The 58,566-nt window shown below is 47.0% G+C and overlaps 3 protein-coding genes across 3 annotated transcripts; 1 reads left to right on the plus strand and 2 right to left on the minus strand.

Annotated features, from left to right (window-relative positions):
- Nucleotides 1-1,430: 1,430 nt before the first annotated feature.
- Rpn12 (regulatory particle non-ATPase 12) lies at nucleotides 1,431-11,612 on the minus strand. Its single transcript, XM_075698836.1, has 7 exons — nucleotides 11,467-11,612; nucleotides 11,053-11,125; nucleotides 10,519-10,621; nucleotides 10,123-10,216; nucleotides 7,913-8,011; nucleotides 5,500-5,685; nucleotides 1,431-1,645 (listed from the first exon to the last, which is right to left on the minus strand). The coding sequence occupies exons 1-7, from the start codon at nucleotides 11,572-11,574 to the stop codon at nucleotides 1,514-1,516; spliced, it is 795 nt and encodes a 264-aa protein (XP_075554951.1). The 5' UTR covers nucleotides 11,575-11,612; the 3' UTR covers nucleotides 1,431-1,513.
- A 158-nt stretch (nucleotides 11,613-11,770) lies between these two features.
- LOC142587672 (protein FAM98A-like) lies at nucleotides 11,771-28,990 on the plus strand. The gene is made up of 10 exons (XM_075698835.1): nucleotides 11,771-11,926; nucleotides 13,733-13,878; nucleotides 14,661-14,717; nucleotides 14,886-14,963; nucleotides 15,545-15,624; nucleotides 19,868-19,978; nucleotides 20,542-20,739; nucleotides 21,290-21,389; nucleotides 23,607-23,780; nucleotides 28,007-28,990. The coding sequence occupies exons 1-10, from the start codon at nucleotides 11,889-11,891 to the stop codon at nucleotides 28,360-28,362; spliced, it is 1,338 nt and encodes a 445-aa protein (XP_075554950.1). The 5' UTR covers nucleotides 11,771-11,888; the 3' UTR covers nucleotides 28,363-28,990.
- A 7,142-nt stretch (nucleotides 28,991-36,132) lies between these two features.
- On the minus strand, nucleotides 36,133-53,541 carry Arp2 (Actin-related protein 2). The gene is made up of 7 exons (XM_075698838.1): nucleotides 53,383-53,541; nucleotides 53,100-53,210; nucleotides 47,627-47,915; nucleotides 46,771-46,907; nucleotides 44,916-45,065; nucleotides 39,180-39,458; nucleotides 36,133-37,724 (listed from the first exon to the last, which is right to left on the minus strand). Exons 1-7 carry the CDS (start codon nucleotides 53,428-53,430, stop codon nucleotides 37,548-37,550), a joined length of 1,191 nt encoding a protein of 396 aa, XP_075554953.1. The 5' UTR covers nucleotides 53,431-53,541; the 3' UTR covers nucleotides 36,133-37,547.
- Between the last annotated feature and the right edge of the window lie 5,025 nt (nucleotides 53,542-58,566).

The following is a 58,566-nucleotide window of genomic DNA, read 5'->3' on the forward strand; positions in this document are numbered from 1 at the left end:
TTTCATGCAAGAATGGTAGCTCAAAAAGCCAGATTATCGTATCTAACAGATAACGTGCGCCTTCATTTTCTCTTTCAAGAAAATTGGGCCGTAACTTGCCTGCCCGCGGTGCAATCGGATCCGAAAACAACAGCGCTCGCGGCAGTTTGCATGTTTCACCGCGTAACACAGTTGTACTGCGGCTAAGCTGACTTTAAATACCGTGCGGCAAAGCTGTTTTTAGGAACTCGGCCGCCATTGTATAACATATATTAGCATTTTCCCAATTGCCAAAATATCGGGTGCGCGTTAGATTTCTGCTTTAGACACATAGAAAGCGGGCGCGCGTTTCATTCGGGGGCATGAGAATCGGGCAAACACTGCCAAATTAATCAGCTGTGTTCGCACTTTTTTTTTCTATATCTTTAATTCGATTAACTTCGTCGGTCTCGACAGGGCCGAATTGACGCAAGGCAACTACATTTACAAATGGCGATTATTATATTCGAAGACAATCAAATGGGCACCATTCGATTCGTTCAAATATTCGCACACCCCTAATAGGCAGTACATGGATTTGCATAAAATTCATTCCTCAGGCCTCGACTTTGCGAGTTAATCATATGCAACAAAATACTGCGTTATAAATAGGATTAGGCATGTGCACAGAATCTTATGCCTTCATGCATTTAGAGAATAAATGCTTTAAAACTTCACAAAGATAAAGCGTAATAATGCCCTAAGAATGTCTGGAAGCACAAGCATCAAAACAAGACAAGCCTATCTAGCACTTACTACCTATTGCACTCATGGTATCTGAACAATCAACGGCAGAATTCTTTCTAGTAATTTTTGTAGGAAGCTACATGGCTACTCTGTGCTGGGGGAAGAGGACAGGAGGGAACAGCCAATGGTGTCCAAGTACACACCCCAACAGCCCTCTCTGGGTAACAAATGCAGATCTCGATGGCCACGGCCTTTGCTGGCTGCACGCTGCGGAAGCAATTGAACGAGCCCGAAACATGTCGTAGGTGTCAGGTTTTGGACACCACCTACTACATGGGTGACAATGACAACAGAGGGAAAGGTAAAACATACAACAAGCAGGCCAGCTCAGTTTAATTCTGTGGTTCTACTTGCCAAAACCACGGTCCAATAAGGCACACTGTAGTGTGGAACAGGCACCTAAGTACACAAGCATTTTTGCATTTCGACCCCACTGAAATGCAGCTACCAGGGCCAGGATCGAATCTGCAACCTTGAGCTGCCACTAAAGTACTAAAGCCACTAAAGTACTGCCGCAGGTCAGCTCATAGCCTAGAAAATGCAGGCCTCTGGATTTAATTTTAAATTAACCAAGCAAAGCCTCGATGCCCTGAAAACTAAAGATTTGCAGCCGTTCCAAGGCAACTGGTGTTGTGCCGCCAGTGCCCAAACGAAGACGCACAAGACCAAGGGAGAGATTTGCATTTTATACACTTAAAAAAAAAAAAAGAGCGACAGACAAGCACTGCAATATGAATTGTGGCGGCCGCTAGACAATCATCTCAAGTTCACGGGCGTAGCCTATGGCCTGGATCGCCAGGTCTTCTGTGGAGATGACGTCTTCTGTGTGCTTCACTTCCGTGCCGAACTGGTACACGTTGTTTGTTGCCGTCCACCCTCGCTGATGGAAGGGAAGAAAAAAAAAAAACAAGATGTTAGGTTACGTGGAGCATTTCCTGTCATACCCGAGTCGTGCGTGCAAATTTAACAGCACTAAAGACCAGCTGCAACAAAGCTTTTCTTTGGCTAAATGGGTGATAAATAGTAATACAGTGGAACCCAATTTATACGTTCCTCGCTGTTGCATTTTCCTGGCTGCTATGTCACGTTTCCGTAATCCTGACCTAAATCCCATTGACTTCCACATATGTTCCTGTTCGATATGCCGCCATTCCACAAATTTCCCGGATATTTTGTTGTGTTTATGCAATAAGTGTATAAATTGCACAAGCCAAGCACTGCACAAGCATATCGGGAGAAAACATGCACAGGGCAGCTGGCGAACACCTCAAAAAAGTGTGCGTCGATTTAAAACCTACCAGAAACCGTGCACAATGATTCAAATCCACCAAGCTCAGGGCTACATTTATTTTGGGACCGGCAAGGTCTTACATGTGTTGCATAATCGCCGGTTCTGTTTAGTCAGCTTAGCCACACTAGAGTTGTGTTATGCAGTGAAAGCACATCAAGAGTGGAAAGGGGCCACTGCCACAGAACATCATATGCACACACACATGCATGCCGTCCCTTGTCACAATACGAGTGTCGAGGAATCTAGTAAGCGTACTGGCAGCTATTCAGAGCTGTTACAGACGTTGTGGCGATTTGCAGCCTTTCTCATCGTTACATTTTCCCAGCTGTTATATTCTTTCCCGGCTGTTTCTTTAAAAACGTATCAGTCAGGTTCTACTGTATATACCATTGAAGCAATCCTGGCAAAGTTGCAGGGCTGGTAATGGTTTTTCACTGCAGTCGGCCTTGTGCTGATTTAGGATATATTCAGTAACAAATATAGTAGTAATCTATTTGTTCAACAACAGAAAGTAATCTTTACCAGCAGAAACTATTTAGCCTACTGAAAGGTAACTTATGGAAGCAAACACTAAAAACAATGACACCAACCAGAGCAAGCATGCTTGCAGCCTCTTCAGTTTGCTCACTGTCGTAATTTACAATACAGTGAAACATTGTTAAGCCGTACCCGCTTAAACAGTAGTTTCTTTTAAAAAGTAGTAAAGTCAAATCCTCAAGTCAGGAGCCACGGAACATAATGCATTTTGTATCTGCATAAACCGTACCAGCTTATTGCGTATGTATTGGTTAACACATATTGTTTTCACTTCTCGTCGTGCAATCATGGCAGTAGGTCAGCCTAGCAGAACAATGAGCCTCAGAGATCGAAACGGCCTCCAAGCGCAGACGCAGAGGGCGCTATGAAGGGTGATGCCACATCATCATTTCGACGCCATGCCAGAGAGTGTTATGGCCTGTCTTGTCGCGTCGTGCAAGCTAGGACTTGCATCTTGCCGAAGCTTGGAAAAAAAAATGAGCGCCGAGTATAGAACAAAAAAATTGGGCATCATTTGTGCTATCGAACGTGACGCAAAGAAGTCGGCGCCGGCACACAAGAGGGATCTACCACTGACTACAGTGTGTGGCATTTGGAATGCGAAGGAGAAGCTGCTTGGCAGGCAACTGCAAAAAGATGTTGGCTATGAGTTTCAACATTTCGCCATCGTTGCCACTGTTATCTGTATTGCTGAAGTGTCGCCTAACGACAGTGATGAGGACAACATGGAAAACGACAGCATGGGCTATTCAGGCCCGACAGTGGCAGAAGCTGCGCATTACGTCAGCCTCATGCGAGTGTTTGCCAAGAATAAGTGGCTGGCGGAAAAGCTGGCTCACAGCTTAAGAAAGCTTGAGGCCCATGTCGTCACTTCTAGGCTGCCACGGCATCAAACGAAAATACCAGACTTTTGTCAAGCAAAACGAATACCGTATTTACACGATTGTAAGTCGACCACTTTCTTTAAATTTGAAAATCTGAAGTGGGGGGTCGACTTACAATCGAAACCAAAACATGGCACCGCCAATAAAGCGACACCAACGGGAGCTACAACGTAGTTACAATTCTATGTTCGCTCTATGGCCCTAACCGTAGCTTTTTGCTATCCCGCGCGTTTGCTCGCTTTTCGGAAGCGTTTTTCAGCATTTTTGAGAGTTTTACAGTGCACACAACACTCATGACGGGGTGTTGATAGTTGATGGAAGCACCACTGTTCTATTCGCGGCGGCACCTTCAGAACGGCGGCGCTTGCGGGGAGCATCGGTAGTTCATGAAAGAGCACACACCGCTCGCGGGTTTCCGTGTGCCTGTTGCGCTTAGCTTTCTCTATAGTTTGATGAAAGGCATTCGTTTGACGCGTTTCACTTGACTGCCGGCTACGTGCTACTTCTATGCTTCCTCTGTCGTCATGAGTGCTCCAGGCCCACTAATCATTCGGCACTCGTTCACAGCAGCGTTCAAGAAGGCTGCCATCCTTTACGCCGAAGAAACAAATCACTGCGCAGCGGGCCGCAAGTTCGATGTTTCTGAACAGGTGGTGTGAGAGTGGCGACTGCAGTGAAGCGAAATTTTCTCCTGTGATGGCAAGTGAGGAATTTCCCACGTGCCGAAGCCTGGACGCTTTCCGGAACTGTAGGCTAAGCTTGCGGCGTACGTCGCTGAAATGTGCGATCGGTCCCTGCCAGTAAAGTGTGACATGGTCATGAAACAAGCCCGGATCTTCGCCTTTTAAGGACCTGCTCCGCCACGAGTACGAGTGGCTGGCGGCAGAAGACCACGAAATTACGCCAACCGGACCTGTCAAAAGAGCCTCCCTGACGGCTGTGTGTGGTTGGGTGCATTCGGCGTGGGCTGCTCTTCCACAAGATGTCGTGGTGTGGTCGTTTGCCAAATGTGAAATTTTGCGGGATGACGACACACTGTGGGACCGTAGCAATGATGACGATGGCAGCACTAGTGAAGCTGAGTAGTCCGGTGACCATGCCAGCTACTAATCAATTTTCGTTATCGAATGCGCCCTCGAGTATGCTCTTTCTTTTTTATGTCATGCGATATGGGGGGGTCGACTTACAATCGTGTAAATACGGTACATGTTGGATGTTTATTGCCCTTCCGCACTTTGAGAGTTCTGTTTCTGACAGGTAGGTGGGCGATCTCACGCTATTTCCGTTGAGCAGCACTACCGTTTAGTAAATACTTTTTCCGAGCACCAGCCAACTACGGTTTACTGAGGGTTAATTGTATTGAAGGCATTTCAAAATTCTACCTGTGCAATAAGCGGCTAAGTTTTTGGAAGCCAGGTTGGCTTGTGAGTAACTTCAGTAGTACGTCACAATCATTTTTGTAGAGTTCAAACCATCATAGTGGATGAACAGGAAAGATATGAAGGTAAGATTTGGAAAAGAGCGCGTTGTAAATACCAAGCTCATTGAGACACCAGCGATCGTGAACAACCCGCTTCATCTGGGACACCCCAGGACCACTTTAACTGCACACACTACAAGCTATGGCAGTTGTTGGATTTCCCTCTCGGCAAAAGGAATATCTCATTGCACAAGCGGAAACATCGGTTCACGCTAGATCCTTGGCTATGCACAGTGTAGTGGTGCCATCTGTTGTAAAACATGTGAATAGACAACTGCGAATGATTATGAGAAAAAAAAAACGAGATGGACAAATTTCGGAAGTAGTTGTCTCGGCATTTATCATTTGAAAAAAAGAACCTATCTGTAGCGAACTTTGTTCCGCAGTGGCTTCCCAGCATTGCACGGCTGCTTCTTGAACCAAATGACATAGCTCAGCGAACGGAAACAAAAACGGTCAACTCCGCTCCTTCTGAAACCATGTACATAGGTGTAGCAAAAAAAAAAAAAGGAAAATGTGGTAGCGGGGTGAGGAGGAGGCACCTTGCTGGCGTAGACGTCGGTCAGCTGGGGCGAGTCAAGGAAGAGCATGCGGGTGACCTCCGGGCTGGAGATGCGTTCGTAGGCCTTCTCGATGCAGCGCGCGATCTCGTCCCGCACCGTGTCCAGCAGGATGTCCATGAAGAAGCTGTAGCTCGCCGCTGGTACGTTACCCTTCGACAGGAACACCTGCGTCCACCACAGAGGCACCGGGGTAACCCTAATGGAATCGCTTCATCACCTTTTTCTCCCTGCTTGAACTGCATCGTTAATTTCTGTTTTCTTTGCAAAATCAGAACTCGATGCTTATTTCTTTATATATGATATCTTTAATCAGAAAATTTATTCCGGGGTTTTAAGTGCCAAAACCATGACCCGACTATGAGGCACGCCGTAGTGGGGAACTTCGGATTAATTTAGACCGTGCGAGGTTCTTTAACGCACACTTAAATCTAAAGTACACAAGTATTTTTGCAATCAGCTCTCATCAAAATGCGGCAGCCCCGGCCGGAAATCATACCTGCCACCTCCTGTTTAGGAGTGTAATGCCCCAGCCACTAAGCCACCACAGTTTACTTGTTTTTCAATCCACAATACAATATTTTTCGTTCTTTATGGGAGAGGGGGTCCAGCATTGACACTTGTTTTTGATATGCACGTTGCTACCTGTACATCTATGATTTCATATTGTGGTCACCCCCTCCCCCTTTATTATGCCTTGGCGGGGCTGAGGGTACTGCAATACATTAAAGAGGCCTCTTGTCATCCCAGAGAGCACAAAGTCAGGGCATTTCGCTCAAGCTGTTAAAGGCAAAATAACCTTCGGCTGGTCACCGTTACAAGGTTCAAACCAGTCCAGTGGGTCTCGGATGATGTAATGAATCTGATGCCCCAGTGAGGTAAAATTTGGGGCTAGCTGTTACACACTAAAAACATTTACATCCTTTCAGACTCAACTTGTTCCCAAACAGTAATTGTCATCAATCTTGCACAGACGCCCTTTATTTAGCAATCTGCACTCACTACTTTCATGTCAGAAACGCTGTCACGCTGATACACGCATGCTGTTTGTGACCTGAAAGTACTGGAAAAACAGCGTTAAAGAGTGTGCAGGCAAATGTAGATGATTATCGTTCGGGGACAAGATAAGCCGTAGAAGGTTACATGACAATACAAGTGTTGCAGCAAAATTGACTGAGACCCAAAACGTGAATCTCACAGTGGAGACAGAAAGACGTGCTTTCTAAACATTAAAATCTAAAAACAGATAGACACATAGCTGCGAACCTATGAATTTTCAAAACTGATAAAAAGCCTGCGGACACGACATCAAAAAGTGCAGTGGTGAGGGGACGAACGAGTAGCACAGACGTTTTTGAAATCTTGACCAGAGCAGCTGCCTTTTGAAGGATACATTTGCACTTTATTAACAATGTTAACGATTAGTTACCTTTAGATGCAGCAAACAAGGAACAGAAAACTTGAAACGTCTACGGCTGACGAGCAACACCTTGTTCTTGGATTACATTGACTTACTCAGCAACTTCGCTGATGCCAATTTTACCTGCTTCAGGGGCCTGTCCATACAAAATTGTGCAGAGCAGGTACAGCCGCCCTGATTTTTAATAATATAGCGCGAGCGTCGACTGAACTGCTGGTGAGCGCCTTATAACGGCGATAAGCGTGCAACAAGGCGAGAGTTCGTGCACGAGCCTTGTTGCCTTGTTGCACTCACCTTGTTGCACGCTCTTGTTGCACGCTTATCGCCGTTATAAGGCGCTCACCAGCAGTTCAGTCGACGCTCGCGCTATATTATTAAAAATCAGGGCGGCTGTACACCTCTATTGCCCACTCACCATCATACGTCCAACAGAAGTATTTTTAATGGCGAAACCTCCCAACAGAAGGTCCGGGGACCGACGAGTAATCCTTTTTCGAGAATATGACTTTTTATTACTGAAACAACACTTGCGAAATTGTAAAACGAGCTTAAATTTGTAAGCCTTACAAAAAATTTGGGAGAGTTGGTCAGCATGTACTATACAGTAGAGCACACACACACACACAAAAAAGGGTAAAGAGGTGCCAACACCTAATAACCAAATAAAAAAATTAAAGTATGGGATTTTACGTGCCGAAACTATGATCAGATTATGAGGCATGCTGGAGTGGGGGACTCCAGAAATATGGACCACCTGGAGTTCTTTAACGTTTGGCTAAATCTAAGCAAACTGGTGCTTTCGCCTTTTGCCCACATCGAAATGCGGCCGCCGTGGCCAAGATTCGATCCTACGAGCCCGTGCTTAGCAGCCCAACACCATAGCCACTAAGCAACCATGGGGGGTACCTAATAACTAAGGTGACACTGTAAGCAGCAAGCAAGCCAAAAGTAGCACAGCTTCTGGCGATACCGCACCTTGTTGTAGCTGCCCTCCATGAGGAACTGCTCAAGGGAGACCGGGTGGGTGATGTACACGTTGCTCTGGATCTCCTTGGCTGGCAGAAGCTCCAGCTCCTGGGTGCAATAGACAATGGCAGGGTGAATTCCGGCAAGCCACAGTCATGACACAATGCAGACTCATTTTGTCACAGTGTAGATATTTGCACCGTAGTGGGTCCGTGAAGTTGTTCAATACAAACAGATTGACAAAAGAAAATGCAAAGCGAGTTCTCTCTGTTGCACGTATGCAAACGCGGTTTATAAGACTTCAGAGACATAACTTGAACCAAATATGAATTGGGAACATCTCTAAGCATATAGAGTCACAAATGAGTCTTCAAGGTACGTAATTATACACCATATGATTTGGTGTGGAATTTCGGAGGAGGTCATGGGTGGAATGGTGCAGGTGTAGTGTGGGCTGCTACCCTAGCTGGAGCCAGGCGGCGAGACGACGTAGCAAGACGAGGCATGAACGTAGGCCAGGATCATAGAGGATGTGGTCTGTGCTCCGCTGGTGCCCCGCAGACGTACGCCAGCTTCAGACGTTGAGCCTTAGGCTCAGGAGCACCACGCATCGGCAGGAGCCCGGACCCGTCGTCCAACAGGGTGCTGCTTCCGCCGCCGCTGCCTTCTCTCAGCTTCCTCTCTCACAATGACGCCACTCTCACATTCCTCACTCTTGCCACAAGACTCTTCAAAGATTCTTCTCTTCTTTGACTTCTTCCGGTGCCACTGCACAATCATACTCGTGCCTTCGTCGCCTTTCCTTTACAATGCAGTGTGTGCACATCATGACACATTTGCAAGATTTGTTAACCAGATAGTACACCTCATTCACTATCAAGATTGCTTTGTTGTCTACTGAGCACATACAGCTTTGTCAGTAAAGGCCCTGATTATCAACACAGCAAGCAACATGTCTGTCCCCAATATATGTCAAAAGGGGATACTATAACCATGACTTGAGGAAATACCATACTGCTCACTCAAGTTACCTAAAACAACACGGGACCTTTCAACAGAAACACTCAGAGAAGCAACTGTCTTGTATCCACAACACTGCACACGCTTCGTCACCTACCTAGACAGCTGTGATATGCAGTGTTTCGAAGCATTGAGCCCATGCTTTGAAGTCGTGATGGGTACCCAGGCGATCTGCTGTTAAAGTAAAACACTGCAGTGTGCCCAGCTGTCATCAAACCATCGCATCTTGTGGTTCCAAAACAAAGTTTCGACTGACTAAGCAATGGGAGCAGCGTGCATAACGCTATTATATCAGGCTGAGTACATGTGTCATGATAGTTCAGCAGCAAGAGCAACCACGGCAATAGCACAGCTGTGATGGACAAATGTAACTAATCTACATAAACAGCTAGGAAATCTAAATAAATAAGCCAATGTGCTCGGATAAGCAAATGTGTGTAACACCTGGCAGCAACTGTCTTCAACCCACTCTAAACTGCCTGATGAATTGGAACAAGCGTAACAAAAGGGTAGTTTACACTGTTACATCTGTGGCCACAAATGAACACACAGTGTTCTGACAGCTCACGCCCTTGCACTGTCACCCATAGAATGAAGAGACAGCAGGGATAGGTCGTACACCCACTGTCAGCTGATTTTCTCCGCTATCACGCGAATGCTAGAACCAAAGTGATCCAATGTATGTCATATGTCGTGAGAGCAATTTGTCTGCGATCATGTCCATTGTGTGGAAACAGCTTTACAGGCACTCTAGAGGCAAATAACAAGTCCAAGCTAAAGTAATATATCGTAACACATCTTAGTTGAAAACTGGTAAATCGAAGTCCAGAAAAAGAAAACTGGAGCGTAAAAAGAGTGAGTGCAAGAGAAGTATTGAGAGTGGCAATGGTAAGCATCTCATTCTCTTGTGCTCCGTCTTTTTGCACTACAGTTCGAAATTGTAGTCAACCACGTAATGAAAAAGGAAAAGCTAGCTCCAATGCATTACAACATGCATGAGAATGTTGTTTCCTTTCCCCAATTGTATTGTGCATGACATGTTTGTAACCAAGCATTTTGAGGTTACTATAATTCAACAATCTAGATTAATGCTTGCCTACAGCACCTCTTTATGACAAGATAAGCATTGCTTGCCGCACATGAGGCTAGGCTCACAAGGGCCACACTGGTTTCACACGCACAGGAGACAATGTGCTCACCGTGTGGAATTCGGCCACCCTGTTCTGAGACAGTAGGCAGAGGAGGTTGAGGCCAAGCAACTGGTACTTGTACGTAGACTCGGGCAAGTCGTTCCTGCGAGTGCAACATCAAAACAGAAGTCTTAGACCAAGAAAAAGTTTCACACATGCTGAGCCCACTGCCAATAACTGAATCCCTGAACCATTGCTGACAACCAAATAACTGATAATCACGCAGCTACAGGCACTACACACAAATGAATACAGAGCTTTGTCTATACGGGTGTTTCTTTGGTATTAAGCGATCCTGCTATTGTTATTTCTCCCATTCTTTTTTCTTCTTATTGGCGAAACCTTGGTCATCGCGATGGCGAATGCCGTTTACAGCCACTGCACCCCAATGCCAAGACAACTTACTGATAGTCGAGGTAGTAGCATTTTAACTGGGCCATGTAGCGCTCAAAGGACGGGATGTCCCGCGTCATGACGCTCCACTGCGCGCCAATTTCGAGTATGTCTCCTGCAAAACGAGAAGGCGACAAAAAACCGGCGTCAGGGCGGCTCCGCACGCACAACCAAAGCGACGAAGCAAGCATTCCTGGTGCCAGCTGCGACACGAGTACGCCGCAAAGGACACGACACGGCTTCGTGCAAAACCGCTAAGAGGTCAGACCGCCGCGTGAAAACCGCAGTGACCGCAGCCATCTGTTCATTACAAGACGAGAGTGCGATGACTTGCAGTACGCGTGGTCAGATCTACGCGCCAGCAACTGAGGAAAACGTGCACGCCACGTTAACGGACAGCGGCCGCGAGACAAATGCGGCAGTTCAGGCAGAAATATAGTTTTACAAAACCGCGGCGTCTCACGAAAGTGCTACATACAACGGAAGCCAGCTGACATCACGAGAAAACAGTTAAATGAAACCAAAATGAGACAGAGCAACACTTACGTGCTAAAAGGAGCTCTTTCTTTGTGACGGCGGTGTTTGAAGTGGGCAAGAACGGCAGCTGCGTCAACGTAACCTGCAGCGAAATGACAGAAGAAACGCACGTTGTGTACAGGCGCTCAGCACAGCAGCCGACGCTCAAGCAGCAGACCACGACGCGCAGACGACGGGAGCGTCGGGTAATGAATGGAGACATTCCCGGCCACGTAGAACCGTGCGCTTACACGGACGCTTCACGGTCGCTACTTTTGTTTTTTATATATATACTACGAGAGAACAAGCACGGTGCCTTCACCGCAGTCATGACATTGCATTTTCCCGGCTTGTGAGCACCTAGGCTTAATTGCCAGTGTTACCGGCACGAAAGGCCTCCTATAATAGCGGGTGACGAGCGACAACGACGCTAAGGACGCTTACCTTTAGCATGGCTAACAAGGCGCCGCATCTCCGGAGGTCGGGGGATTTCTTGCTCCATTCCTGCGTGAGGAGCTGGTAATTTGCGACCAATTCGTCTAACAGCGCCATGTCTGCCGCTATAACAAATTCGGCCTAGATGCACATCGCCGTAGACGTAGCTGTTTCGTACCGACAGTCAATTTACAAGATACGTTGTTTCTGCAGGTTAAGCATAAATAAACGTAAAATTTTTGGCTATATTTTCTTGTATAAATATTTTGTGGACTTAAGATAGAGTGAAAGAAGATTCATGATTGAACAGGTTGAACCAGCTCCAGCCATTTTAATCCAACCCGAGCACGCCGGAGCTTGTCAACGCGACACAACGCGAGCGTGGGTTTTACGATCCGATTTCACTTTCGGAGGATTTCTCCACGTGTGATATGGATGACCATGTTCTGACGGCGCTGGAGGATCTTAGGCAAGTCTCATTTACTCGTACGGTGCTCTGCCGGCACCACTTTCTTGCACGTCGCTGCTGAGACGCCAGCTCTGTTGCCGATGCCGGGCCGGCACAAATCCACGCCGACATCAATCGTGCATCTGACGCCACCCGTCTATCGCCTCTCTTCTCTCTCGTAATTTCCACTTCCCTCTCGGTTGTTAAGGATAACAACGGCTGTGTTGCGATGTATTCGTGCGTGTGTGTTTCACACGCTTTCCATCGTGCGCCGACTAAAAAATAAAAAATAATAAAAGAGACCTTCGCACGGCCTGATGTGCTTACGCGAGCATTGTCTTCGTCGCGTTTCTGTTGCGCCTGGTTATAAACTTTGGTGAACACGATGTGCGTCGCAATATCCTGTTAGTCGTCGAGTTGTGCTTGTATCAAAAGAAAATATTAATCACATCGATCCGGCGTCCAACCGCACGCAGTGTCGCTCTTCGGTCGTTGCTGCCAGAGTCACCGATTGGCTCCCTTAAAGGAAAGAAAATGGAACCTATACAGTAGCAGCTGCTCGTAAACTGAAAGTCAGTCTGTGGTGAAAGCTTTTCTTTGCTAGAAAAAGCGTGCGAACCGCAATCGCACCACTGACACGCGCTGCGGCAACGGCGTGCGCCCCACGGTTTCGGTTAGTTTAGTTTCTGCAGCAGTTGAGCCCGATGCGCCAACAGCTGAGTTCGTAACGCCGCTAGATGTAAGCCTGCAGTGCTCGAGGCAGAGAGCGTGATGCAGCCCAGCGCATGTCGACTAATTGTCTTACTAAAGCTAATCGATTGCCCCGCTGGATTGATTCTTCTTGCCTCTTCTTTTTCAGCGTTTGGTTTTGGCACGTAAAACGCCAATATTTATTTTATTTATTCAGCGTTTTGAGATGATTTTGTTTCTGTCTTCTGCGTCCTAGAATTGTTTACCTGTAAGTGACGCACATTCAGGACAACAGCATTATCAGCTGCGCGACTCTTGTAGTTAGGCAAAATGAGGACTGAGACAACCTAGAACCGCTGTTTCGTCCTCTGGAATTTTCGCAAAGCCCACAAACAGACCCCTCTTCCTGTCATTATGCACCTCTTAAAACAGAAGGGTAGCCTTTGTGTCTGTGCAAGGAAGTTGCCATGCAGACCATGCTCAAATAAATAAATAATTTTATCTATTTGAACAACGAGACAGAAAAGCAACAGATGAAAGCTGCCATTCAGCAGCTTGATGAGCCCACAGCCCCCATTACAAGTGTTCACAGCAGCACAAAGACACAGATTACATCAAAATAAATGCATAATTAAGATCACATCATTAAAGTAACCAGATAAAACAATAATCACACAATGCTATAGTCGACAAACATGTCATAATGGCAAATATAGTCAAGATCGCCTTAGTCACTGCATCACAATAATTATTTGCGCAACAAGAACAACAAAAAAAGGCTGTGAAATAATGCTCTGAAATAGGAGGATTTCGTGACAATCCTGGTGATTGTAGGCACCACATTGCAAAGTCACCCTTTCTTAAGAAATACATGCGTGACCGTTCCTTCTCACATTCAAGTTCACTTACTCTTATTGCTCTCACATGGTTGTTAAGACCTTTGCCAAAGCCATTTAACTCGTTTAGGCATGGCACTATGGTTAGCCAACACTGGGAGATTATTGCTTACGATTTGTTTTTTGTTTATAGTACTTGGAGCTTTCATTAGGTTGGGGCTATTTCTTTCTGAGAAGTGCAAGTTGTCAAATCTTTTTTTTCTGTCTCTCTCTTCCTTGCCTTTGGGTGTTTGTGATTCAGGTATGATGGTCCCTTGGTCAACGATGAGCTGTTTGCGAAGGAGATTGAAGATGCCAAGTCGGTCAAGTTCACAGGGCTCGTGGCCTGGTTATCGACCGAGATCAAATCCCTCTGCAACCTGGAGGACCACGTCAATGCCATCACAGGTGTGCCTTTAGAGCTAGCACTTGCACGTGTAACGCTCGTTAGACGCGTGCGTGCAGACACCGTTGTGATAGCCGTGTTCTCGCACATGCGCTCTGCGGCCCGTGCCAGTTTATAAACAGTGTGAGTTTAGCGTTTGTTGTTTGTACCCTCCCATGGGATTGTGTCTCTCTTGTGCTACCATACTCTAGGGTGTCCATGAACGGATATTAGAGGCGTACCTGCTTTGAGCAAGTTCATTCACACCAGTTCCTGAAGGCGAAATCGGCAACAGCGGAGTCGCTGAAAAAGTCACTCTGCTGCTGCTTCTTGTGGGCTGCATTTACACATAAAGCACTGTTAATAATGTCTGTATTTATCCCACAAGAGGTCTGTTCTTAGATATAAAAAGTAAACAAAAAAAGAGCTGCCCTCCCTCCTTCCCTTTGCTGTCATGGCTGCAGGATTCTAACAAATTTTAATGTTCACAGGTTGGCAGGCATGGTGTTATCCTGTAGAGTGAACGATCCTGTAACATGTTAGGTGCAGTTAGGATTGGTCATACTGCGACAATTGAGGCATACAGTTGAACGCAGGTATAGCAAATTATTGGATATAATAGAGTACATTTAAGCCGTTTGTCACCGATGTTAGTGTCTAAAGAATATATGTGCTTGTAACGACTGTCAGAAGTGACTAAGGTATTTTTTGTTAGATGTAACTTTGTTGTAATGAGCTTGCAATTCTTGTAATTAGTCAATACCTTGAAATGCAAGAACCACAACTTTTGATGCTCTCATTACAGATGTTGATGACTGGAACACATTCTTGCTTGAGCTTAGCGCTTTCCTGAAGGAGATGCGTAAGTATTGAAGTTGGGCCCTTTTTCTGTACTTATTCTTGTTACATTAATTTTTTTACTGTTTTATGTCTATTTCTTATTTATCATTTTGTAACTGTGTGTTTTGTGTTTCTGTCAAAGCAGCATATGTCATCCCCCCTTTTTATTTTCTTTCCTCTTTCCTTGCAGAATGTCCAATAAGTGTATTGACAGATGGGCCTGTGAGCCAGAGATTAGTGTCAAAAGAAAACAGGCTGCTGCTCCTTGGTGAGTTTATCGCCCTCTACAATGTGATCTAGTCCAGTTCACCTATCACACCAAACGTTTGCAGTACTGTACTTTCTTTGCCAAGTTGCTATTGAGCATGTATAAAATCATCAATGCAGCAGTGTCAAGCTAAGAAATCATAGTACATCCTAGATTAAGCATCTTGTGATTTGAATACCGCAGCACCTGCAAAAGATGGTACTGTAACCATATTCGTTTTTGTGAATATGTATTTATCATGGTTTACAGTATGACCTACAATTAGCATAAGTATAGAGAGGGCAAAGGTGGTAATTGATCCCGTAAGCAGTTCATGAGAGCTGCAGATCACCTTGACATGTTCCATTCCATGCAGCTTAGTTACCACAATTCCTGCCAAAACATTCTAATATTGACTCTGCAAAAAAAAGAAAACAAAGATGTTGTTTATAGTGCTAGAAAATAAAGTGAGTCATGTGGAAGCATTGCCAAGGATTGGTTTGGAACATTGTCCTGTGGTGCAGCTAGTGGTGCATTTTCATGTCTGCAAATTCTGGCAGCCTATGTGGACTCAGCCAAACAACACTCCCATTTCCTTCCAGGCTTCTTGTGCGATGAGCTGCAGGCCGCACGCATGATCAAAGTGATGAACCCAAACAGCAGTGCCCTTCAGGTGCAGATGGTAAGTTTTTGCATCAGAATGCCTTTTTACACGCACGTGACAACCAAGTGTCGTGCAGTCCTTCCGACTTCTTCATCAAGGGTGCCTTTGACAAGCCACAGCAGCTTCTTCTTCTTTTCTTTTTTTTTTTTTACCTTAAGAAGATCTTGTGGGTGTGTGCATGACGGCCCTTCCAATGGTCAAATCATTGTCTTGAAAGTGGTTTGAATGTGCCACGAATAAAGGTAGGGCCCATTGCGTAAGCTTGTGGCGGTCTCAAGGATGACGGTACATTCAGAATGCAGTGCTTGTCACTGAGCTTGCATTGAAGCCGCATGACACAGTAGCCATGTTACCATTGGGTAATATGGCTGTTGCATTACCTATGTGGCTTCAGTATACAGACTCTGTGACAAGCAACAGAAAGAATGGAGGTGGTGTTTCGTTTTGAGTTCAATTGATTGATTAGGTTTTAATGTCCCAAAGCAACACATAAACTACGAGAGACACCTTACTGGAGGGCTTCAGGCTAACCTTGACAGATGGAGTTTTCCTTGTGATCGTACATGTGTACTTTTACATTTTGCCTCCTTGAAATTCAGCTACCACGGCTGGGAATAGAACTCTCGCCTCTGTGGGTAGCAGCAGGATGCCACCATGCCAGCAGCTAGAGTTGAACTTAGATTGAACTAAGTCGATGAGAATCAAGGACTGTTTAGTTGAATTTGGAACACTGTTAAATTGGAGACGCATTTAAGGGAGTTGAGTAACAACAGAAAATTTTCATGTGGTTTTTATTGGACGGCGGTCGACCCAGTAAGTATGCTATGGTGCGTCGATTCTTCCAGAGAGAAAACAATAGTAATTCGTTATGTTGGCCTTTTAATGTGATCAGTTCAAAACACACACCAAGCCGAGGGTGGCTAAGAATGTGAAAAAAAAAGGAGACTACCTCAATTCACGCCACCGAAACCTGATTTGCTGGCCTCACCGCAGACACGTGGGTAAACGCACACGCACTATGACTGTGTGGCTGAAAGCTGAGTCTATTCAGTGCTGAACGGGACAGGAGAGGGCGTCCACCTGTGGTTTCAAGAGAAGTGCACAATTTGAAGGGCCAGTTTGGCAGTTTTTGGTGACACGGTCATTGCATATCGCCTTATATCCATTGCAATGGACCGACTGGTGCACTCTTGAGTGTTTTGTGATACCACATGACCGTCAGCTCTGTATTCAGTGACATGATTAGTGTCCTTTTTTTTATGTCTGAGGCCACAGTGTACTTGGGGCACGATTGGAGATCTTTGTTGGATACGCATTCTGTTCGGTCACTGCAACGTCGCCAAGTGGGTGGTGCAAGAAATTTGTGAGAACGGGAGGGAGAGAGCAGCCAATTGGCAAGCGGTGAACTCCCTGGAAGTTGACGTGCCTCGTTTGTCGTCTGCTTGGGGACCATATACTACAGAATCAAATGTTTCTCGCCCTCTAATAAGTTATGTGTTTATATGACAAAAAAAATATTTTTTATTCTCAAACTTAAACGCGTTCTCAAATACGAATGCATATGACTAGTACTACAATTTATTAGTATTGGTTTCTCTGCAAGATCACAAGAAGAGTGGCCCACTAGATGCGTTTTTCAAGCTTAAAGATGTCGCATCGAAACATGCCACTTGGACCCCGGGTCTCGGCATGTCAGAGGGAGCCTCTCCTGTCTTTTAGTACAAACCCCATGCAAGCGATCGTGCACGCGACAGAGACATGATGGAGATGGTTGTCGCGTTCACTCGTTGCCTACAAGTCGTACCCCATGCGAGCGACGTCTCCCCAGTGTTGCCGGTATGAGGGCAGCAATATAGGCGCCGAAATTAGAGTGATGCATGCTTTACTAACTTGAGTTGATGTGTTTTACTGTAAAAAGCAGCATAAAATACTTCTGAAAGTCTTGCAGTAGGTTCTTATCCTGGCACGTATAAAAATTCAATCCTTTGCTCGTTCCGTGCGACAATCAGAAGTGCTTGAGTTATGTACATCCAGTTTCAGCTTCGCGCTATTGGCTAGTCACTCATAGCACTTCCGGACGACGAGCGACGAATTTTAGATTTGCAGAACCGAGCGATTGCGCGACAAGACCGAGCTATCTGTTCGCGCGACGGCCCAATCAGTCGCTCGTCGCTGTCGCACACAAAATCGCGCTCATGAGGTTTAGCCTTTTATGGGAGGAGCACCCCTCTCTTGTGATGCTGTCGTACCCTCTGGGGCCGAACCGTCGAGAAACACAAGCGGCGCTGGAATTCACTTTCTGCTATCTCTTGGAACGCATTTCACACCTCCTTGAGCAACGCCAACGCAACAACCGCAGCTCCCATTTCAAGCGCCGTTTTCTCGAATTATGCTTTGGATTAGATCCGAACGTGCCATTCTATAGACGGAGCCGCCGTTTTAATCCAATCCAATCCACCAGACTTGCCACCATGTGAAGCTGGTCTCGCTGCAAGTGCATGACTGCTCGCACTTCACACCTCTCTTCGCGTTCTACTTCTAGCAGATGACTTGCTTGGTCGCAAAATGATTGACAGGAGTGCGTTGTCATTTTGACATCGCCCAAAACATGGCCGCATGCGCTGGTAACTGAATTAACGCACCGAATAACAATCTCCGATCGCGCCCTTGGTACGCACTTTGGACAGTTCGCATAAAACAGGCTGTAATTATTTGTGGTGCCCTCTAGGAATTGAACTTTCATACTGTAATCATGGAGTCGACAGCTACCTAAGAAAAAGCAAGACACAAAATTGTCGGGTCAATGCTCCTGTAAAGTACTCACGCTAATAGTGTAACATTTTCTTCAACAGCGAAAAAGCATGTAGTATATGCCTACTTGAGGGGAGTGGGGCTTTGTCAGTGGTGGTGTTGCCCATCGCTTCAAACCAAACTGTGCAAACTGTATGACATCGAAATGTCGTGCAGCACTGCAATGTCACGCTCTGTGACTGTGTCAGATTTCTTGCGCATTGATGATTTTTGCCTTCTTTTTAAAGGTAAGAACTTTTCATTGCAGTGGGTTGACGCATTGCATTTTAGGCATTCTGAACACTATTTCCAGTGACGTGTCCTCCTTACTTGCAGATGCATCGTTTGCACTTGCAACCGAAACATAGTAGTAGCACGTTGCCTACTGGAAGCACAAACGTGCACAAATAATATGTAGTTTGACCTAAACTTATGTGCGCCAATTGTAGTTTTAATACTCCATGACTTAGTTATTCCCTAGAAAGCATCACAAATCAGAAACAACTGTATGGCATGATGCATGGATTGAGACTTCTGCAACACTACTTGTGTATTTCTGCACCTTTGCCTGCCAAGTATGAAACGGAACACAGTTCTGTCAAGGTTCTCATGGCATCATGTTCTGTGAGTAGTATAAACTGGGGAGCATGAACTACTCCGTTTAATTGTGGTGTAACGCCTTAACTGCCCATAACGAGTTAACTCGCCATATCAAAGGTTGCACTACCTCGTTATTGTGACATATAAGTAATGCACCATATCTTTATCTTTTTTATTCTTTTTTTAACAATAGCCTTAAAGATGGTATAGGCATTCCTGGTAGCATATATTTTAGAAAAAAAGGAAAAGGCCACATCAATGCAGGTTTAGAAATGAAAGTTCACATTTCTCATAAATTTTTTGAACTTAGTCATGGCAGTTGAGGGGTTAACTGTACGTGACAATTTTAATGCTTCATGTTGCAAACACGCTCTGAAGGTGACGTTCCAGTATGCAGGCTTGGCTATTGGCACTGGTGGGGCAACATCTACAACCAGTGCCCATTGAGATTTTCATGGTTGTCCCAAACTTGGCATTACGTCAGCAAATCAGTGGTTGAAAGAAAAAGCTGCCCCGTAACCTACGAATAGTTTTGACCTTTTCCATGTATATGCACCAAGCTGCAACTGTAAGCAAGCTGTAATTCACGAAATTTTTTTCACGAGCACGTCGCAAACACTCAATGGAAGATGTCAGCACTGCGTGCTGTAGCATTGTGTGCAGTTTGACAACTGTGGGAAGAGCAACCTTTGGGATCCATTGTTAGTGTTCCAATTCACTCGAGTCATTCTTGCACATAATTTTGTCACTTCAAAATACCACAGTTGTGAGCAGCAGAGGATGTGCTTTCATTTTTACTACAGTATTTAAACAGTTTGTGAAACAGCACCCAAAGCTTTCGAGAAATAATGTGTACTTGGCCACCCTGCAGGATGAGTCAGCTGTGGCCAAAGCCATGAAGGGCATGCTGATTACGCTCGGCTTTGGCAAGCCGCCACCAAACATCACACCTGCGCAGCTCTTCTCCAAGTCTGAGTCCAAGGTAAGCAATGAAGCATCAGCGTAGTGCAATGGTTTGACGAGTTGACAGTTCTCCATTTGCTGTGAAATGAAATTGAGGATGTGCTTAACTTGCACTCAGTGAACCCAGTGAACTGCCCAAAATGTTCTGTTCCTGTTTCTACAGTGAACATTCACCACCTCTTATGGTTCTGCCCTGTAACGAGGGCTGCTCAAAGACAATGTGAAGAAATTCCAAGCTACGAACGTATCAGACAGACCATTTAGGGATTGGCTTATGTGTGACAGGTTTACGAAGCCACTACTGAAATTTCTGCATAAGGAGAGTCTTCACACTTTTACCTACATAAACATTTAGTATGGCATAAAGCAAGCTTCACGAAAAAGAAAAAAGTGAAGTTGTACATCTTGAGTCCTCAGTGTATCTCATTGAGAAACTGTTTCTTGCATTTCAGCTAACCGACACAGTTGTTAAAACCAGAAGCAATGAATGCCCTTCCTGCATGTTTGCACTGTTGCGTGCCCTCTCCTTTGTTTCTGAAAGTTAATCGACCCGACATATCTGCTGTGATCATGTGCATGCAGGTGCGCGAGTTGGTCCCGAAGGCAGGCCCCGCAGTGATGAGCAAGCCGCTGTTCGCCGGTGGCCTCACAGAGAAGCAGTGGTTTGCGCTGTCCAAGTTGCAGGAGCAGATGCAGGACGAGTACCGCGTGCGACGTGAGACACTCATCAAGCGTCTCGACGTCACCATCCAGTCTTTCCTCTGGGCTGAGCGCCTCAAGGTATGGGCAGTTTGCCGTATGAAGCAAAGTCTGGCCGAGCAAACTGGGCCAATCCCAGAAACAGCATAGTCACGGTGGTGACTTGGTGAACCAATCCTGATACCAGCGCACAGTAAATGTATTTGTTGAGAGAGGAATGGCTGATTCACACATAGCGGCAAGGGAGGTGCTGTGAAGATTACATCATGTGCTTAGTTATGGTGTGGGCGATGCAAATTGAGAAGCGGCAGCCGGACTTGTGGCAGCAATTTTCCACACAAAAGATTTATATATTGCCGCCCCAAGAACAGTGATAGGCTTCTGGAGAGACAAGCTATAGATCCAACTCGGCTTAATATTTTCTTTTGGTGTCCATTAAGGGCATTAAGTTTTTCATATCTGGCCGTGAGAGTCTGGCGTACTTTAGAATCAAGGGCACAAAAGAAACGTACAGGCATGGTAATCCAATTTTCCCATTTAACAGGGGCCAAACTGGCAAGCATTTAGCATATTGTCACTCTAAACATTCTGCCAGGAGCACGGACCACAGCGCTGTCAAATAATCGTGCAGGGCATGGAGGACAAGATCATGAAGGCATACCAGCCAAGGCGGAAACTCATGGAGACCGAGCCCAATGTCAGTGTGGGCCACGTCCTCGCTGCCAGAGAAGGTGAGACGCCTCCGGCAAAGATCAGTGATGGCTTAACCTTCCGAGTGTCCGGTGTATTTAATGCGATAGCATTATACAAAGACATCACACACCTTGTATTCATTCATATGACGAAAAATGTGGGCCAATCCCAAAGGTAGTGCAGTCTAACACTGTCTCAAGGTAGCTGTCACGAGGTGATACTAATGTAAGAAACTAGCACGACAGAAGCATGCATGCAGTTGTGGCCTAATGGTTGGAGCATTGGGCTGCTGTACTGGAAGACAGACGTTCGATCCCACCAGCGATCAGGCATTTCTTTATAGTATTGTCAGTAGAGTCTTACAGCAAACTTGGTTTGTTGAGCATATGCTATCGCATCACAGTGTGCACGAAATCACAAGTGAGAGACAAGGTGTACAAACGTCACTTTGGTAAATGAGAGTGTACAAGGTCGCAGACATGCGTGTGGGAGCTATGGAGATATCACAATCGTTGCATACTTAGAGAGTTAGCAGTGCTAAGTTCTGGCCTAGTTTTTTTCCAGAGCGCAACAATTTCAATTTCTTTCTAAGTATAACACATAAGCAGGCTTTAAATTTAAATGCTATATATATAATGGCGCTATGTTTCTGAACCTTTTACAAGCCTTTAATCTCAAATCCCCTGGCAACATGACTTCTTTGTCGCCACCATTGCCTCTTCAAGGCACCGCATAATTAACGTTGACGAAGTCCTGTGAGTGAGAGTTCATAAGAATTTTTTTAATGTATGCATCATGCAGTAGACATGAAGGCTTTTTTGCACCAGTCTACCGTGTCAAAAAACACACGATACGAGCAGCACTGTCGTCTAAAAGCAAAATCTGCCTTAAAATTTTAGTTTGGACAACTTTTGAGTAGATGCGCAACCAGTGTACAAGTGTCCCACGTCTACGAATTATCTTGGGTGCAGCCAGAAGTGTGCATCAGCGGCCAGACGACTGTATATTCAGCCACAGCACTTGAAAGATCAAGGCTTGCGTGGCTGTACAAAACTATTATGACATCGCTACAGTTGTAGACAGCAAATATACGGCGTGGCATTGTCGGCAGTTAAGACTGTAGAATAGAGCGAAGAATAATGTTTGCATATCTGGCCACTCTGTAGGTAATGCAAACTGTCGTTGGGGACAACAGGAACTGATCAAGCTAGGGCATGTACCCTGTCAGACGTGATGTGAATAAGGCAGGCGATAATTCAAGCGGCGGATGGCGCAGATTTTGGCAAAGAGACGTGCAAGCACTGCTGCGATGTCACTATATGTTAAGAAATTGGCTTTCTTGAAAGAGCATCATCTTAGACATGATGCCATCATATAGTTTTCTATAGAAACCTCTATAGAAACCTATAGCTGCAGTAGTGCCTATGGGAGTTGCAAGCATGGTCGTTCAGCCAGCATGGGAATGACGGGTGTATTACGTGGATTTCCCTAAACTTCATCCTTGTGGCTTCAAATGGCTTTGTGACTTTTGATCATCTTCGAGAAAATGATAGGTGGTGTCCCAGTAGTGGGACCGTCTGGATAACAGATGTGGATCTTGAAGGGCTATGCTTCAGCTGTTTGCATGCGGCAGAAATGTAGGCAAGTCCATGTACTACCTGCCCTTCTCACAGTTGCTGAACAGTCGCAACGCCAAAGTTCCCTCTAAAAATTTTTTAAGGAAAATCTATGGATGCCACGTCTTTCTTTCTTTTTGCTATGTACAGTGTATCATGTGCAAAAAAGTGTGTGTTCCTCGAAATAAACTAAGCATCATGTGTTGTTGCACTGTGCATCTGTCCTTGTTCTCTTGGTGCTACTCAGTTTTTCAGTGTAACCGGCCATGGTAGTCCAGCGGCTTTGGCATTACACCACTAACCTGAAGGTTGTGGGTTCAATCCTGGTCACGGTGGCTACATTTCAGTAGGGGTGAGAAAGTGTGAGAACACGTGTGCTGAAGTTTAAGTACCTGTTAAGTACCCCCTTCCCGGCGATCAGAGTTAACCTAGAGTTCCTCTCTACGACGTGCCTCATAATCAGATCATAGGTCTGGCACATACAGTCCCACAACTTTTTGTTTTTCAGTATGAAAGCTGTCGCTGAGGTTGTTGCTGGCATGCGTTTTGCAAGGTCAGGGCGTCTGCCTGTGGCTCCCAGCATCATTCTCTTTGTTCTTTCGGCGAATTTGTTGTCACTGTAAATGTTTTTTCCCACAGACCTGACGATGCTGGAGAAGACGAGCGGCGCAGGCGTGCGCAAGAACACCAAGAGCGCCGTGAACCGTGTGCTGATCGGCATGGTGCCCGACCGGGGCGGGCGTCCCGAGGAGCAGCAGCCACCGCCTCCCGAGATGCCCAGCTGGCAGAAGCGCTCCGACGCACCGCAGGGCGGTAAGTTGTTCTATTTCTTTACAACTGTAACAAGGGCTGGCACTGCAGACGACGCGTTCTTTGAAACAGACGATGCCGATTGAGAGCATTGCGGTGCTTGCAAGAATGCTTGCCTGCCCAGTTCAGAGAAACAAAATCTGGAAGATACCTCCACAAAGACAACTTGATTATGCTTTATTTTACAGATTTACGATTCACCGCATGACCATCAAGGACTCACTTTTTCAAACATTTCGTTGCAGCTGATTTTGCCTTGACAAATTCTCAGGGCATGTTTGAGTAAAGCAAAATCCATTTCTCTGGCATTTTGCAAGGAGGACATTTCGCAGCGTCTTATCACATGAGCAAAACTGTTTTTGTGTTTCTTGCGAAGCTAATTTGCTGCTCACACTCGGCATTGTTGTGTGGTACAGTGAAACCTCATTAAGCCGTAGTTGGCCGAAGCTCGGAAAAAGTATGTACTAAACACTAGAGTAGTACTGCTTAACCGAAATGGCATGAGATCGCCGACTTACCTGTCAAAAACTGAGCTCGGAGAGAGTGCAATGAAAGGGCAAAAACATGCAGTATTTATTCACTTCGCTCGACAAAAGTGTTATTCTCGTTTGATGCCGTGGTGGCCTAGCAGCAACAACAGTGGCTTCAAACTTACTGAAGCTGTGAGCCAGCTTTTCAGCCAGCCCACTCTTCTCGGAAAACACTCTTATGGCAGATTCCTTATGGGCATTGCACATTCCCCTGCACAGGCCCAGTAGCGCTGTAGAAGTCGCAGGCCGCCTTTTTCATTGCGGGGTGCTGTTCTCGTCACGACGATTGCATTTATGAGGCTGACGTAACGCACAGCTTCTGTCAGGTCCGAGTCGACTGTGCTGTCGCTTTCCATGTCATCCTCATCACTGTCGTTAGGCGACACTGGCAACCACAGAGGCAACGATGGCGAAAAGTCAAACCTCGTAGCCGACATCATTTTGCAGTCGCAGCAGCGCTGCCAAGCAACTTCGCATTCCAAATGCCACACACCGTAGATTCCTGTTGCGTGCCATCGCCGACTTTTTCGTGCCACGTTCGATAACACGAACAATGTCCAATTTTCTTCTATGCTGAGCATCTGGTGTTTTTTATCCGAGCTTCGGCATGACAGAAGTCTTAGCTTGCACGACGGTGAAATGATGTTGATGTATCTTCACACGTAAACGCACAGGGCGCTTGGAGGCCGTTGTTCTGATCTCTGAGGCTTGTTGTTTTGCCGGGCTGCCCGATGCAGACGACACTCCGCCGTGATTGCGTAACGGAAAGTGGAAACGCTATGTGTTAATCAGTGCATGCGCAATAAGCTGGTACGGTTTATGCGGATACAAAACACATTATGTTCAATGGCCGCTGAGTCGGGGATTTGACATTACCACTTTTAAAATGAAACTACTGTTTCAGCGGGTACGGTTTAACAAGGTTTTACTTTATCTACGAAATACCCAGTATCACTTCAGAAATTCGGCTGAACTTTAGCAGCCCATCTGGACCTCTCAGCTGCCAGACAGCTGCCCACTGAATGTCTGCTCATTCTTTGTTCGGTATGTCTGCAGAAATGCTGTAAACCTGCAGCTTTACAAACTCTATTTATAAAGCATCGAGAGCTTTGGTATGAGTCTCTTTCATTCATTGCAGCAGCGTGGGTGGAAACTGCCCCACAAAAAAAAAAGCACATTCCTGAAAGACATGCTATCTGCGGTCCTCAGGTTGGCAATCTCTGCATGTAGCAGTGCAGCATCTTCCAACGGAAACATGAGTTTGAATGTAGTCGCATGCTGTGATGAAGTGTCTGATACAGCACCGTAAAACTCCTGCTGCTCCGTTGGCTTTCTCTCTCACCTGCATAATACAGCATACAAAAAGAGGCCACTGGCAACTGTCCACATGGCTGACAATGAAGATGAAAGCAAGGAATCAAACTCCACTGGTGAAGTCAAGCGTGGCCGTTTTTCTGAGGCCTGACTACTTGAGGTCACATCAAAAGCAAAAGGACATAGATGCCTTGCAGAGCACTCTGACACATGCACTGCACACAAACTCTCGCAAAAAAAGAATAAAACACATAATTAAATACAACATTTAAAAATCTTCTACTTGCCGCCTAATAAAGGCAACCTTAGAATGGCCTTGCATTCCTGCCTTCCTTTGCTTTGACCTTGAATTAGTTCTCGTTCCGCTGTGATAATGGCAGTGAACGCCATCAGTAGCTAATAGTTTGTAGAGTAAAACTTCGTTAATATATACCTGTTAATAAGGAATTCTGGTTTAAATATAGTCGTGATGAATCCCCCACCCTGTCACCACTGAACTTATTATATTGGCTGACCGCTTTCGTAGTCGTCTACCGCATGCCGAACGGTTAGTGCGCAGTATCTGCTTAATATTTCGGTGCCTGCAAGCGCGGCATTGGCGAAATGTCGTGCACGCAAACCATAGATGGTGGCCATGGCATGTTTCCTGCTCCCGTAACTGTTGGCGCTTCCACATCGTCATCGCGGACTATGTAGAAGTGGATGATGGCTGTCATGAGGGCGTCCGCAGAGAAGTGGAGCCTGACGGAGGAACTGGCTCGTGGTGTTTCATAGTTTGAGGACGCTATCGTGGCTGGCAGGCCGCCACAGTGGCAAGTGAAAATCAGATTTTTGCTGCCTGCTCGCAAATAAAACTTGTCTGCACGTGTGTTTGAGTGAGGATTAAAACGTAGTTATTTTCTGGCCGTCCATCTGCCAGTCAGTTAATTAGTGTGCCGCTTAGTGTGTCCCTGATCCGCATTCCTCGCTAACTACGTATTAACAATGTTTTACTCTATATGCTATTTGGAGCACACGTGGTGTTAATAGCAGATTGGTCATTCAGAAACCTTGCATAATGTAAGTTTCCCAACACATTCCTAATTGTTCTTTTGGCAAGCTTTCTTCTGGCGAGTGGTTTCAGTTCTGGTTTCCTGGAAGTCAAGCATTAGAATTGTGACATGGCTGGCTGAAAGCTTTCCTCAGATTTACTACTCAATAGACATTGATGGTCCTGAACCAATGCTTTATTTCTCCGGTCTCTCAAAAAGCTTATCAATTCGGGAAAAAAAAGGCCCCATTTTGTGGTCAATGCTTAAACCTAAGTTGGTGCCAACTGACTGAACAGCTTGCATGAGCCAATGTCATTGAGATTTGGTTGAAGCAGAAATGCCACCCACAGGTTCAGTCAAAAGTAGTTAAAACAATTGTCCTAGTTCTGCAACTAGTAAGGTCCAGCAAACGGGAAAAGCCAAGGTGTAAGTTTGTACTGATTTACAAACACACTATTGAACCAGCAAGAAATGTAAGGGTTTGCTTGAACCACAAACAGCTTTCTTTGTGTGCTGATGTTCCCCCATGGAAGCAACTGTCCCATTTTGTGTTTAGATGCGACAGGTCATACAGATGTTCAGCAATTGGTCACATACTCATAAATTATTAAAAGTAAACGTCTATAACAACTTGAGTAAAAACTATGCGATGAAACATGGACAGAAGATAGGTACAGAAAAAGCAGGCACGAGCGCAGGTCTAAAGCTGACATGCACAAGCTGGCCTGATACAGTGTTTTACTGCAAGAAGCCACAAATATATTGCAATGAACCTGTTGCAACTAGAAGCACTTGAAAACATAAACGAGACGCATGAACAAAATAGTAGACATTCAAGTGTGAAGAAGCACTAACAGCTTCACTGTGTATTGTGTTGTGATTCTGGGAAGCTGCAGAAGTCTACTGGTGTTCTATATTCGCATTTCACTGTGGCCTTCTAGAGAATGCCAATATCCTCCTGTTGACATAACTGTATCAAGTATCAGTGCCAATGAGACTAGAGATCCAAGTGTTACAGCAGCAATACTATGTAGTTGGAAGCACGCCTGAATCAACGTGAAAAAAAGCAAGCGACTTCCAGCAATGTTTTTTTGCCCGACTTTTCAGTGCATTGAAGCATATCTGCTCGAGCAGTATGATAAAGAACAGCCCTAAAGCTTTGACAAGGCTGTAGAGGCTAGACACATGCATGCCCTGCAAGAAAGCGCTCAGTGCGACTGTGCAACGATAAAGCTACTTGTTGTTTATTCACATGTCAGATTCGAATCCACAGATGACGAATAATCAATGCTTAAAAACAATTTTGGTATTCCCTCTCAATGTATTCGTGACTGTATGCACCAAATTCCTGCAGGCCGCGGAGGTGGGACAAGCTACTCAACCGGCCGCGTCCAAGGTGCCGGCTGGGACGACCAGAGGAGAGGCGGAGACGGACGAGGCGATGGGGGCTACGGCGGCGGTGGCTATGGCCAGAGGGACCAGAGAGATTCCAGGGGAGGACACGGTCGGGACGGAGGCCACCGTGGCGGTGGTGGCGGCGGCTACAGGCAGCAAGACAGCTATGGAGGCGGTCAGCAAGGAGGCTACGGAGGCGGCGGCTACAAGCAGGATAACTATGGCCAGAGAGATGGACACAGTGGCGGGGGAGGGAGAGGAGGCTACAGAGGGGGAAGGGGAGGCCGGGGAGGAGGAAGACAGTACGACAGATGATCATGCGACACTTCGGGTTAACGTGAACAACATGCTTTGGGGAGCATGGCCGGGGAGTTGGGGCCTAACCGATACATTATGGTCGTAGTTTTTTGGAATGTGAGAGCCATTTCTTCGTGGGGGCACGCATGCAAGATTATAAAAATATTTCGCTGTAATACACATTCTCAGTAGACAATCCCAGGAATTGTCTGCTGAGGAGGTGTAAAATTGTAGATGTGTACGCATTTAGAGACCTCCAGCAATGTTGGAGACTTGGAGCTGAAATTGCGCACACAGGTCTGCATGCACGTGTTGCAATAGATCCTGAAACTGAGCGTAGTCAGGCCTTTAGGACAAAAATATGAATGAATGTCTGAGCATAGTCAGGCCTTTATGACGAAAAAATGAATGAATGTCTGTGTGTAGAGATGGAAGGGCACTAGCAGAAACGAATTGTGCATGGTGAATGTATCATTCGGCTAGCAGAAAATGAAATAGAGGGAGGCCATTTAATAATGTGCCTGCCACTCGTAAATTATTGAATAGCATGCATGTTTTTGTTGTATGTTCCTGGTGTGCAGCCAAAGCTATTTGTATGAAGTGTGTGAGTGAATTAAAGTGACCAGTGGAACTTTGCATTACAAAACTGTTGTGTGTTCTATCAGAGTCGCAACTTTGTGGGTTGCGACTCTGCCCAACTCTACCTAACTGCCTCACGTGCATACTATTCAGCACAATAATGCACGATTAAGTTTAATTAAAATCCTGGGGTTTCTACATGCCACAGCCACAATATGATTATGAGGCACGCCATAGTGGAGGATTCGGTATTCATTTTGACCACCTGGGGTTCTTTAGTGTGCATCTGAATCCAAGTATACACAATCGTTTTTGCATCCCACGCCCATCGAAAGGCGGCTGCCGTGGCTGGCATCGAACCCTCGAGCTGAGCAGTACAACACTGTAGCCACTGGGCTACCATAATGCACAGCTTTTGTAAAACATTCCAAGTCCACTGCACACATCTTGGTGAGCTGTTGCAGAGCTCTGTGGCAAGGCCCTGCTCCAACCTCAGCGGTGTAACAAGAACTGCTGCTACAATCTATCCGAGCTTTTAAACAGCAGGAACTTTCACGGGGACCCCATGACTTGGCCAAATGACAGCTCCAGTCATGCGCAGAGTGGCTTCGCAACTTTCGGCAAAGGCTGTACAGGTGCTACAGATATCCCTCTACTTGCAATCACCTCCACCATGGTGACGTTAGCATGCAGTTCCCTTAGCAGAAGAGGGCACCTGCCGTTCCATCTGATTAAGTTGCATCAATTGACGATTTGCAGAAATTATTTTGTGCATGCACGGACATGGCTGTCATGAACTCCTTCTACATGGTTAGATATAAAAAGAAGACGGAACAATCACTGCAGACTAAGCGAGACTTGAGATGCCGTTTTGTGGTGCTTGCAATCAAACTTTTTCATAAAAAATGCCGGCTAGGACATAAATGAAGTGTACAACTTTCCTTTGGACAGATTCAATTTTGTCAATATCAGATTTTTTGTGTGGGTTCCATACAAACAAGCCATACTACAGTACCGGGCAAATACAAAGGCTCGTATGAGTTTTACAGGTGAGGAACATCGTATTAGTAGGGGGCTGAATGTTGGGAACATTGCAGATAACCTAGCTTTTTGAGCATGCTGTTGCTCGTCTGTTCTTTGTGATGAGACCAAGATAAATTCTTTGAGAAAGGAAGACCAAGGTATGCATGCTGCAACACATTACCTAGTGGAGAACAATTAAATGAGTTAGTGAATGGAAATGGCAAAGGGTGTTTCATAATTGACACAAGCTGTTTTAACATTAATTAATTACCATTTAATTTAGCAAAGAAATTAACATCTGCCAAGTTGTACAATGAGCAGAATGATGCAGATGAATCATTAAGGATGTTGAGATCACTTATGTTTGATAGTATGGCACATACCCAATCATTAGCTTACAAGTAAACTTTAACAGAGAGAGAGAGGAACAGCTTCATGTAGTAGCCTGCAGAACGACACCATGACTAAATGGCGCCGTGACGCGGGCCCTGACGTCTTCTCAGCGGGTGGTACAGTAATGTTGCACCGTGAATCGTTTAGTATATACATTAAAGGCCTGACAACTATAGTGAGAACATGTTGCGAGATGTTGGATATGAAATGATCATGATTTATAGTGATATAATCCAGTGTGCTGATTGTGATTTAAGTAGAAATTATAATGTTAAATTGGAACAGCAAGTTGCAAAAAACTGTACGTGGCATGAAGTGGCAGTGAAGCCTTGGTACTTTGGATGTATATGAGATGACTGTACATCAGTTGGCTGCTATCAAGTGCTGCACATTTATTGCTTAACGTTACAGTTCTTACATTATTGGGTGGTTGCACTTTATTCTATATGTGTATTACAAAGTAAAAGAAAGTTTAGCGACGATTACAATACTCCCTAATGTGAAGTTCGAGCACAGCTGTATATGTTTTCATTTCGCTATATATTGATTGGTGTGGACAATCCGTCCTGTATGGCACGTTGCAAATGGAGCGAAGTGTGGCGTGACTGCCACGCTAATCAGGAGATCTCCAGAGGCGGCGCAGGGGTGAGACCATTGGGCACGATTCACAGCAGCCACCGCAGACAGACCCCCACTTATGCAGTGCTTTGTTTCCATACAGACGACACGCACTACTCTGGCACCATCTCATAGCCATCATCGCCACAAAGCCCGTCTCGCGCGGCACTATGCTTTTCTTCCCTGGCTTTCGCCATAGCCTCCTTTTCCACTTTCCTCCTCGCGCTCTCTTCGCTATTGCCTCTTTCATCACTTGCTGCATTCTGCATTCACTTTCATCCTCTGCTGTGTTTGTTCGCTCGGCTACGAGGGACAACACTGACCCTCGCTACAGGAGCAGGTGCCTAAAAGCTGCACTCTAAATAAAGCCTGCACTAACGAGCGGTACTGCCGTTGTGGTAACGAGTGGAGCAGCGAAATCGTCGCATCCCTCAACGCCTGGCAGCGCATGAGTACTTTTGTATGCGTGGGAGTTTGCGAGTGAGTACTCCGGAGTTCTGTGGTCTCTGTAAGATACCAAATGCCATCACCTAGTTGTGCTGTAAATAGGTGCCAGCACTGCTACAATAGCACTACTTGCATATCCTACCACTTAGCTCGGCTTGGCTAAAGAAAAGCCTGGCACATGCAGCCAGCAAAAGCATGGTCTTTGAGATCGGTGTGTGTTACTTCGAGGAGCCGTCGCTGGGATGTAAATTTGAACAGCACCTATTATTGTGGAAATAACACTTCAGGAAGAATGAACCCCAGGAACATCGGCTTGATAAACAAAACAATGCTTTCTTACAGCTAGGACTGCTCGTTTCCCACCAGTGCCAGGGTATAATCGCTATTGCACTTGGCTATGTTTCCAGGATATTCATTGAGCACAGCTCATGCAGATTGGAATATTCGAATAAAATATGTTATCAGGGGGTTTTCCCCATTACCACTATAAGATTGGACACTCAGACCAGTAAGTTTTCCATTGCAGTTGCACTTAAAAAAAAAAAAAAAGATGCCATAAAAATTGTTAGTCAGTCCGTTTAAGAAGAGAAGTGTACCCGAGATTGAGCCTTTTTGTACATCTGATGTTGCACTGGCAATAGAGGATTGGTAAATGTTGGAGGAAGACGCGTTGAGACCGGTTTGAGAAAAAAGAAGCAATGATTGTCCAGAATGACGGAAAGCTTTAGGAACAGTTAACATTTTGACTTCTTGTTCATAGAATACCACGCATTTTTAACCTCCATATAAGGAAGTGTATATATATTGTGTAGAGATGGGGGAGGTTTACACATTTACATTTACACAAGATTTTCATATAACAAAATTTCACTATTGCTGCGAGAGAAGGGAGTGGGGGGCAGATGGGCGTGCGTCACCCTTTCTAGCACGACCGGAACTGTGCATAGCTGTCAGCGTGGCTGAGCACATACCAAGCCTGCATGCCCTGTTTTATAGGCAATCTGCCATCTGTACAAAAATTGGGCAAGGTGAGATTGCATGGCATCATGCGCTGTGCTGCTTCCCGTGCATTTAGCATTGTAGGTTGTGTAATCTCGAGTTTTGGGAACGCAATGGAGCGAGAGGCACACAAAGCATTTGTGCCCTGCTGCCAGCGCTTTTCGTGATAGCCACTATCTGCCGTGGTGGCAAAGTGGGCACGAAAATGTGGCTGGCTTTGCTTTGTACCACCAGTGTGAAGATATTGTCAACACTGCATGAAACCACATCTTTCGTCGCTGACTCAAATTTAACAAAATGTTTTTTTTTCCTCATTCAAATCCAATTCCTTTTTCGATCGCCCTATAATAAAGAAAATTTTGTGGCTCCTTCCATGTGAGAAAATTCCATCAGTGACTGTACTTATTTGCATAAAATATCGAATTTCAATATAATGAAATTTTGACAGAACAAAGGAAATTGCCAATTTTAGGAATTTCATGATATCAAGGTGCTATCAACATGCTGAGCTCGTGGCAAAAGAATATGTTATCAGGTCTATGCGAAAGGAATGCACGCTTGATGCCTGTCAGTGGCTTAATTGATGTACCAGCACATAGCATGAGAACATATTACATACACACGCTTTGCACCATCGATAATACGCAGTGTGATTTGACGTGATTACACAGGACTGGCACGGCTTGTGGGCTGCTGTCAAACCATTCCATGCCGATGACTAAATAAAATGTGCACGCACATGTGGCTTTTCAACTTGCTCTTGCTGAGCACTACCTCCTGCTGCTTAGCGCAGTTGCCACCAGATTTTCTGGACACAGAGGGAACTACACACGGACCTGAACTTCTCTACTACATACCGCCGTCAGCCTAGTCGTGGCTGGGACCTCGTGCTCAGTTGCCGGTGGTCTTCTGGTACGATCATAGTTTTGACAACAAACTACCCTTAACGACCCACCACCAGTGGCTTTCCTGCCGTCAGCAAATTTTCAGCATAGCCGTGGTGCCACTAGGCCTAACCAGTGCCACTATCGAATCGCTTAGTTTCCGTCTGGAGCATGATGTAAACCAAAGTTTGGTTGAGAGCCAACACTTTTCGCGACCGTTACGTTTACGACATTGCGTGTGCAGATCAACCGTGTGCGAAGAATTGTGCAGGTCTGAAAGATCGTGAATCACAGAAATTGGTTGGCGACTGTATTTGGTCCTCAAGTAAGTATTAATTTGTTGCTATATGACCGATGCCACGCATTTTCGGTTTCATTATAGCGGGAGAACACTCCATAAAGAAAACATGACCAACAAAATTTTAGTTTACGAGGTTAAACATGCACTGAAGTGATACATTACTACACTATACGCCGAGTAACTGCATTACTGGACTCCACGGCTATCTGCATGCAACTTTAGCATGGTCGATCATCGGTATGTGGAAGAAAGCAACACGGAAGAAGGTGGGGCAAAACCACTTTCACATTCCCAAATTATGAGAATGACTTTGATTACGAGAATGATTATGAGATTGCAGCAATCACTAGCCATAGGTAGTAGACTTTCAGGACAATGGCTCTTTTGACATTTACAAGCAAAAGTGCATGTAGAGTACATGCACAAGCCAAGATTGTGCATTGTCTAACACTTTAGACTTCCAAGTGCACGCAGTTTATATTGTATAGTCTCTATATTGAGCCAATCTAGATTTTGCGGAAGCACCGGCTTTGTATTAGAAATCTGACTTTTGCAGAACATGCTTTATGTGGCAACTGGCCAACCCGGAAACTCTCTTCACCAGCTGGGCCATGTATCACTGCCTCACGAGTGGCCGAAGATGCTTCATTGCCTTTATTATCGTGATAGCAATTACATGGGCACTCCAGGCAAATTTTCATCGGGATGTTCCGTATGAAGTCCAAGGACGATAAGATCATATCACATGACATGTGCAGTGGGTGCGAGGGAAAGCGAGCAAGAGTGAGCCGAGAAGGATGGTAGATTGATGCACACCACGGGGTTGGAGGGGGGGGGGGCGGCAGGTGCTCCTCTAGCCCAGCCGTGCATCGCCGTGCCCCATCTTGGAGGTAAATCTCCAGCAGAGGCAAAGCTTAGGTGAGCAGAGATGACTGGTGGCTGCATGTCCACTGTCCTCGCACATGCCTAGTACCGAAGATCGCGTAATCTCAAAGCTTCAGAGACGCATTATAGGGAGAGACAGCAGAAGCGCACGGTAAAAGTTATCCATGCCTTGTCGCTCAGTTGCCCAACATTTGTTTTCCCAGCGTGACTTTCACATCTTCTGGCATTCAGCTTTCCCGCACACCACGCAAGCGGCACAGAGAGAGTCAGTGTTGTAGTTTTGCGGCTGTGTGAGATGGTGCACATGTTAGATGCTGCACTTTCAACTTTCGGTGCAAACGAAGCGAAAGCTGCAGAGGCACAGTGTGTGCAAGCAAGACTGCTCATGAAAAAGGTGCCACCTTCTTACCTGCGTTGATTTAAGCTTACATCTCATTTACAACAGCAACACCACTGAGGGTTAAATTTGACTTATTTTCCTTCTCTTCCGAATTTGGACAAATGTGGAAGCGCCATACGTGGGAGCTATGCCGATTCCCCCCAGCGTCTGCTACAATAGACAAATAGCGCTGTCAAACGCTGCAGGATTACTTGGCGCATTAACACAAGTGCAGAAACTGCGCCCCTCTAACTTTCCCTTTATTGCAACAGAACAATATCTGCGAAAATAGCATGAACTGATAGCATGGATAACTCGGCCACACGAGGAACTTGCTTCTTGCTTTTCGGCTGCGGGTGCAGGCTGGCCATGCATGAAACCTGTGGAAGGCCTTCCGTTCAGCTTCCGAGAACGGAACTGGAATCGGCAAACACGATCACCCAGACGCACTTCTGTTCGTGGGACTGCGCCCGCCAACGACTTAAGGGCCCGCTAACGACTTAAGGTCCAAACACGTGGTGCTAATCGTATGCACCCGACGACACATCTGTGTGCGTTTGTCTTGAGCGTCTAGTGAGGGGAGACAAGTGGGCCATGCAACTGGCAGGCAATGCTCAATTTTGGGCATATGCTTATGACACACTACAGAAGTAGCAGCCTGTGCACCAATACCATGTTACTGGCATGTAAACTTCCAGAACTGGTTAACAATGTGCACATGCAAACCAAGTGTTTCTCAATTTGAGAACAATGTAATACCTCTACTATAAATAAATTAGAAAATTTAGCATAATAAAGTCATGAGTAAACTGATCTTAAACCCAAACACGAATGTTTCCGCTGAGGGTCATCTAGCAACACTGTGCCATGAGAAATGAAGCCCGCACTTGTGCGCGTTTCACGTGGCTGGTCATCCTTCCCTTTTTCACACACATACGGTCTCGGAACCGCACAGGCACATATCCCGCGCTCCATGTCGTCGATCCTTTAGTCCTCGGTGCCTGGCATAGACGAACATTATATTCGCTCAGTACGACTGCATGGCAAGTCGAACTTCCTCACTTTCTCAGCGTTCCATCGAAGAACTATTCCTTCTAGGTATTTTGTCTAGCAGAAAAGCAGGGAGAGTTCTGAAAGTAATTTATTTATGCAGTTTCATTAACTTCTTTCCATTAATGCCCCCCATTTTGGGCACTAAAACCAGTTTATTCTCATGTTCAATGGTAGAGGGTGCGGTCTGCTTCGTGCTACACTGACATGAGACAAACGAATGACACCCATTGATCTGCAAGTGAATGTTTATTATAAAATAAAATAAACAATGCAATCATTCACAAAGAAGTGTTATCTGGAGCACAATTCATGTGTGCTCCAAAATAATAAATGGAAAAAAAAACTTTTTTTTCTAAAATAATGTGCAAGCAGCTTGAAGCGCTTGCTGCTGAATCACAACAGGAGTGGCAATGGTCTTCGCAAAAAACCACCGGCCAGCGAAAAAAGCCGACCAAGGGAATGAAATGACCAGACATATTCAAACAGGGGGAAGTCCCAACATACGTTCTAACCACAAACCGCTAGTCCATTCGGATTATTGTACATTATATTACAAGTTGTACACTAATTTGCCTTGTGTGCCAACATGGGAGCAGGCGTGCAAGTTCATTTGCCAGCAAATGTGACTGAACCCTGCTTACACACACTCGCAGGGTTCAAGTGATTCGTGGGGCACAACAACCATATGTACAGCTCAAGCAGGCTCGAACGAATTAACCGCACGCCGCGTTGAAATGGCGCGTAACAACTTGTGCTCGCTAGTCTAAAAGTATTATATTACTCCGACCACCTAATCAATAGAGATGGAAATCGATCTAGAATATAAATTGGCGATTATAAAGCGAAGCTACGCAAAAGAAGGATTCGTCATTGGAGCAACACAATGGCACTGGCAGTGTCAGGAGGCCAGCCCGAAAAATGCACACTCAAGTAGTGGGGGCAAGCAAGAATTATCTCGCAGCAATGAAGCGCTACAAGAAAGCGAAGTGACGCGCATTCACATGTGTGGAGATCCCGACTTGTCAGAGCCACAAACTCCTCTAGTGGAGATGTCGTTGAATTACCAAACAACGGCGCGCCACGTCGCACGCGAGCTCAAGCAAGGCGCTACGTCAACTTTACAACCTCGTTGGGTTTAGGAATGGCAGACAGCGCGGCGCGCCACAACTGAACACTGTCAAAGATGGTCCGTCGGAGATGGTCATAGCGAACAGCCTTGGCAATTTTAGCAAGACAGAAGAGCCCGCCCATGCCTTCTGCAATGGAAACGCTAGTGTGTAACCACTGCAATCTTTGGGAGCCATTGATGCAAAGGTGTCAAAATACTGCAAGCCTTCACACCTGTTGCGTGCAACAGTAGTTGCGCGATGCTCTGGAGCAAGAGACCGCTGTTGCCGCGCCCACGAGCCACGACTGCTCAGGGACGACGTGCCTTTTTGCGAAGCGTGCAGATTGCATTGGGCCCGCCGCAGTGCCGAAAACTGCCCCCACACGTGCCATCAATGGCATAAACACGGTGCTCGCTTCTACACATCACAGCTTCGAAGGACGCACCCGTTCTGCCGGCACGCCTGCGGCGCCCCTGAGCATCGCTGTGCAGCGAATGCAGATGGAAGTGCCGGCAATGTGATGGAAGTGCCGGTTACATGACGGCAGCACCGGGCAGTAGCTTGTCAAGCACGCGCACGCCTTTCTCCTCATACTCGCTGCGGCTCATCCAGAACTTGTCGTTGTCCTTCATCACTTCGGCCAAGACTGAACCTCCGATGAAGACCATGTCCTTGCGTCGGGGAGGGTCCTCGATACGGATCTTGAACTTCTGCTCAGGAGCAAGTGGCAAGGAAAAAGAAAGGAAGGGGGCAGGGGACAAAAAAAAAAATGAAAAAGCTGTTTGGTGAACTGTCAAGTATCTCACACAAATCCGACTCAAGAAGGACTTATAAAAAAATTTCGGGGCAGAAAACCACATTGAGCAAGTAAGCCAATGTTAACTACCCAATACTAGCTTCGCAGCCAAAGCACTAACTTCACAGGACATTGAAGCAGACTTGCTGAATCTTTAAGACGAACTGCAGCAAAACTGTCTTTCTTTCCTATTTATTTTTTCCCCAGTTACGCCTATAACTACTAGGAGCAAGTCATGCAAATTTTATAAGAATTCTTTCTTTTTTCTTTTTTAGCTAAGCATTATATCTTTGCTATGGCTGCCACACAATACAACAAAACAGCACCTCATTCCACACAGTACGAAGCTGCCAGTGCTTTCTTTGATTAGGGGGCACTGTTGCAATGGGCAACAATGGGCTCAAAGATGTCACAACAAAGCAACAACAATAATCATCAGGATAAGCAATGAGAACATGTATCCTAACAATTGTCACTGCTTTGGTGCAGCAATGACAGTGGCAATAGACTGTGTTGTCCGACACTGCTTGGCAAAACACCGCCCTGAGGCCAACGGTGTGGCCCGGGCACAGGTTTTATCCAAGTGAACTCTCCCGTGTCTTTACTTTTTAATGGATATCGAGTCAAGCTAGAATTACACATTAGTGCTCCAAGACATTTAAAGCATCACTTTTATGGAGAACAAAGCTTCTGTAAGTAAGAAAATGACATACACATAGGATGGGATTGGTGCTACTACTGTGAAGATGTGGTAGCAGTGGCATGACACAACATGCCCCACTATTAATTGGCAAGCTTTTATCAACCACTGACGATAGTAAGGCTAATTTTGTTGCATATCAATACAAAATACGGTGCAACCTGTCAACACTATGCACCCTCTCTGAGCAGGCTTTTGACTCAAAGCCAGCTGTTGCACACAGCTGAGCATAGCCTCAGATTTCCAGTTCGGCTGCACAATAATAATAATAATAATAATAATAATAATAATAATAATAATAATAATAAAACACCCACACACAGTTCGTTGCGATCAATTTCAATTGTGGAAGATTTCTGGCTCCTGCAGTTGCACAAGTAGCTTGCAAAAGCATAGCCTTCGAGATGCGTTTCTGTTATTCCGAGCAAGCGCTCACTCGAGGGTTCTATTTGGACATCACCTATTGTGCAGCCCCTACTGTCACCATTTTTTTTTTTAGCCATCTCCTGGCATAAAACAAATGTTTCCAGATTGCTAGAAGAGTGATCAAACACTCTAAATTAACTTCATGTTTGTCTTTTTGTATCCTTCAAGCGGCTTCTGCACTCATCCACAGAATGCTTAACGCTCCACAAGTGCAACTGACAAGCGCTGAAATGCACGCCGTACCATGAGCTTCTCCGTGTCCCCCCGGAGCACGCGCTCCAGGTAGAGCTGCTTGATCTCGCGCTCAAGACGGCTCGGCAGACCCGGGTACATGGTCGAGCCCCCCGACAGGATGATGTACTTGTACAGCTTCGTTCGCACGTCCATCGCCGCACTCTGGATCGTCTGGAAGAGCAGCTCCGCAATGCCCAGCCCCTCCACGTTGATAAGGTGTGGCTGGAACAGGGCCTCCGGTGCCTCAAAGCGCTCGCCGCCCAGCTTGATGGTGCGGCCGTCTGGAAGCTGCACGCACCCACGGAAGTAAGGGTAAACAACACAGAACACTAAGGTGGCACGCTATCAACAAACATGGCATCGCCAATGGTGAAAACATAAACAAGAAAATTCAAACTGGAACAGCGAAATCGGAACATTGTTAGTGTGCTTGATCAGAAACATGTCGACCTAACAATTTCTTGCGCATTCGTCCCTTACCTCCAACATTAATCCCTTAAACGGCCCCCTCACCACGTCTGACCCTTTTGAGCTGACAAGCGCCAGTGCACACAATGCACGCCCATGATCGCGTCTGCTAAGAATTACCTCGCCATGTACCACGAAAAGAGCTCCAATTTCAAAATAAACACTGCTTGCCCTTCTTCTTGTGGGTGCCACGCTCCAAGATGGGGGAATGACATACAGTGGAATCTCGTTGATACGATTCTCACGGGCACCGAAAATAAAAACGTATTATCCAAAAATCGTATTATCCAAAACGGACTCCAAAAGATCGCGAATAATACATACTTGGCACAGAACTTGCTTTTATTAAAGCACTTTAAAATAATCCGTCACTTTGCGCTGCACTTTTTGCTTTTCGAGGTCCTGCAGCAAGCTTTTCTGGAACTCGTAAAAACGAGTAGCAGTTTCCTCGCTGAGCTCCGCAGACGCGACAAAGCCACGAAGCCCGTCCAAAGCTTCGAGAGCACCGTCAGTATTTAATGGCCGACGATCGCTGCTGCAATCTCCGGCATCTTGGTTGTCATCGTCGTCGCTCTCCTCTTCAGCGGTAACATCTGCAATGATGTCTTGGACGGTGCGCAATTCACATGTCGCCAGTTGGTCGTCCGCCGATACAAACTCTTCCGGAGACGCGTCGACATTGAGGTCACCCCAGTCCGAAATGTCAATCTCTGCGCCGTCATCTCCATTTTCCTCAGTATCGCCAGGTGCACAAAAAAAGCCACACTTCTTGAAGCAGTTGGCGATGGTGTCAGGTTTGACGCGATCCCATGATATCGCCAGAAAATGGATGGCATCAAGAAGATCCACCTTCAAGCTGGCATCTTTCCGGTCAATCTTGGCCAAAAAGCGTCTGATCAACAAGCTCCTAAAGTGAAATTTCATGTTTCTAATGATTCCTGCATCTAGGGGCTGCAAGTGGCTGGTGCAGTTGGGCGGCAGGAAAATTACTTTTACGTTTTGCAGCCACGAAGTATCGACAGGGTGCGCGGCACAATTGTCGAGAACCAGAAGAATTCTACGGTTCGCGGCACGCATCCGGGCATCCAGAAATGTGAGGAACTCTGTGAAAAGGGCTCCGGTCATCCATGCCTTCTTATTCGCTTTATAAATGACAGGAAGGCGTGGGTTACGCGAAAAGCAGCGTGGCTTCCAGTATTTGCCAATGACAGTAGGCTTGAGCTTCTCGGTTCCATCAGCGTTGCAGCACAACAATACGGTGACTCTTTCTTTGCTTTTTTTTCCGCCTTGACACGTCTCACCTTTTATGCTGAGACTTTTCTCGGGCTGAAGATTGATGAACAACCCAGCTTCATCTGCGTTGAACACGTCCCTTGGCTGGTACTGAGCAATCACCGCCGGCAGAGTCGAAAGCCAGTTGGAGACCTGATCTTGGTCGGCAGACTTCCCTTCGCCGGAAACGGTTTTATACGACAGGCCATGCCGTGTTTTAAAACGATGGAGCCACCCGCCCGAAGCTTTAAAATCTTCGATGCCCAACGAGAGTGCTATCTCATCAGCTCTCTCGCGAACAACTGTCCCGTCCACGTTCACGCCCGCCGCCCTTACTTCCCTGAACCATGCCAGAAGAACCTCTTCCATCTTGCCATGCTGGGCGCCCCTTGTTTGCTTCACGCCGGCGCCGAAGACTTGAATGTTCTTCTGAATTTCTTCTCGCTTGCCGACGATCGTGTTCAGCGTGGAGACAGGCAAACAAAGTTCGCGTGCCAGGTCGACACGTTTCTTCTGCGGATTTTCGTCGACTTTTGCTAGGACGTCGAGTTTTTCTTTCAGCGATAACGCTTTACGCTTTCTAGACATGGTGAAGCGCACGGGTGAAACGCGGCACCAAAACAGAAGAAACGATAAGGGCGAAGTGCAAGCTGAACGCTCGAAACACCAAAATGGCAACGAGAAATGGCAAGCACAAAGCCAACAAAGCCTACAGCATCGTCAATGCATGCGCCAATCACTGCTTCTTGATCACGTGATTTTACCGTGAGTACTATGTCTTAGGATAGATGGCGCTAAAAACCTTCGGTGCGTTTGGTGTGCGAGCTTGCGAAAATTGCTCCCAGAGGCCGCCACACTGCTGCAGGCGCTGTGCAGAAGCACGGCCGGACTCTAGCCGAGCCGAGCCAGGCCAAGCCTCGAGCATACAAAGCGCGCGTCGCCGCGTCTTTAGTCCGCCGTGCCTGTCGTTTCGCTCGATGTTAATTTCAGTAGCTCTGCCCACCCGCTTCAAAGGACTGGCTCTGATGTTATCATCATGCAGAAGACGTTTCCGGGATCGTATTATCCAAACCGACGTGGAAATACGATCGTATTAGCCGTACAAAAATGCATTTACCTCTATAGGGCATCGGCCGGGAACGAAAAAAAAAACGTATTATGCCGAAAAACGTATTTAGCCGAATCGTATCAACGAGATTTCACTGTATACAGTTGAATCTCACAGTAACGAAATCGGCGGGGAATGCGAAAAAAATCCCTTTTGTGAGAATTTTGTTGTTGCGAAATGAGAGAGCACAGATAGATTGCGCCGCAGAACGAAAATTTACTGTCAAAATTCCATTAGCCTACTTTGGCAAGGATATAGAACCACACTGCCGACAGTACAAAGTGCGGCACGTGCACCAATCAGCAGTGGCCGCACTGTCGTGGAGCAGTAGTCTCGGTCGATCGCTTTCGGAGATGCGGTCACTTTTGCGAGATTTTGCGTAACTCTGCGCCAGACACAGAGCAACAGCACTCCATGCATGCATCATCACTTCTCCACCACACGCTGCGGCGCATAGGCACCGACGCATCTGGTGCCGAGCACGAAAGTGATCGTATCTCGTATAACCGAAGGTAACCGAACAATACTATGGCCCCTTCACACAAGTCTACGTCCGGCGCCGAATCCGCACACAATGCCTGTTGGATAGCACTGAAACCAGGATTCTTGAAGCAAGGGATACGTATTCCTGGACGATCGCACAATCACGGCCTGATGCGTGGCACTCCATGCTGCGACTGCCATGTCAAGCGCCATATGCCATTCTACGTCGGCAAGATGTGGATTTCCTTGCTTTTTCTGCATTTTTCTCACCGAGGCGCACATTACGCACTGCACTACGTGTGCAAGAACTATCGTCATATGTCTGTAGCAACATGTGTGCCGCTTCAAACTGGTAATCAACAAACAAGATGGCGGCCAAGACGTGTTTCCGGCACACTCGATTGTTTTTGGTGCTTGGTTGTTTTCGTTAACAAAAATGACGGCACCCACGCGAGTGTAATGTGGCACTATTTTACATAATTTTAGTGCAAAAGCATAAGAGCACATTTTGGAGCTTGTTAGCCTTGCGCGAGCATGTAATATGCAGGGTTACGTTCCAGCAAATTTTGTTGATGCAGGATCGTAGTACAGCGACATTTCGTAGTCGAGGGCTACGAAATGCATCGAATCTATGGGCTTTTGTTGTGGATACAAAAATATTTCGTTGTCACAGGATTTCGTTATCGTGGGTTTCAAACGTATCAGCAAGTGCGCCTAAGCACATGTATGTGCTGTGACGTCGGTCATAGGGCCCTGTGACACTTCGAAAATTATTCAAGGCAACATCTGTTGTTTGTGTAATCTCTTGCTTCAATAAAAAATTTAAAAGTTAGAGAAAATAATAAAATACACAAACCAAATGTCTGCGTGTTTGTGTTTTACTTCGCACCACAGCAAGAGATGTACTTCCGTTTCGTCTGCTTGTTAAAATGTCGTGCGATCTCCTGTGATGTGCTTGTCTGCCTCAGTATTCGTGTAGCACTGACTTGTAGCGCTAGTCAGGTGTTCTTGTACACAGCGCAAACGAGACAACCGCAACTGCTCACGCACACAAGCATTAACGAAAGTACACCATGCAACAAAAAAGCTAGGGACAAAAAATAAAGTGGGGCCCATGACGTATGCGTCACACCACCCTCCAGCTCCAGTATGGGAGAATGCAGGGAAGAAATTTCGCTTGTGGAGGCTAGACGGGGCAAGTGGAGAGTGCGTCCTCCTTGGCAGTGAAGCTGAACTCCTGAAATCATGGGTTCGGGGCACATTCTATCCCAGCCATTAATGAACCAAATTGAAGAATTCTTGCAGTAGAAAGCTCCCAAAAGGGCACGTAACAACTAATCAAAATTTGCTACGTGGCCTGGTGAGGGGCCCTTCAAAGGGGCCCCTAACCACTTCTTATGAAAGTTGAGAATGCATCAGACCATTTGAAAAATACTTTGCCACAAAAATTTATTCAGTGCATTCAGCAGAAGCAGTGCTATTGGCAATCAAACACACCGTTTCCGGTGATCCCGCTCCTCCTTCAATGATTTGCACTGCAAATGCTACGTCGAAGCGCGGCGTGCCCACAACACTTCGCCTACTGAACGTCACCGTGGCGGGCAGTTCCAATTCGGTTTTGGATGTTGCCGTAGATGCCACTTTTTCAGATTCTGGAAATCCTACATGACCCTCCTCCCCCTGTGCACGACACCTCCTCTATCACCACCAACATGCTCTAGTGCAAACACCTCTCCAGCAATGCAAACGATGCAGTGACGACTCAAGCGCTGTGAATCCCACAGAAAAAGGAAAAAAATATATGCAAATCCCACGCACCGTGGGAACTGGAGTGCGCGAGCCTTTGATGAGCCAGCAAGGTGAAAATGGCAAATTACAACGAGAGACATGCTGTAGATTTCAGTGACAAACACGTTTCTCAGTCACCACGGTGGACCTTCCAGAGCAAGCAGAAATGTTATTCGATGTGTTGAATCACGAGACACGACCTGCTCGACTTTGAGCAGCTTTGAGCGCACTACAGCACGATGACAGACGGGCAACGAATGTTGGCAACGAACGTGTCCCGTAACTTCCACCTTCACCGTCCGCTAGAATATTTGTGCGCTCACTTTCTATAAGTAAACTGTCGGAATGCAACACGGCTAATGATCCAAGCTTCTCAAATTGCTGGCTTGAAAGAGGGAAATTCGTAAGGGTGCCTTATTCTGCCTTTTTGGGCATGCGTCCGTAGTGGTTGAAGCATCGAGGGAACCGAGATTAAAACCACCGTCAGACATGTAATTTCTTTGTTTATTGAGTGACAGCTTCCACTCTACATGAATGCGCACACAGCAAGTTAGTAGCAGTTAGAAACAGGCACCAAAAAGTGGGGGGGGGGGGGGGGGCTTTAAAAATGTAAAGATGATGCTCACAGTGTATGACTCCACCAGGAAGGTTGTTTCCAGGGCCAACTTCTGCTCCTGCTCCACATTGTAGCTGACATAGCAGAGCTTCTCCTTGATCATGCGCACTGTCTCAAAGTCGGCTGAATGGTTGAACACATAGCCACGTAATAGCAGCAGCTGCAACAGGAGGAGGTAAATCAGCCAAGCCTGGTCTCCTGTTTGCCCCACAAGCACTATCGACAACTCTCCATTTTCAAACTTGTCATCTTAAAGTCTTGTCATAAGCTTTGGATCAGTAAATTATTGAAATGAGAGGACCAGACAGAGACTAACATGAGCCCAAGTCCTAGGAAGAATTGCTCATTTTGTGTGTGTATGAACTGCAGGCAGATTTAAAGGGACACTAAAGGTTAATATTAAGCCAACGTGAACTGTTGAAATACCGTCCCAGAAACCTCGAAACGCTTGTTTCGTGCGAAGAAGAGACTTACTTTAAAAGAAAATGCGTTCTGAAGCGCCTGCGTACATCTAGCGCAGTTCAAATCACCCGCCCTCTGATCGAGGAGTATTGACGTCATGGTCTCATAGTGACGTTGCGCCGTCGGTGAGTAAAACAGCGAGCCCACAGATGGCGCTACGGCTTTTCTGCACAAAACACAAACGCACCGCCAGAAACAGAGCCGGGACAGAGCCGACAGCAGCGTAAAAACAGAACTATGGTGGCTAGCGGAAGGGAAAGCGCACGACGATAAGCTGGTTCTTTATTTTATGACGCCAACTTCGACGCTCGTTGCAATGGATGACCCTGACAATGACACATTAGCTCGCGATGCTGGGCTCGAGTTCAGCGATTTAAGCACTGATGAACGTGACCTGCTTTTGAGAGCTCGCGCTTCCAGCGTCATTGCGTACTACTACGACGACGGCCTGCTTTGAAAGGCACTCCACGCGACTTCAGTAAGTCGGGGTTGAACTCGCAATCCTCTGGACGAAAGTGCAGCGAGCACACTACGTCATTTTTTGGCTCTTTGCCAGCGCGCTGTGGCAGAGGTACAGCACTTAACCACTTCGAACGGAGAGGTTCACTCGTTGGCACACAGTGATAAGTAATGTTGGTTTCACCGCTGCAACTGCCCTTGGCCAAGTTCCGTGGACCGTTCGCGCATCCCACGACATCACATCGACGTGGCATTCTCGCTGCTTGTTCCAAATGCAAGTTTCGCGAGCCACCAGGACCACCGCAGCACGACGCGATATAGAAACAACTGAAACTCTAAAGCACAAGCGGCGCAAAATCGAGCGCGCAGAGTCGAACGAAAACGAAACCTTTCGATTATGATCACCCATACTACTCAAGGGTAACGTCAAAATGTTGTTTTTTTTTAGAATCGAATAGAAGTAGACAAGTAGCATTTTCTTCCGTCTGATAATCTAATGAAATGATCTTTTCAATACGAGTAGTTGAGTACTAGTGACATAAATTATGATGAGGAGTGCTTTCGTTATCGGGCTAGTACCGGAATGTCGCTGGGGGGTCTCAAATCATGTTGTGCATTTACCTCAATTTCTCGGTTACTAAAACTCTGTCCGCGATTATATTGACGCCTTAGACATTCTAGAGCTTTGCTTTATCACTTTAACTTGACTTTCTGGTAACCTTTAGTGTCCCTTTAAAACGTAGGTCCTTCACTGCATACATGCATCCATCATCACAGTCATGACAGAGCTGGAAGTCCAGTGTGGAAGCTTAACGTTTACTGCAACACACAGCTGGTTATGCTTCCCAGTGACATAACTGATAGGTTATTGCAAGGGACCTTGTCAAGCAAATGATTCTGGCAAACGCTTCGAATTTGTCATCTTGCAGAGACCAGGAGCATACCTTGATGAGATACCGCGTGATGTCTCGGCCCGCAATGTCCAGCCTCCGAGTCAAATGATTTAGGGCAAAGCCTTCAAACACAGGGCAGATGTGGGTGACACCATCACCAGAGTCCACGACCACTCCTGTGTAAAGGCCTGCAGGAAAGAGTGAACGAGAGCAACGACCCATGGCTGACATGAGCTTGTCCACTCCATGACCTCAGTGCACTACAAAAAACACACGATACCCTTGAATATGTGGTGAAATGTACGGATGGTTCGGTTAACACTTCAGCACTACACAGTGCTCATGCCAGGAAACAACTAGAATGTCTGGTATAATAATAATAATAATAATAATAATAATAATAATAATAATAATAATAATAATAAACACCCGCCTGGTAGCCCAGTGGCTATAGTGTTGCACTTCTAAGCGCAAGGTCATGACTTTGAGCCAGGCAGTGGTGGACACATTCTAATGGAGGCAAAATGAAAAAAAAAAAAAAATGTTCACACGACGAGCATTGGGTGCACGTTAAACAACTCCAGGTATCAAAATTACTCTGGAGTCCCGTTATAGCATGCCTCAGAATCACAATTGTGGTTACGGCATGTTAGACCGCACAATTTCATTTCTAATTTACTATTACTAATAATAATGACATACTTCCTATCATCGCAGAGTGATAAGAGGAGTGGAAATAAATGCGCCCACTCCCTTTACAGCAGGTAGCGGTAGCACATTATTAGAAACAAATACGACCTGCGAGGACCACAAAAAGAAACCTTTTTATTCTATGCCGGATTTTGCAATAAAACGGGTTAAAAACCCGGCAGAGCGCAATTTGCGAGAGGGACATTGAAGTACGCACCTTGGGCGTAGAGTGTGAGCACAGCCTGGATGGCAATGTAGGCACTGTCGAACTGGTATCTCTCGAACATGACCTCGATCATGCGCTCGCGGTTCTTGAGCGGGTTCATCGGCGGCTCCGTGAGGAGCACCTTGCATTCGTGCGGGTCGATGGCCAGCTTCTGCTCCCCAAAGGTGTAGTCCCAGACCAGGCACATGTCATCCCAGTTGCGTACGATGCCATTCTCCATGGGGTACCCCACTTCCAGCATGGAGCGCAGCTTGGAGGCCTCATCACCAACCATCACATCCTGTAGACGGCCGGAAACTAGAGTTACAGGCGTTATGGATGCTGATAAAACACTGGTCATTAAATTTGTAATTTTAGTTGTAAATTTGGTACCCAATATTTCCTAATAATCTTAATATGAATGGGCTGCAGGCATATGGCAGGCGCTGTGAAGTCATGATTGGAGAATTACCATTGTCCTTTAATATTGCCACAGAGAGCTCTCCACATGCCAGGTACGAGCACTCTCGTGAGGCAGCTTTGCAAGCGTCTCATCGCTAAAACCCATTACTCGTCGCATCACAATTAGAAGAGCGCCAGCAATGCCTCATGCATGGCGATACAGCACGTGTCTCCCGTGCACGCGCTCACGGCAGCGCCCGAGTCTGCCGTCCAATGAGAAGCCACGGCGTGGCTATTGGCCTTCGGGGCGCGTGAAAAGTGCGTTCGGCGGAGAGACGCGGTTGACTGTGGAATAGGCTCCTGTTAACTCTTCTTTTAAAGTGTGTGAATGCTTAATATTGAGTTTCCAGGCACAAGTTCGCCCACAATAAACCAGTGTGTTTAGTGTGCTTCATTGAAGAGTGCTACATTTCTGGTGGAGGTGCGGGGTACGATTGGAAGTCCCCAGTTCGTAAGAGAACGGAGCCCCGACCCTCAGCGATTGGAACCCAGGGAACTGACTCCAGTACACCAGCGCACAAGCCGCCGCATCCGAGGAGACCCACCCGAGTTCGGACCGCTTCCTGTTGCTGCAGCAGTACAGGCAACAGTTACCAGCGACGCTGCAACCATGACCAGCCCAGTGGCATTGTCCCAGCTCATCGGGTACCCACCACGCAGGCCCGAGTCTTTCCACGGTGATACGTTCGAAGATGTGCAAGACTGGTTAGAGCACTTCTTTTTTTTTTTTAATATTTGGGGTTTTACGTGCCAAAACCACTTTCTGATTATGAGGCACGCCATAGTGGAGGACTCCGGAAATTTTGACCACCTGGGGTTCTTTAACGTGCACCTAAATCTAAGCACACGGGTGTTTTCGCATTTCGACCCCATCAAAAATGCGGCCGCCGTGGCCGGGATTCGATCCCGCGACCTCGTGCTCAGCAGCTGAACACCATAGCCACTGAGCAACCACGGCGGGTGGTTAGAGCACTTCGAGCGAGTGGCAGATTTCAACGGCTGGGACGAGACACGCAAGCTTCGCAACGTGTACTTCGCGTTAGAAGAGTCAACGAGGACGTGGTACGTCAATCATGAAGCGACACTATCTTCATGGGAAGAATTTCGACGACAGCTGCTTACCACGTATGCCAGTACCGATCGGCGAGAGAAAGCAGAGCACGCTCTACAAGCCAGAAACCAACGAGAGTGTCAGCATGTATATAGAGGACATGTCCCGTCTCTTCACGCGCGCGGATCCAAACATGACCGAAGAGAAGAAATTACGCCATCTGATGCATGGCGTTAAGCAAGAGCTGTTTGCAGGACTCGTCCGCAACCCACCACACAGTGTTGCTGAGTTTCGCACCGAAGCGACAACCATAGAGAAGGCGCTGCAGCAGCATGCCCATCACTGCAATCGTGATGTCACCAGCGCACCGGCCGATATCCTGTCAGCAGGCCCAGGCAGTAACACCGAAGCACAAAGGGAACTGGTGAGATCAATCGTAAAGGAGGAGCTTCGAAAGCTGCAGCTACCGGAAGCCACGCCGACAGTTTCAACTCTTGCCGCCGTCATTTGAGATGAAGTTCGCCACGCCATTCTGCAACCAGGACGTGAGGAACTGCCTGTTCACCATGACCAACCACCACCCGTACGTCGCATGCCAACATACGCTGATGTGTTATGTCAACCGACCGGGCATAGTTCTCCATTCGTGACCCCCAGCAACCGCCAGCCGACTCTGCGCAGTGGACCCCTTCTAGCAGAGCTGAGGCCACGAAAAAGTGACGTGTGGCGTGCACCCGACCGGACACCACTGTTTCCACTGCGGGGAAGCTGGACACCTTTACAGAATGGGCCCATATTGCAGAGCAGGTCTTCGCGGCTTTACGATAAATGTGCCTTGTCCCCGTAATGGCGAAAGACCCATCGAAATTCAGGACTACTTGACCCAACAACAGGATCCGGCTGCTAGATACCAACACCAGTCCCGATCATCAACCGATCACCAAGTCCACGGCCATCCTCGATTTCACCAAGGCATCATTCACTGAGCCCACGTCCGGAAAACTGAAGCGAGCGACCTGTGGAGGCGAGGCCGCTGATGTTCGAAAAAGCCAAGATCTTCCATCGGACAAGTGGACCGTACTCATCGAACCAAATGCAACAGGGAAATTTTTAAACAGGACAGCTGTATATGCAATTTACTTAAGGTTGTCATGTCATTTCAATACGAATCTGGTCACTAAAAGTGACGCGAACTCTGATCCAAATGTATGAGCCAAAATTGCACTGATGTCACACAAACCGGCGACGAGGGAAGGGAACTTATGCACGTTAGTTAGGCTTAAATTGACGCATTTCCTTCCATGAGTAAAATACAATCCTTGTATTCCGCGTGTATGCCAGCTTATGGGCCAGAAATTTGGAGGATAACAAAGAAACTTGAGAAGAAACATGCAAAGCGCGCTACGGAACAAAATAACGGCAAAAAAAAAAATATGCAGGTACGAATTTGATAGTGAGCTGAAAGGTGTAGGCTATATTCTATTTGGAGTTATCAGGAAATGTTGGGCAGGTCACGTAATGTGTAGAGCAGACGACAAGTGGTCTGCGAGACTAGCAATGTGTGCCAATTTGAAAGGAAGTGGAGTCGATGATGGCAGACGATTATGTAGTGCCGATAAAATTGGAAAATTTGCAGCTGCACAGTTGGTATAAGCCGACACAAGATGGGGCAAGTGAACATCCCTGGGAAGTCCTGCAGTGGAAGTAGATCAGGCTGCGGCTGATAATGATTTCTAGCATTCACAACATACCTCCAGTGTACATAAACACCACATATGTCATACATAAATACTCCCCCATTCAGACCTTTAGTTGACTTGGTTCGTGCACTGCTGCTGTGTAAAACAAAAGACCCCAGACGCTCAGACAATGAATCTGTGAGAGTGAACAGAAGAGCTACGCAAGCTACAAATGAAGTAAAATTTCCACAGTTACTTGAAAAATGCCCCAGATGCCGTCAGTTCAGTTCAACAAAGGCAGTGGTAACAAAAAAGTTATTACCTCAGACGGACAAGAAAATTTATTGTCACTTTGAGCAAGTGCACTTCGCCGTCAGTGTCACTGACAGGCTGTCACAAAGACAGGGTTTAGGCACTCAATGCAGAATGCAGTCATCAGTTCGTGCTTTCGTTAAACTCGCTTCACTAGGTCAAAGTGTGTAGCCTCGACAGCAGCGCTTCAAAAATAAATAAAAACACTCAATTCAGGGTTGGCACCAATTCTGCAAATACAATTTTTTTTTATGTCAATGTCATAACTGTCACTCTGCCATAAGTAGTCATTTGCAATCAAAACTGCCATTATCCGTCAGCTTGCCTTGGCTGCAATGCTGTCTCGTATTGGAACAAATGATCATGTTAATGTGGTTGCAACGAATTACTTTACACCACACACTAAATTATGTACGGTATTGAGTGTTGTCTTACAAGCATGAACCAAAATAACAAATGTGTAATACAAGAGTGCTGGTTAGAGCTCATTAGCTGAAATTCGGCATATTCAACAAATAGCGCAGGCAGACGGGTGTTGTGGAAGACAAAGAGTACCTGTGTTGTTTTTGGCAAGTTCTATTTACACAGTTTCTTCAATATGTCAAATACATAACATGCATACTGATCCGCCAGTTGACACTACCATCAAAGCTAAGGGTCACTTTCCTTTCCTGTCTAGCAGCGTGCAGTCAAAGTGCCACTTCGGAAAGTAAAATGCATGAACTGCATTAAGTTCCAGAGGAAAGACTGAAACAAGGTACATTTTAGCAAGTGTAGGCTGGTGTAATGTAGCAATTCCTTTCACTCGGTTCTATTCCCTTTACAGTGATGACATAGGCAAATCAAAACGATGCTTGGACCATTGGTACAATGTAAAAAGAAAAAGTTGTAATAGAATAGCTACATTACCTGCCGAAGATTTTAAGTGATTTACGAACGTCTCAACTGGTCGTACTGGGACAATGTTACAGCGATAATGGTGAAATATGCAGCCGCAAACATTTTATTTAAATGCGTCGGCACAGCTAGCACCCCCCCCCCCCCCGCCCCTAGCAAAGACCTTGTTCCCTGCACATGCCCTTCCACACGTGCATGCATAAACAAAAGACAGCCACGTTTACTGACAACCATCTCTCTTGTTGCACGTGCTGGTGAAAGGCAAACAAGCGGGCAGTAACAGACCAAGCCAGAACCTGTTGACGCAAGTAGTGACACAGAGGCCAGCAACAGTCATGGGCCAATGCATTCCTTCAACGGTAGCAACCGACGGCGCGATGCGTGGCCGCGTATGCAAATTACGTTGCCCGCGCACAGATGTACTAATGAATGAGCTTCGAAACCAGTCAGGCAGAATGGAGGCACTGCTTCGAAACCAGCAGCAACCCGTTTTGCACGAGCAGAGCTTTCAACATGCGTGGAGGCATAACACCGCTATGGAAACGTACACAGCTCGGGCTATGTCGGCTACCCGTCCGTGGATCAGTGAGCACGAATGTGTGACGGGGAGGCAATCAAGTTCGAGATGATAGCACATCAACCGTTGCGAGGTGCGCAATGAACACATGCAGGTGCGAACGTTCTTATCATGGGATGACGGCTACAGGTCGGAGCTCGTACTCACGTATGTTTCTGTCGTCGAGTCCTTTGCAGCGTGGATGTGGGAGAGAATTTTTGAAGTAAATACACGGCGAAAGACCAAAGCACCGCCAAATGATACCCAGATTCTTGAAGATGAATAAACTATTCTTGAATCAAGTACCGCATACCCCCCGGACAGACAGCGGAATGACATCACCGGAAACTACTTCGCGAAGACCGCTCCCTGAAGTTGATAGCGGCGTTCGCAGCGAAATTCCCGTAGCGACAAGGCACACAGGACATCAAAAAGCCGGGCCACTGAGTTTCACGACAGCTTAAGCACCCAAATAAACAACGGTTTGTTTACTACAGTCACTCATCTCGAAACATCCAAGTGACTCACCTTAATTTCGATGTCACCTATCTTGTGGGCGGCTCGTAGAATCGGCCTCCCGACGAGCGACGGGAATCGGAAGGCCGGGAAGTTGGATCCCGCGTAACCACATTTGACAAACTGCAAAGCGCAAACGCCAAGGCAGGCCCGGTGAGAAGTGACGGGGGCGGGCAGTCACCACCATCTTGGGGCGAAAGGTAGGTACACCGGCCTGTTGACAATCCGAGGGCCATCGGCGAGCGATCGCCGCCTCGGGCGCCAAAATAAAGGCACAGACGCTTAGAACACTTACCCCCGTTCCGTTGTCGCACACAATGACTTTTTTACCTTGGCTATCCATTACGATTAATGGGGACACAAAAACTTTACGCTAGCTACACATCCAGACATATAAAGCACACCGACACATTCACCGCCCTACCACAACCGGAAGTTGACGAGGAAGATACAGGAAGTTGTGTGCGAAAGGGCGGCGGCAGCGGCGGTGCCCGTCGTCTGCTACGTTTCGTAGATGGCGCCTCAGGTTGCGCCAGAATCGCGCCAGTTTCAATCGATTAATAAATTCTTGCAAGCTTTTAAAACGCACGTGTTTAAACTCGGGAGTATTTGCACTTCAACACACACAGGTACTAGAGTTAATGGCTGCCAGTATGATTGTGCCAGATAGCGCTCTGTTCTCGTAGAATTTCATGTGCATGCAGCAGACATAAAGAAGGCATAGAGTTTCATACAATAACTACTAGAGGTAACTCTAGCGCTAGTGTCAACGGAAGCTGCAATGGGGGCAGTTCAGCCAGCACGGGAATTGCAGAATGTACGTGTGTTTGTCTAAACTTCGCCCTTCTGGCTTCAAACGGCGTCGTGACTTTGTAAACTCGTCATTTTCAACAAAGTGTTGCATAATAAATAAGTAAAGAAACATTATTAAAATTGTCCGATGGTAGGATTCGAACACAGTACCTCCTGCAAAGAAGCCCGATACTGAAACTATTACGCCACAGACGCATGTATGAGGACGCCTCTTCAAAGTTTCATTTATGGAATGAATATGTTTATCCGCTCTCACTCACAAGCAAAATAAACAGCCCTTACAAATTTATCGTGGGCATGCCATTGCCATGAGACACTAGGGATGTTTCAATTTGGCCCACTCGACAAGCTGAGCCATTGCAATTAGTAGCGATCGTGCGCGTTCGCAGCGTCTTCTGAACTTCGAAAAGTATAATTGCTCCGAAATTTACGACAATGAAGGCATATAAAGCATAAGAAACAAGGCCACAAGTATGTATGAATCCACAAACACGAAGATCAGACAAATCCATGCACTTCCTCATTCCCATGGTGGCTGAACGACTGCAGTGCCAGGATTCCCTCTAGTAATTATTGTAGAAAACTCCATTAAAAAAAGTAAGCGATTACAATTAAAATTACTCCTTTCAAAAATGTAATTGACTATGGTTACCAATTACTGCCCCACAAGAATAACTGAGAAATTACTAAAATGTGATCGATTACTTTAACATTACTTTCCTGCTTCAATGCTTTAGCATTGCACTGCTAAGCACGAGGTCACCGGATCAAATCCTGGCCGCAGCAGCTGTATTTCGATGAGGGTAGAAATGCCCATGCATTGGGTCCCATGTTAATGAACCTTAGGTGGTGAAAATTAATCCAGTGTCCCCCAAGATGGCATGCTTCATAATAATATTGTGATTCTGGCACGTAAAGCTCTTGAATTTAATTTCTAATTAACGAGCTGGCCTGCTTCTTGCAATGTGTTGACTGCAGCCATTCACACAATTCACTAAGAATTGCTTTTCAAAATTTTCTTAAATAATCTTTCCTCGTTTTCTCACGAAAACATCTGTCAGTGACACTGAAAACTTGCTCAATCAGTGTGCTGGAGAAAAGGGCTGTGTTCTAACATACAAACAACTTGCGCAGAAGATTGTTGCAATGCTTGGATCTGGGTCACATATGAAGCGTCATGGTTAATTGAGCTAGGGGAAGGCGCTTCCAATAAGGCCAGTGAAAAACTGAGAAATCGCCCATAGGTGATGAAGTGACCATCGCTCTGTAGTAGTGCTGCTTGAATTTGTGCTCATTACTAGTTAACCACTTACACTTAAACAACTAATTGTAATAGATGCCACCAAATATTCACGTTCCTTGAAAGGGTGGGCAAATCTGTAATGTAATTTAACATAAAGCTGCATATTATTCAGCCCTAATAGTGCTGTTTCTGCATTGCAATTGCAAAAATAGGTGTATGCGAGTCACATATATATAAAACAGATAGAAATATATGCATTTGTAATGTTGTCTTCCAGTAGATACCTTCCCATGTTGATATCCCTGGGAATGAAAGGGCACTATTGCTACAGAAAAGACGCTATTGCTACAGAAGCTCTCTCAAGGCCACCAACAGCTGGAGCACCGATCAACCAATGTTTCCCAAATGACGTAATTTGCAGCCACTTTGGGCCTCACCACATGAACCATGCACAGTGAACGGGCTTGACCCATCGGAGGTCACTCTAGCTGATGGAATAAGAACAGGATCGGCCTGCACTCGAGCGTGGGCATTCAAAAATGGGCGAAGTACCTCTCCGCTGTGCACGGCATGTCAGGAAATTGGTGACTTGGAACACGTCATGTGGTCCTGCTGGTGCTTCAATACCAAATGGCAAACTCCACTTGACAACATGCCAACAAGAGGACTTTCAAACACGTGTGGGACAGATCACATTCCTCGAAGGACCGAGGATAGTCCGCAAGGAGATTTCATGCCTTTTACTCGCATATCTACGTGACACTTAACTCACAGACATGCGGTGTGGGGATGCGCGACTCTCGCGCGTCCCCTGATGTTTTTCCTGCATAGCGCGCCTCCTGTAGTGTGGCTTCGCCGCGTGGCCTGCGTGATGCCTGCGGCGGTCGATGTGGTTGGGGCGGCGGTGCGAGAGATGGCGCGACTGTTGCGCTGCTAACGCCGCCGACAGGCGGGGCTACTTGGGCGCCGGAAGACAAGGCGCTCTCTCTTGGGTTCGAGATCAGCAAGCGCTACGGACGTGCCGTGCCGCGCGTGCGCCGACCCATGCTTCTGCGAGACCGTCTCGCGTGGCCGTCTTGGAATGCGCCGCCGTTCGCGTGACAGGGCGCGCGAGCGGCCAGGATCCAGCATGGGGCGAACGTATTCGCTCGCTATGCGGTCGCGGTGAGTCGGACTTCTGGATTTAATTGTCGCGCGCCCATCGGCATGTTTTGTGGATAGCAACTCGGCTACCAGGCATTGATCTATGAAAGGTGCAATAAATGCCCTTGTGATTGTTTGCACTACTGTGTACTGTCGCGACAGTACACACAAAGGAACACAAGGTACACAAAGGAACGCGTTCCTTTGTCCCAAGAGCGCGGAGGAGGACCGCGCATCTAAATGTGGAGGTTCCACTCTGCGTGCGGCTAGGGCTGAAGGAGAGCTCCGGATCTAGCCCCACGCAGTCGCTTCGTGGTACTCCCAACCCGTAGCGCGGGAATCGCGGCTACGCCGGGTTCGGACGAATAAGGCAACCAGCGGTGTCAACGGTAACAACGTTTATTGCTATTAACAATAGCGAACACTCGCAGAGGGACGTCCTCTCAGTAATAGTAGTAAAAAGGCTTGCCTCGCGATGTCTGGGTGGGTCAGACAAACGAGGTCACTCACGGGATGCGGCAGGTGCTGTCGTCCAGACGGTCCAAGGTGTCGGCGTCCCAAGAGCGCGGAGGAGGACCCCACATCTGGCGCCCAACGTGGGGCTCTTGGGGCATCGGACGATAGTTTTAACAGTTTTGCTTCGTTCGAGACCTTTGTTTGAACCGAAGCGTAGGGCTAGCGTGGATTTTGATCGCTAGCGCTGGCGGCGTGCTTTCTTGAGAGAGGCGACGGTGGCTGTAGTGTGTTTGAACATGTCAACATACTAAGCCTTTTCGCAAGTGTTTCTTTAATCCAATTCGTCGGTACGCGAGCCACGTGGTCTGCATCCTGGGAGAGCGAGGGCTCAGCACCCGCGGAGAATTGGCAAGCCTGAAGCGAGTGAGTACGGAAGCCTCGTGGGTGGTCCGAATTTCTTATGTAAATAGCTTCTCCTATCTCTTTGACTCTGACGAAGTCGCGGCTCTGGGAGCCGGGTGGCCGCGGGTCACTGGTGCCGCTACGGGCTGACTGGTATTGCGGCCTGGCACCGAGCGCTCCGACACCGTCTAGGACGGTGGGCGCCGTCAACTCGGATGCTGTGTGCACCGAGCTGAGTAGCACCACCTCACAGAGCTGACGTCTCCTCGCGGCTGCCTGTTTTGCGCTCATTTTGGGTGTTGTTTTTGGATGCCGGTTGTTAGCGTAGCGACGCTTTAGGCCTCAGGGTTTACGGAGCTGCCTATCGCACGTTGAGGGACACAACCTGGTGGACCGTGGCGTTGAGGTGTTGCAAGTTGCTTCCCTCATTCTGGTTAGCCTCGCACGAATTGAAATTACTCGTTCGACCCAAGAAAGCGAGCTTCGTTCACGTGAACTTAGCATCTGAGTAGCTGCCCGATCTTTTGCTGGCCGAGTTGAACATCGTACCACGTGGGCGATGCGCATGCATAATTCCTCTCCCTTGCACTACTTTAGTGTTTGCCGAGTGTGTTGAGTGTACGCAGCGTGATTGGAGTCACCCCTGGCTTGCTGTCACCTGCACATCGTCTGCGCTGCTGCCCCGGACTGCGATCGAGTCACCCCGGGCGATGGTGATGGTGTGGCCATTTCGGCGCAGCGACTTCGGCGGCCTCCTGCATCCAGCTCACAACCCTCGGCGGCGGACAAAAGAGCCCGCGGTCACCGACAGCTACGGCGGCTCTTCCCAGCAGGGCGCGTCGGCGCGAGCGACGCTTGCTCGTACCGACTACTGCGTCGTCGTCTCCGGAGTCCTGGCCTGGCATCGTGCCGTCGAGCCTGCAAAGCTGCTGCCGTGACAGGCGGACGCCAGCGGTGTACCCAAGGACAGTCGGATCGCATGCTATGGACAGCGTGTGGACATTTCCTCAGCGCAGCCACTGTTGCATGCACTACCTTGATGTTAGACCGTGTGACATGTTTCGGCGGAATAAGTGATTTAAGGTTGGGGGGATGTGGGGATGCGCGACTCTCGCGCGTCCCCTGATGTTTTTCCCGCATAGCGCGCCTCCTGTAGTGCGGCTTCGCCGCGTGGCCTGCGTGATGCCCGCGGCGGTCGATGTGGTTGGGGCGCGGTGCGAGAGATGGCGCGAGTGTTGCGCTGCTAACGCCGCCGACAGGCGGGGCTACTTGGGCGCCGGAAGACAAGGCGCTCTCTCTTGGGTTCGAGATCAGCAAGCGGTACGGACGTGCCGTGCCGCGCGTGCGCCGACCCATGCTTCTGCGAGACCGTCTCGCGTGGCCGTCTTGGAATGCGCCGCCGTTCGCGTGACAGGGCGCGCG

The sequence above is a fragment of the Dermacentor variabilis genome, chromosome 7 (assembly GCF_050947875.1).
Source record: "Dermacentor variabilis isolate Ectoservices chromosome 7, ASM5094787v1, whole genome shotgun sequence".
Taxonomy (NCBI): Eukaryota; Metazoa; Arthropoda; class Arachnida; order Ixodida; family Ixodidae; genus Dermacentor; species Dermacentor variabilis.

What these genes read in the sequence shown, in the direction of transcription:
- LOC142587672 (XM_075698835.1), top strand. Translation starts at nt 11,889, where the DNA reads ATGGATGACCATGTTCTGACGGCGCTGGAGGATCTTAG. An exon ending in CCACGTCAATGCCATCACAG is followed by an intron (nt 13,879 to 14,660) that starts GTGTGCCTTTAG and finishes CTCTCATTACAG; the next exon opens with ATGTTGATGACTGGAACACA. An exon ending in TCTCCAAGTCTGAGTCCAAG is followed by an intron (nt 19,979 to 20,541) that starts GTAAGCAATGAA and finishes ATGTGCATGCAG; the next exon opens with GTGCGCGAGTTGGTCCCGAA.
- Rpn12 (XM_075698836.1), bottom strand. Translation starts at nt 11,574, where the DNA reads ATGGCGCTGTTAGACGAATTGGTCGCAAATTACCAGCTCCTCACGCAG. An exon ending in CCTTGTTAGCCATGCTAAAG is followed by an intron (nt 11,126 to 11,466) that starts GTAAGCGTCCTT and finishes ATTTCGCTGCAG; the next exon opens with GTTACGTTGACGCAGCTGCC. An exon ending in TGCTACTACCTCGACTATCA is followed by an intron (nt 10,217 to 10,518) that starts GTAAGTTGTCTT and finishes TTGCACTCGCAG; the next exon opens with GAACGACTTGCCCGAGTCTA.
- Arp2 (XM_075698838.1), bottom strand. Translation starts at nt 53,430, where the DNA reads ATGGATAGCCAAGGTAAAAAAGTCATTGTGTGCGACAACGGAACGGGG. An exon ending in TAGGTGACATCGAAATTAAG is followed by an intron (nt 47,916 to 53,099) that starts GTGAGTCACTTG and finishes GGCCGTCTACAG; the next exon opens with GATGTGATGGTTGGTGATGA. An exon ending in TCACGCGGTATCTCATCAAG is followed by an intron (nt 45,066 to 46,770) that starts GTATGCTCCTGG and finishes CTCCTGTTGCAG; the next exon opens with CTGCTGCTATTACGTGGCTA.